This window comes from Sciurus vulgaris (assembly GCF_902686455.1).
Source record: "Sciurus vulgaris genome assembly, chromosome: 12".
NCBI lineage: Eukaryota > Metazoa > Chordata > Mammalia > Rodentia > Sciuridae > Sciurus > Sciurus vulgaris.
In genome coordinates this window covers 80,165,631-80,235,851 of record NC_136473.1, presented here as the reverse complement: position 1 = coordinate 80,235,851, position 70,221 = coordinate 80,165,631, and the positions used below count along the sequence as shown (strand labels likewise).

Below are 70,221 nucleotides of genomic sequence, written 5' to 3'. Positions count from 1 at the left end.
GCTTGCCAGGTGGGAATGCAGCCCCAGTATTGCGAGATCTTTGGATTTTTCCAGAGAAGTTGAAAATCTGGATTTTTAAAATATGAAATCTCCCATTTTTCAATGTTGACAACTAATTTAACTTCTATTAAAATGTCTAGTGAGTTAAACAAAACACATTCTTGGGCTGGACTCAGTTCCAGGCTGCCAAACTTGGGCCCACACATTGCCTCCACCGTGCCAGTGAGGCCCGGATGAGCCCCTGCTGTCCTCCACCGAATGAGAACATTCAAATGCCCCTGGGGTGGGTCAGATTGAAATCAGTACAGAGACATGATTTGTCCTGTGCTTCCATATCGGATTGAGTTTGTGGACTGAGATCTAACTTGACAAAACCCCCACCCTCACGCACCATATATTCTAATTGGTGAGACACAATAAAGGCAAGTATATAAATATGTAAAATTTACAGTGTGTTAATGATAACTGCTAAGGAGAAAAATAAAGCCAGAAAGGGAGTTATTAAGTTTGGGGCCAGCTAGGCCTGGTAGCACACTCCTGTAACACCAGTATCTTGGGAGCCTGAGACAGGAAGATAGCAAGTTCGAGGCCAGCCTGAGCAATGTAGCAAGACTTTATCTTAAAATAAAAACTAAAAAGGGCTGAGGATGTGGCTCAATGGTCGAGCACCACTGGGTTCAATCCCCAGCACCACACACACACGAAGTTTTGTGAAGGTATTACAATTTCATATAGGGGAGTTGGAGACGGCCTCCTTGAAAAGGAGGAAATGTGATAAAGACTTGAGAAAGAGGAGGAAGGGAATTGTGGAGATAGCTGTTGGAATAACGTCCAGAAAGAGGCAATAGCAAGTACAAGGGCCCTGAGGTCCAACAGAGAGGACTGGAGGGATTGAGGAACAGGAAGGAGGCAGAATGGAGGGGCATGTTGTAGGTTTAGAGGTGAGAAGAAAGCAAAGAAGGGAGAAGTCAAAGCTTTGGGTTTACCATGAGATCAGAAACCATGGAATAACAGGATCCTTCTTGTTGCTGTGTTAAGAATAATTGGAGGCAGGGCGTGGTGGTGCACGCCTATAAACCCAGTGGCTTGGGAGGCTGAGGCAGGAGGATCTTGAGTTCAAAGCCAGCCTCAGCAACAGTGAGGCACTGAGCAACTCTGTGAGACCCTGTCTCTAAATAAGATACAAAATAAGGCTGGGGATGTGGGTCAGTGGTTGAGAGAATGAAAATGAATCCCCAGTACCAAAAAAAAAAAAAAAAAGGATAGATGGAGAAACAAAGGAGGAACCGGGAGACCCTTTGAGAGACAGTTTACAATAACGTGCGTGAGGGAATGGCAGTAGCTGGAACTGGACAGGTAGCTGTGAAGAGAATGAGAAGCCATCAGATTCTAGATGTATTCTGTAGGTAACCCAGTGGTGTGCTGGAACAGGTTTAACAACCAGCTCTTGTGTGGGGCTGATTTCTATGGTGTCAATACATCTAACGTTGCAGATTTCAAGTTACCAACAGCACATCAACTGACTCCTAAGATCCCTGGAAATTTAACAACTGGCTCTTATAAGCCAACACATGCCAGCTTCAGCCTACCACTGGGTAGAACTAACAGGATTTGCTAATGTGAGAAGACAGAAAGAGAACAAAGGGGACTCCAGATTTGGGGCAGTTCATGAAATGGAATTGTCATTTATTTGAATAGGGAGAAATATGATGGGATTAGGCATAGGGGGAAATATCAGAGATCTCAGTTTGGACATTATACATTTGAAAAATCCACTATATCTTTTATTTTATGCCTCAAAAGACATAATTATTCCGGTTTTACAGTTTCACTTACATCTATCCACATATTGGCCAGTCAGTTGCTCTTCATTCTTTCTTGACTCTCAGACCTTCCATCTAGGATCATTTCTCTTTTGACTTTATTTCTATATCCTGAAAGTACCTGTATTTCACCTTCACTCTTTAAACAGGTTCTCATTGAGGAAAGAATTTTAGGTGAGCAGCTGTTTTCTTCCAACATATTAAAAAATTTAAGATAATCCAACTTTAATATTTTTTCTTTGTGTTTTGAGTTACTAATGTTTCATAATGGGATATCTTTATCCTTTTTGAAATTAATTTATCTTGTGATTTGTGGTTTTTCATCAGTTCTAGGACATTGTTAGCTGTCTTCTGTTTACATGGTCTCTCTCTCTCTCTCTCTCTCTCTCTCATGTTTTTCTGGGACTCCAATTAAACATATGTTGGTTCTTCTAACTCTGTCCTGTATGGCCAATGTTTCTTTTTTAGTTTCCATCTTTTTGTTCCCCTTTGCTAAGTTTTGGATAATTTCTTCTGTCTTCTAGTTTACTAAGTCTCTCCAACTCCATCTTTTAAGTTTTCATTTTTATTGATTGAATTTATTATTTCTGGAAGTTGGATTGGGTCGTTTTCCAACTCTAAATCAATTGTTGTAGTCTACTTACTCAAATATTTTCAAACATGTTTGTTTGTTTATTTGTTGCTCATCATACTTGGAAAAAAACTTTCATGGAATAATTTGATACCCAAGAGATGAGGGTGCCCTCCTCCAGGGAAGCCTTTTTGTCTATTTTGCCTTGTTTTTTGCTTTTGCCAATAACTTGTGGGGAGTACTGCTCTGAAAACATCATAAATCAAGTTCAGGATTTTGAGGTTCCTTAGACCACACAGTGATGGGAACTCTGCCAAATTGTTACCAGCCTGGTTTAATTTCAGTTTACTTTTACTCCAAGGGTGTAAAGGTCCTTTGTGGTCCTTGCTGATGGAGGGGAATAGGTCCCTCTCTTCATCAGGCCCCGAGCTTCAATTTCTATCTCCTTGCCTCTACCGGCATCCAAACAAAAGTTGAAAAATTAACTAGGATTACAAAATACCATCAGGGCAAACTTTCAATTTCTGTCTCAGGGTTTCCAATTTTTCCCATCAATTTTGCCTAGTTGTTTCTCTCTTTCTATTGTTTTTCTAGGAAATATTTTTAAATATTCTATCTATCTTTTTTATTTGTTTTCAACAGTAGAGTTTGTCCAAATAGCCTAGTCCATCATTACGGGATAGTGCAAATACCACTGAATGGTTTTTGGGGGACAGGAGTGACAATGACAAGAAATTTTTTTGTGAAGGTGAAAATATTTTACATCTAATTGATGTTTGAGAAAACATTCAACAACATTCATTGTCAGGGAAATAAAACTTAAAACTACAATGAGATATTACCTCACACCTGTTCAAGTGGATATTACCAAAAAGATTAAGTATTGGCAAAGATGTGGAGAAAAGGAAATCTTTGAATACTGTTAGCAGGTACAACATTAGTACAGATTGAGTATCCCTTATCCTAAACGTTTGGGACTGGAGTTTTTTGATTGGATTTTTTAAATTTTTGGAATATTGCAATACATAATGAAACATTTTGAGGATAGGACCAAAGTCTAAATACAAATTCATTTGTGCTTCATATATACTTTATACATATAGCCTGAAGGTAATTTTATAAAATATTTTTTAAAATGTGACTGAAATAAAGTTTTGTGATGTGGAGTTTTTCACTTGTGGTGTTAAATCAGTGCTCAAAGAGTTACAGATTTTGGAGCATTTCAAAATTTGAATTTTGAATTAAGGTTGCTCAATCTGTTATAACGATTTTAGAAAATAGTATGGAGATTAAAAATTAAGCTATCATATAATTCAGTAATTCCACTACTGGGTATGTACCCAAAGAAATGAATTTGATATGCTGAAGAGATAGCTGAATTCTCATTCATTGCAACATTAGTAAGAATAAACCACATATGGAATCAAGCGAGGTGTCCATCAACAGATAAATGGATTTTTTAAATGTGGTATACATACACAGTGGAATATCATTCCATCTCTAAAAGGAAGGAAATCCTATAATTTGCATGAACATCCATGAACTTGGAGGATATTATGTTAAGTGAAACAAGTCAGACACACACACACAAATGAATACCACATGATGTCACTTATATATGAACTCTCAAAACTTTGAACTCATAGAAGCAGAGTAGAATGGTGGTTGCCTAGGACAGGAGATGGGAGGTTGGAAAGGTGTCAGCAAAAGTTTACAAAATGCCAGTTAGATGGGAAAAATAGATTCAAGATATCTATTGTACATCATGGTGTCTACAATTGATACCAGCATAGTAAATACTTGAAAAATGCTAAGAGTAAATTTTAAGTGTTCTCACCACAAAAATAGCTCTATGAGGAAATTCACGCTTATTAGCTCAATTTAGCATGAACACAATGTATACATTTATCAAAACACCATGTCGTACCCCACAAATATATACAATTTTTATTCATCAATTTAAAATTTAAAATTTTTTCCAATGCATCTGATTGTGGTGGTTCCACAGGTATCTACATTTGTCAAATTTCATCCAAACTACTGCAAATGCATACCTGCTATTCTATGTGAATTATAACTCAAAACTAGTTGATTTAAAAAGTAAGACAATGGTATCTCTTGCCTCTGGTGAAGAATGAATGCTAGAGGGTAAAAGGCCCCACCCGGAATGCTCCATAGAGTCAAGGACTGATTGCAGTTTGAGGGAGAGCCCCTGTTTATAAATGCAGAGCTCCTCAGTCTGCATAACTGTTGAGATGGGCCAGTAGGTAGCACAGGGGTTGGAGTTGTTTATCAGAATAAATCCAGAACTCAATGGAGATGACATGGAAGAACAGAGGCGCCAGAGACATGTGGGATAGACCCAGAGATGCCTCCCAGAGGTCATGGCCTCATCCTACCAGAAGAGGAGCCCGGATAACTCGTCCCAGCTCCTGCAGACCTCCATGGAAGGGAAGGGAGGATCGCAGACACGGAAGTGAAGATAGTGGGTCTGGGAGGTGGGCAGCTTAACTGGCAGATCAGAGTCGGTGCAGAGAACATGTCTGAGGGACCCTGGACCTTTAAAGGGCAGGAAGGGTGGCAACTTTTGCTGGTTCCATGACCCACAGGGCTCGTGTCTCCAGGCCCGCCCGGGCCTCACCAGTTTATTTCTCCAGCTGTTTGTGGGAAGTGGGGGCCCTAGCCTAAAGGGGTTACTAAAAACACAAGACATGAAATCTCTATTGGTGCTGTGTGGTTTTTGACAAGTTATTTCATCTGAGTCTCAGTGTCCTATTTAGAGCAGGAATAACAGTTAAAATAAGATGCTATGTGAAGGTTTACATATGGCCTGGCACATGGTAGACATTTAATGTGGGGGAATTTATTATTATTATTGGGGAGAAAAGACTAATGCAAGGGGAACAAATGAAGGAACAATTCAGGACAGGATATAATTAAGGATATTTTTAGGTAGTACAGACCAGACACCAGCTTTCAGGCTTGGAAGCAGCATAGGAAAGGAATAAAAAAAGCTAAAAAGTAAAGTTAATTCATCGTACCTGTGTTACAGAAATAGCTATCAGCAACCTACTATGGATTCTCCTCCCTCATAACACTACCACTGTTTGAGACACACTCAGAGGGACTTGGGTTTCTTTCTGTATGCACCACTAGAGTGAAGACTTCAGGAGGGCAGGACCCTGTCTCTTTCATTTGCAGCTGTACCCTCAGAATCTAGCACAGCACCAGTCACATAGTAAGTGTTCAATAAACATTTGTCCAAGGAGTACCCAGCCTGTGCAGGGTTCTGGGATAAATGGTAAGTGCACATTGGGCTGAGTAATCGGGTAACTCCTCTGAGAGCATCTTCCAGATTTCCATGACAGCAGAAGATACCAGGCAAGGGGCCTGGGGTCACCATGGAGGACAGAGACGAGGCAGGCAGATACGGAAATGAACAGGGCTGGCACAGGAGAACCCTGATGGGAAGAGAGCAGGAGCCCAGGAAGACAGACTGGGGTAAAAGGAGAAAGTAAGAGAATTCCTTGGTCAAGAAGTTCAAGGCCCAATGTGGTGCTTTAGAACCTGAAGGAAAACTTCCAGGGCAGGGCGGGGGGTTGCTGAAAAGTGAAAGGCTTTGAGCTACCCCCACCCACCCACCACAGGCTTGGGAGGAGACAGGACCTAGTTCTGGGTAGGGACAGGTGGGACCTGGGAGCCCAACTGAAGGTTTGGGGAGTCCTGATGGAATCACTGGGCTCCAGGAGGGACCTGTCACCCCATATGGCCCAACAGAGGAGAGAGTGATTCTGGGGACAAGCAGACAGCCGTATGATTTAATCCCACTGCAATGTGGCAACTAATGAATGTCACATCCCTTCCTGTGCTCAGCCACCAGAGTAGCCCAAAGACTGGAATAGAGATGAAGAAGCAGAGAGGGAGTCAAAAAGAGTGAAACCCCTCCCCGCACCCAGCCCCTTGGTGGAGACAGACACCAGAGGCCATCACAGCCTGGCTGTGGAGAAAGCCAGCTCCCCGCGTCCCCAGGTCTTGCCCTTCCTCTTCTGACCACCCCTCCCATGTCTTCCCACCTCCCCTCATTTTTTCTCTCTCCAGAACAAACAGGAGGGAGGGTGGCTGCCTGCCCAGAGAGCTACTGCACTCAGGAGGAGCCCACAGATGAGTAATGCTAGTGACATAATGGCCCCCATAACACCCCGCCTTTGACCCAGGAGCCCAAAGTGCTCTTTAGACCCAAGTCCACTTACGACTGGGGAGGGCTCCTCTGTCCCCCTCCTCTGCCTTCCTCCACTCCCTCACAAGTTCAAGGCCTCTGATGTCTGCTGCACAGGAAGGATCACAAGTTCGAGGCAACTTAGCGAGACTGTCTCAGAATAAAACACAAAGGGTGGGGGTGTGCCTCAGTGGTTGAGGGCTTGCCTAGCATGTTCGAACTCTGGGTTCATTCCCCAATACTGAAAAAAGAAAGGAAGGAAGGAAGGGAGGAAGAGGGGGAGGGAGGGAGGGGCAAAGAAAGAAAAGGAATAAAAAGAAAAAAGAATGGAAAAGAAAGAGGACTCGATTCCAATACGAGAGAAGCAAGGTGGATGGAAGGAAGAACATCCCAGCAAGGTCCTTATCTCAAAGTGCCAGGCTGATAATGACTTGGGGGAATGAAGGCATAGGGTGGGGTGCAGAGCCTTCCTCTCTGAGGGTCTCTGTGAAAGCAGACCCCGCCCCGTCCTAGGCTGCGCTGCCCCATGCCCCACACCACCCTGCTAGCTCCTCGGCCTTTCACTGCGCCCTGGCCCAGGGAGCAGACAGTCCAGGCTGCCAGCCATCTTCCAAAACATGTTTTGCCTTTTGCCTTCCTTCTGTGGCTTGGCTCAAGGAGGCCTGAAAATTCCCCACACCTGGGGTGGGCCAAGATGGAACGCTCGGGCGCCCGCATCACTCTTTCCAGCCCGAGAGCCCTAAACGGCCTCATGAGATGGGACAGTCAGGCCTGTGGCCCTGAGGGTAGCCAGGGGCAGCTTCCAGGGACCACATGGGGGCAGCACATCAGGATGCCATGGTGTGGAGGGTCTGGTCTTGCTGCATAGCCTCTATTCCCACCCTGGAGTCCCCTCAAAAGTGGGCACCCAGGACAGCCCTCTGAGGCCTGGCCAGGGTGGCTGTGTTAGATCACTGCAGAGAGGCGACCGGCTCCAAGGGGCAGCATGTGTGCCCGGCAAATTACTTCCCCAGCTCACAGGCTTCGGCCCAGAGCAATCCTGGCTAAATTCTCCGTCTACGAACGCCAAGGCCAGTGTAAACACTACAAAGGAAACACAGTGTCTCTTGGCAAGGACACCTCATAACAATGCTCTGGATCCCTCCACGACACTAGTTCATGAGCTGCAGCGACAAACAGTATTTATCCTTTACCATGTACCTTCGGGGCCAGGTGTCCCAGGCCTATGTCCTTCAATTGTCACGTGTGTGTAGATGGCGGGTTGGCTCTTAGAGAAGCAGCGGGAAGCCTCCCTGCTGGTTCGATGGGCATTTCTAGTCGCTCTCAGGGACCCTTCCACCTTCCCTGGGCTCTGTGGGGAGGAAGAATAAGACGAAGGCAGGCCTGGCTCCTCTCCCACCCCCGCAGCTAGGATAAGCCTTGCTCCCTGCTCTTGGGCAAAGCCCCGTCTGTAGAGGAGACAAGGCTCAGTCACACAGGAGCACCCGGGAGTCACCCATCTGAAGGCAGAGCCACGCCACGTGAGGAGACCCAAACCTAGGCAGGGGGCAGGCGCGACAGCGACAGGTGACTGTGGCCTCTTGCTCTGCCTCAGCTTGGTGTCCTCTGTGACCAGCCCCAGGAGGTGACAGAGCCCTAGGCGGTGGATGGGAGCCACCAGGCAGAGCACATTGCTGGTGACATACAGCAGTAGCAATTCTGAGCCGGGAGGGAGCAAACAGCCTGATCACGTACATGTTCTCGGTTCCGGTCTGTGCTTCTGGCTGGGTTCTTTCCTTTTGGCAGAGCAGGCTGGGAGGTTCACAGATTCAGAAGGAAGCCAGGGTGGGCAGCCACGTGGCTCAGCCCCTGAGCCCTGTGATTTGGCCCCAAACAAGGCCAGAGCTGTGCATGGGGGGTTAGGAGGAGGGGCCCACAGAGGCCAAGAGGGAGCCCAGGCACAGCTCCCTGAGCTGCAGGCCAACCAGCGATTTTTCCAGACTGGGCAAGCAGAGCCAAAGAAAGGAGAGATACAAAGGAAGGAGGCTGAGGCATGCGGGAGTATGGAGGAGTGGGCGAGGGCAGGTGACACCTGCTAGACAAGATGACAGCTCTGTTATTTCAGTAGAAGCCACAGACCAGGCCTCAGGAGACTAGGCTTTCAATCCAGCTTGACACCAGGGAAAGCGTGGGCAGAGAAGGAGTCACAGCATGTGTCATTAAACTCTCGTACACGCGCACACTCTAGCTCAGAGCCTGTGGGTTCCCATTCATTCTGCAAGTTTATTAGCAGAATGTAGCCAGCATGGGTTCGAGTGAGGCTGCTGGGTTTGAACCCCAGCTTTGACGCTCTCTGTATACTTCAACCCTTCCTGATGTATAATACCTGGGCTTTGGTTTCCTCATTTGCAAAATGGGGGTGGTAATAATAGTGCCTGCTCCTGGGTCGTTAGGAGGATTAAACAAGCTACTGTCCTTTAAAGGTCGTGCACGGCATGTAGGGAGGACTCGGGCAGCTATTCTGACCATTAGTGTCTATTTGCTGGGAGCTGGCTTTGTGCCCTGGACACCCTCTGCTCGTGCAGAGGAGGCTGACCTGCAAACACACGGTACCTGCGTTGCGCATTAAGTGCAGTGAAGGAGCTGTGGCCTAGAGGGCCACCGGTGAGGGCAAGCTCCCAGCACGTGGGAGCCAGGGACAGCTTTTCACAGGTAACATTTGAATTGGGTATTTCAGGGTGGATGGGAGTTCCTCAAATGGAGAAAAAGAGGAAGAAGGACATGTGAACTCAGAACGGCCAAGGCCTGAAGACATGAAAACTCAGGGAACCACAGTGCCACATTCTGGTTCTCAGTTCCACAGGGACTCTGGAAGGAAGAGAGAACGGCAGGAAAGTTGGCCCGGACTTCAGGGGCCAAGGTTTTGGATCTCATCCCATAAACAACTGAGAGGTCCTGCAGAATTTTAAGCATGGGGATTACATGACCAGGTTTGTGTTTTGGGAAATAATACACTTGCTGGGTCATGAAAATAGATTAGAAAGTGAGAAGCCTGCAGGAAAAAAAAGAAAAGAAAAAAAGAGAATTTGGCAATGACTCAGACAAACAACACACCAGAGGAGAAACTCCTCCAGAGCCCGTGGGCTTGCTGCCAGATGGCTGCTGAGCAGAGAGCAGGCCTATCGATACCCACTGTGTGTCAGACCGGGGTGTCACACATACCCCAGTGAGATTCAGACTTGGCGTGGGCCTGCGAGAGCTGGTAGAAGGGGCAGAGAACAGAGGAGGGCAGGCAAGCGGCACAGGTCCTGGGATGGCCATCTACTGGGACTGCTGGAGCACATGGACGGAAGGGTCATGGCTACCCAGGGGTTGGAGAATACAGTGCCATCAGGGAGAACATTCTAGAAGATGTAATGTAGGACAAGAAGGGTTTTCTAGACAGTGGGCAAAGATATGGAGGTGAAACGGCTTGGAGTGTTCTGGTCACTGTGAGTCAGTCACATGTTTGGAGTCTAGAGTTTGAGAAATGGGCCTGGGAAGGTGGGCAGGGGTCAGAGGGCACAGCTTGGACTGCATTCTGTAGGCCCATAATTCTCACAAGGGTAGATCAGGATAGCTCACAATGACTAGCCTTTAACAACACAGATCTGGGGTTCGGGTTTTAGTTCAGTGTTAGAATGTTTGCATGGGCAAGACTTGGGGTTCCATCTCTAGCAGTGATGGGCAGGGGGATACAGATGTACTTGAATCCACACGGCTAGGGAGGGGTCTCGGGCACTTTCAAAAGCCCTCAGGTGAATCCAGAACATACTGGGGCCAAAAACTCAGGTCCTAGCTGGGCACGGGGGTGCACGCCTCTAATCCCAGCAGCTCGGGAGGCTGAGACAGGAGGATCAAAAGCCAGCCTCAGGAACCACAAGGCACTAAGCACACCAGTGAGACCCTGTCTCTAAATAAAAATACAAAATAGGGCTGGGGATATGGTTCAGTGGTTGAGTGCCCCTGAGTTCAATCCCTAGTACCCCTACCGCAAAAAGTTTGTGCCAAGATGGTTGGCCTTGCAAGAATACCTAATGATCGATGCAAAGTTACAGGGATTTAGAAATGATTTTAAAGAACTTATATTTTAGGCATCACAGGAGGATGGATATACACAAACAAGAGCATCAGAGCAGGTGGCCCGGGTTCAGATCTTGTATCTGCCAGTACTAGATTGTGACCTTGGACCTGCGGACCTGAACCATCTGTGCTGCTGTCTCTCACCTGTACTGTCAGTACCACAGCAGTCCCTGCTCACAGAGAGTGTAAGGACTAGAGCTGGCTCACGTAGAGGGCTGAGGAGCTGCTGGGCATACGGGACTCTCGGGAGGCTTTGCCAAGATCGTTACTGTGATTCACCTTAACGATGCTGCTCAGTGGATCTGTGGATATGAAGACCCCTGAGGCACTGTGGCAGGGATGCTTTGCTCCTGCCCTCCTTAACCATGTGACACAGCTATGAATGACCACACATGTCCATTTTTACCCTGGTTACCATGAAACTATGCCTGTGGGAGACATGTTGTTACCTAGCAACCTATGGCCTGGAGCAGGGTGGAAGTGGGGGCTTATTTAGAATGACACCTGGGACCTGGATATTTAATCCAGGTACTTACGACTTTCTGCAACTTGTGATTTTTTTTTTTTTTAACAACATAAAATTAAGTTAGAGTGTGGTGGCATATGCCTGTAATCCCAGCAACTCAGGAGGCTGAGGCTGGAGGATCGCAAGTTCTAGACCAGCCTGGGCAATTTAGCAAAACCCTGTCTCAAAATAAAAATGTAAACAGGGCTGAGGATGTAGCTCAGTAGCCACGTGCCCCTGGGTTCAATCCCCAGTACCAGAAAAAAAATTTAATTTAAATTGGCGTTTCAAGATGATGTGACTGGAACATCCCAGAACCTAGGAGAACCTGACTTGGGAAGGCAGAGGGCTGTCATTGCTCACCTCAGCCTGGCTGCCTAAGGCCTCGGGGGGCAGCAAGAGCAACGCTTACGGAGCTTCCTCCAGCCACACCTCCTGGCAGCGGGGCCACGGCACTTACCACCTATGCATCTGGCTGTAGGATTTGGGGATTGGCGTGGTCATTTTCACCAGGTGAGCAGCCCAGCCTCTCTCTGTAGGGCTGTTCAGGCTGCCCACAAGGTGACAAGCCATAGACAAGCTCATGGACGGAAAGAGATTTAGGGGTCCTTCAGTCCAACCGTGCTGACGTGTGGTGGACAGATAAGCCCCATTTCTTCCTTCCCTGACTTGTCCTCCCCCTCCCTCAGGTCTGTGGTGAGGCAGGAAAAGCAAGTGGTCCACGAGTGACTTTGGCCTCGCTTTCCACAAGCCTAAACCCCTGGGTGTTTCTCAGTATTGATACAGCATTGGTCAGAAGTAAGGGGGACAAGGAAACTTCTTCCCCTGGAGAAGTGGAGGATGGGAGGGAATGAGGGGCTTCTGTGGGACCTCAGATAGGGGACCAGTGACCTGCCTGCAGGCACATACCAGGCAGCCAGACTGCTCCCAGAGAGAAATGACGGCCTTGCAGGAGGCTTCTGTCCCCTACACACAGTGAAAAAACTGTCAGCCAGAAGCCTCACAGGATGAAGGGTGCGTCCAGCAGTATCGTTATTCCCGGCCACATGCATGCCCTTCCCAGAGATCCCTCCACACCACACTTGGCCCTGGCACCCAATAAACCTGCCTCAAGCTGCTGCACAAGCCCAGGGGAGGGGTGAAGGGGACCAAGAAGGACCGAGATGGAGTTTTCCACTGTCTCCGTGAAAGGAGCACTAGATTCAGAAATTACAGTGGAAAGCTAAATGACAGCACAAGCTTGTACTTCTTTTACTGCTGAGTCAATGAATGACAGTGAATACCTGGCAAATGCACACGGCCCAAGGTCACCCAGGTAGTATGGAGAAGAGGCAGAGCCAGGATCAGAACTAGGTTTGTGAGACTCCAAGTCCAGCACTGTCGACCTTAAAAATCAGGAACTTGAATGTCCATCAAGAGGGAATGCTCATATACATGGGGTGGGGGTGGGTGGGCAGGGAACAGAAGGAGCCTTCCGTCCCAATGTAGGGTGATCCTTAAAATATACTACAAGATGAAAATAAAGTTCCTAGTTGCTTATTTATTGCCTCTATCTGCATTAGACGCATCTGCCAGGATACAAGACACTGGTAGGCTGATTACCTCCTGCAGGAAACTAGGTAATGAGGCGACAGGCCAGAGGAGAAGACTTGTCTGTGTGTAAACTTCTATCCAAACCTTCTGGATTTTGAATCAAGAAAATTACTACCTATTCAAAAAAGAATAAGCTGGGTTTTTTTTGTTGTTGTTGTTGTTGTTGTTGCTTTTGTTTTTTTAAGAAAGAAAGTAACAGAGACTCTTCTTGTTCGGCCCTTTTCGATTCAATGAAACAGACCTCTACTGAGCACTCAGGGCGTGTGCCAAGCCCTTGGTGGGTACTGCGACCCTGCCACAGTGAACAGGACACCGTCTCGAGCCACCAGAAGCCCACTCACCCCAGGCAACCCAGGCCCCCCAGGCTGGACAGCGGGAAGGACAACCACAGGATTCCCACAGCTGGGAGCCTCAGCTGGTGAGGGGTGAGGGTCTGTCCAGGGCCAGCCTCTGTGGGGCCTGATGATGCTGGGCCCAGACTCCTCAGGCCCACACTGCCCTTCCTGGCACTGGGGAGGCCGGAAGCCTGAAGCCCCTCCCTTCTGCATAGTAGGTAAAAGGTACCACACAATCTACTCCTTCTTCTCTGGCTCTAAGCACTCACTGCTGGTGACCAAAGCAGCACTTACCACGAGAGGCAAAGAAACAGTGAGCCCCCAGATGGATTTCAGTCTGGGTGGGCAGTCCAGGCTGGAAATGCAGCTGAAATCCACCACAGTGGAGTGCTGCCTCCCTCCTTTGCCTGGCCCCTGCATTTTCTGGCCCTGCGCTCTGTCCCTAAATCGGCTGCCCCAGCCTCTCCCAGGAGCAGGCAGCTGCTGCAGCAACCTAGATACCTGCTCTTCCCACTGCTTGGCCAGCACTCACAGCATATGTCTCTGGGTGTTCTGATCACACAAGGAAGGAAGAACTACCTACCCTGGAGCCAGGTGCTGTGTTGTGGCGCATGCCTAGGATCCCAGCTACCTGGGAAGCCGAGGTAGGAGGATGGCAAGGTAGAGGCCAGCCTGGCAACTTAGACCTAGCAGTGTAACTCTGGTAGAGCACTTGCCCAGCATGTGGGAGGCCCTGGGTTCCATCCTCCAGACTACAAAAACAAAACAAAATCTTCCCCAGGGGAAGCCACAGGTCTGTGCGTTGCCTAGACTCTAGGAGAGTAGGGGAGGCTTTGCGGGGAGGAGTCACCTGGATTCCAGGGATGCTCATCTTACCCTGGTTGATGCTGGGAGGCAGATGGGTTATTTCCTTCCAAGTACAGAGGATGAACGTGAGGCTCAGACGCGTGGCATGACCCACCTGCCAGGTAGCTAGAAAGTAGCATAGCTGGCATTTTAACCCAGGTGTCCTGACTCCAAACCTCAGACTCTCTTGACAATATTGTTGGAAGAGAACCTTGAGATTACTTAGTACAACCTCTTGTTTTGCAAATAATAAACTGAAGTCAGAGAAGGAAAGGAACATCTTCCAGGTCACACAACATGTAAGATATAATGCCGCTCTCAAGAACCTTGTTCTGTCCTCAGTCTAGGGACTGTTTTATCCTCTATCAAAGGAGTAAAAAAGCAGGTTGGTTAAGCTGACCTGAGCCTCCCTCCCCTGATTATGATATATATATATATATATATATATATATATATATATATATATCCTGATATAGTGTTCCCTGATTCGTCCTAACTCACTGCCATTTCTTAGCAGTTGTTCTAGACCAGTGGCTGTGAACTCAGATGTCTTCAAGGACAGGAAGTTAAGTAATGGAGTGGCCGCGGACTCTAGGGTAAGAGAGCAGAGAGGGCCTAAAGGCATTCAAACCCAATTAAAAAACAACAAAAAAAAAAAAAATCAGTGGTTCAGCTGGGGGCAGTGGCGCATACCTGTAATCCCAGCAGCTCAGGAAGCTGAGGCAGGAGGATCCTGAGTTCAAAGCCAGCCTCAGCAACTTAGGCCCTAAGTAACTCAGGGAGATCCTGTCCCTAAGTAAAACATTAAAAAGGGCTGAGGATGTGACTCAGTGATTAAGCGCCCCTGGGTTCAATTCTTGGTGCCACAAAGAAAAAAATTAATGGTTCAATAGTTTGTGGACCTGGGCATGCAGCATGGAGGAAACAAGATCGAGCATGAGTTGGTCATTGTTGAAACTGGTGTTAGGTCATGAGGTCATTAATTAATATTCTTCCATGTAGATGGATATATGTTTTAAATTTTCCATAATAAACATTTTAATTAATGTGCTATCAAAAACCCTATGAGGCCCTTGAGTCACACACCCACAGGTCACCAATCCGTAAACTCCACTCTAGGCCTTCCTAAGTGTCCCACTGGTTGTCTCTTGCCTTCAGGCCAGTTCTGTCTGCACAGCTTGGACGGGAGATGAGAGTGGGGAAGGAGATGCTCCTGCTTGGGAAGGGCTGGGAAGATGGTCATCATCAAGCCCAAGAACACAGGCTCCTGGGGTTTGGGTGGATCCTGTACAAATGGACGCCGTGATACACCTGCCTCTGCCCACGCTCCTCGCTGCCCTCTGTCCCCCTGGCACCCAGTTTGCTCCCTGCACCTCATCGCACTCCGCTCATCTAGGTATCTGTGAGCCTGGGGTCTGATGCTGTCAGTCAGCAGAGCAGGCTGGAAAGCGCCTGGGTGGACCTTGCGCTGCTGGGAATCTGGAGAGGAGCGTGCTGAGCGTGCGGGGCTCCTGCGAGGCCTCCCCAGCGGCGGGGCGAAGGCATAGGATCTGGGGAGGGAGGCGTAGGGAGGGAGGCGCGGTTGGAATTTTCCCTCTCCTCTTCTTAGGCTGACTGCCATTCACCATAACCTCTTGCTAAACCCAAATATCTTGGCAAATCTTTACAAATGTCCCAATTTACAAAGTGCTTCACATTTATGTTGGTTTTTGATCTTCCCAACCCTCTGAGATAGATATCAGCCCCATTTTATAAACGGAAAAACAGGCTTCTCGTGATCAAGCGACTTGCCCAAGGTCATAAATCATAGCTTGTGAGTGGCAGAGTCCAGGGCTACTGACTCTAATTTATTTATTTATATTCTTTTTTTTTTTTTTTTTTTTTTTTTTTTATTGAGACTCACCGTGTTGAATAGGCTGGTCTCAGACTCCTGGGTTCAAGTGATCCTCTTGCCTCAGTCTCCTGAATAGCTGGCATTGCAGTTGTGTGCCACTGTGCCTGGCTTTGATTTTAATTTTAATGTTCTTTTGGGGGGATGGGGGGGAATCCCCTGTCACTGGGCTCTGCAGCTCTTCAGGGGCATAAGGATAGAGAAGTCAATTTCACTGAGGTTCTAAGTATTCACTAGGGATGGCAGGAAGTTTTCCTGGGTTGCTACTTTGACTGCAAGTGTGCCTAGAGTTTTAACTGAAAAGTGTTGGTAAAGGTACTGCAGATACTAGAATGGAACTTCTGAAATGCTGACACTCACTGGGGACATTTGGATTTCCCAGTCACTTTATGGGATGACCACCCAGCACCCAAACCTCACCTGACTATGTTAGAGAAGCTGAAAGAAGACTCCAGCATGAACTAGGAACAGTGACCTTAGGTCTTACATCAATTTTTTTTTTTTTTTTTTTTTTTTTTTTTTTGTGGTGCTGGGGATTGAACCCAGGGCCTTGTGCATGCTAGGCAAGCACTCTACCAACTGAGCTATATCCCCTGCCCTAGGTCTTACATCAGATCTGAATTTAGTTTTAACTTTGCTGGGTGGCCCTGGCCAGACTTTTCCCTCTCTGGTCTTCAGACCAGCCCTCTGGCAGCCAAACCAAAGTGATCTCCTATGCCAGCTCACTGCATGGTGAGACTCCACTCTTTTCCCAACCTCCTGGAGAAGATGCTTTAGGGAAGAACAGTCACTGCTCAGGAGAAGATGCTTTAGGGAAGAACAGTCACTGCTCAGAAGAAGCATCCCAGCTCCCTCACTGGGCTAGGAATCTAGCACCAGGGAGAGAACTGCATCAAAGCAAGGCACTTGTTAGGAGGAATTCAACAGGCCAGTGCTGGACCTGCCGGGCCTGCAAACTGCTCCCCATCCCTGTTCCTCTGTTAATTTGGTGTGTTTTCCCCAAACATGGGTCAAACAGTCCTCTCCAGAAGCAGCAGCAGCAGCAGCAGAAGGAAACATTATTAAAAGCAAGTCCGTTAGTGGGCATGGCGTGTGGATGAAGTCTTTGGAGTTTTGGCTGCCAAATAAAGACTTTATTGTTGTCATTCCTCCTTTCCCAAGCTCCCTCCCTCTCTCCTCTCCTCCCTCCCTCCTCTCTCTCCCTGCGATCTGCCCCTCCCTCCCCCTAACCTAACCTCCCCACCCCAGTAGGATCTGGTGGAAGAAAAGTCAGCACGCACCACTGGGAGATCAGAACTTCTAGCTGGCTCTCTGCTGCCACAGCTCCACTGAAGGGTGGGGAGGAAGAGGAGGACCACCCGACCCAGAGCTGAGGACAGCAGGTGTGTGCAGGTAAGCCCGGGCTGGGAGAGGGCCAGGAGATCTGAAGTCTCCTTCTCCCTGCCAGTTTCCTCCTGCCCTGCCTAGTCTCGCTTATTGATCTAGCCTCTGTCCCCAACTCTGTCCCTGCCTCCTTCCTCCACCTTTCTCTCCTCTCCAAAGAGCTCAGATGCAGTCTCCCCCATTTCTTCCCTCGCCCCTTCCTCTTCTTCTCTCCATCCTTCTATACCCCCATATTCACAGCTGCTGAAGTGAAACTTTCTTGGTACAGATGTTTGCTGTAACACAGAGAGCTATGTCGCACACAGAATTTCAACAGAGCAGGTGTTGCCATAGAAACTGGACACTAAACCCACTTCTCCGCACCTTTCATGTGTTATCACACTTTGTAGAAGGCACACGCACACACACATTCTCTGCATCTTGTCTCTCACCCTCTCACATGCCTCTCCAGCTGCAAGACCAAAGAGAAAGTGTGTCTTCCCACTGAGATGGCAGAGCCAAAAGAAAATCATGTGTCCTGAGTCTAGGCCGAGCAGGGAGGAGATGAGGGAGACAGAAGCTGGAAGGATCTCTTGGTTCTATTGAGCTTAATTGGGTAGGAGGGAGAGAGAAGTGGCCTTCCAACCAGCACAGATCTGCTCAGCAGTCCGAATTTCTGTCTTCTTGGTCCAAACCACTTGGCTTTTGGAAAGAAAGAAAAGAAAGCAACGCTGCCTGCAAGTCTTTTTTTTTTTTTTTTTTTTTTTTTTTGTACCAGGGATGCTTAACCACTGAGCCACATCCCCTGTCCCTTCTATTTTATTTTATTTTTTTTAATTTAGAGCTAGGTTCTCACTAAGTTGCTCAGGGCCTTGCTAAGTTGCTGAGACTGGCTTTGAAATTGCTATCCTCCTGCCTCAGCCTCCGGAGCCGCTGGGATTACAAGCATGTGCCACCACTCCCAGCCAGCCTGCGAGTCTTAGAGGTCCTAATCCCTAAATCTAGGACAGCCCCCCACCCCCCCCCCGCCACCTCTTTGCAGGCAGAAAAAAAAAAAAACCGAAAAAAAAACCCCTCCTTAAAACCATTGCAAAATTATCACGAGCATTGAGGTTGGCAAGGGGTCCTTGTGGTAGAGGGAAAAAAAGACAGTAGTTCCTTAAGCAGCCTGGGAGGGGAAAACTGGGGACCCTTCTCCATCCCCCAAACCCACCATTCTCCAGTGACAGGGTGAGGAGCGGGGGTCCCATGGCAGGCAGGGCGTGGGCTGGAGCAGGATTCCCAGGTCCAGCTGATCTCCAAACCGACAGGGGTAGGGCGACCATGGCTGTGAGGACGGTTTACAAAGAACATGGTGTGTGGACACTCACTTCAGCAGACTGAATGGAGGCCCAGGAATCCATACTTGTTCTTATACATCCAGGTTCCTAATGGTTGGCCAGGGCTTGAGAAACCGAGTACTGAGAGGGACCTTCTGCCATGTATGAACCTAGGGCTTCTCCAGTGCTCCCTGAGTAGTAGGCTGTGTGGTTGCCTGGAAAAGGAGCTCCAGAGTGTCCCTCCCTTCTTTGGAGAGGAAGAGTGAACACTGGAGGGAATAGGGACTGTCTCCAGTGTGTGACTCTCCCCATCCTCTTTGCAAGCCCAAGCATCCATATCACAAAGGAACATTCCAGAAAGATGGTTCCCTCAAGATAGCTCCAGAGAGCTCCTGTTTCCTCTTATCTACTAACCCCCACCCTTTTAGATGTCCTCTCCCCTTGCACGACAGCTGTCTGTTCTGATGGGCTTGCTCAGAGCTCGGACCTAATGATAAGTTCTTTGCTCCCTCTTCACTTCCCTGGAGGGTAGCCCTGTTTATTGAGCATGAGAGAGAAGCATCTCGAGGCCAGAGGGACAAAAAAGCCAGGTGTGAAAGGTTGGGAGAAGTCCTGGGCCCCCGTGGGGCTCTGCAGCCAGCAGAGGAAAGGGGACTCCACCTTCGCTACCCAGCATCCTCTCACCAGCTGCAGGAAGTGCGAGGCTAGGTTAGTAAACCAGGGGACAGAGTGAGCGTTTCCCAGATGGCCAGGGGGTTCTTAGGATCTCTCCAAACTGTTGATTCTGAGTCCTAAGTGGGGTCTTCAGAGTCACAAAGGAGAAGTTGCTCTGTATGGAAAACCCAATGTCTACCACACAAGGAAGACCCCCTGCCTTCAAGCTGTGGGTGAGGCTGCCCTTGAACGAGGTTAAAGGAGAAAAGCCCCATTACCTTGAAATATTACCAATATCCCCTAACATTCACTGAGCCACTTCCTTTGCCATATTAACTCATTTAACTCTCAAAATAATCCAAAAAATATTTGGCTGAGGGTAGAGTACCTGCCTAGCATGTATAAGGACCTGAATTTGATTTCCAGCACACACACATAAAAGTGTCTACATGCCCATTTTATAGATGAGGAAACTGAGATTTGCCTAAGGGTACTCAGCAAAACAGTTGCAGATCTGGTTGCAACCCAAATCTATAACTACTGGAGTCATGGGACAGATTCTTCTTGCCTTTCTTAAGAGGCTGGAGATGCTGAGGTGGAGCCAGACCTGGTGGTGTACACCTGTAATCCTAGCTACTTACCAGGCTGAGAAGGAGGTTATAAATTTGAAGCCAGGCTGGGTAATTTAGTGAGACCCTGTCTCAACATCGAAGGACTGGGGCCGTAGCTCAGAGGTAGACTGCTTGCCCAGCATACACTGGTTAGCTGATCCTCAGTACCCCATCCTCAATATTACACCAAGAAAAAGAAAACCCAGGTGGGAGCAGAGAGGAGGCCATGGTGTGCAACCAGAGGTCTGAGGAGAAGAGCCTTCTTACTCCTTTTTCTTCCCCATCCCTCAGAAGGGAAAATTTGCTCTTCTGGACTAGTTGCCTGAGGTCATAAAAACTTGACTCTGTTTACACTTTGCCTTGTGGCAGACACTGGGAGACAGATGGTCTCTCCATAGTAGTATTATATTTATTTTTAGCACTCTTTGATTTGCAGCACATTTGAAAGTTGCTTATCACTCTGGCTTTGACAACTGCATGAGGAACGTTGAGAGAGAGAAGGTTTTCTTTTCCCCATTTTACAGATAAGGAAATTGAGGCTCAGAAGAGGACCATGCCAGTCTTAAGGGGACCTCAGACTGGCTGAGTGCACCTGTCTCATTTCTCTATGAATGAGTGGGCAGAAACGCCTGATTCTCCCTGCTTCCAGTTGCCCTCTGGGCTACAGGATGGCTTCCAGAAGTCTGAGTTTAAAAGTGAAAGAAGGGGAAGAAAAGTCGGGACTAAGTGTGTAGCTCAGTGGTAGAGTGCATTCAAATTGGGGGTTTGGGGAGTGGGGCATCCTGATGTCCTTAGGCCTGCCTCTGGGACAGGGTAGCTGTCTGTGTAAGCCTTGAGGACGCTTACAGGTGACCAACTAGACCAACTAGACCAACTAGACAGGAAATTTGTTGCAAGAACACCAGTCCATTGTATGGAATAAAAATGAAGCTAACCCTGTCTAGGCCTGGTAGACAACCTTGACCTCTCCACACAAAGCCAGCTATCATCAAACCAGCTCTGAAGGACTTGATAAGCCCCTGAGCCTCAGCCCAGCACTTGTCCTAAGCCAAAGCACTGCACCAGTCCCGGGTTCTAACCTAAATGAATGTGAGAGATAGGAAAGAGGAATATCTCACTTTCAAGAGCAAGGACTCTCCCTGGAGAACCTGCTCTTTTGTAAATAAATAAGTAAATGAATAAGTCCTGCCATTTACAGAGATTTTTTTACCCTCGATAGCACGCCTTTGAAGGCATGATCTCATTTAATCCTCACACAGATGAGGAGCCTGGCACTCAGGGAAGAGTCAGGAGCCAGGTTTTGAGTCCAGATTTACATAGCTGGAACTGACATTTGAGTTTTAAACGCTCTTAGGAAATATTCCTAAACGTAGAGAGTGAATTTAGGGTTGGACAAAGCAACTGCTCTTCCCCTCCGTGAGAGCCAGTGCTGGAGAACGGGCTGCATGAAGCAGGTCCTTGTAGGTGTCTAACAAGTGGTCATTGACGGGCAGAAAGTGGGGGGTGGGGTGGGAGGTTTGCTTGCAAAGGCATGAGAAATTTTAAACACACGTACACACCCCACCCTAAGGGAGCCTATGATTGGACAGAAGTTTCTGGAAGGCAAGAGCAGAGGGTTTTGGGTTTGGGGCTTTGTGGGAGGGATTATGACTCCCCTTGGATTCTAGGTACCTCCAGGTTGCCTTGGGTTTGGTTTTAGAGACCTAGGATATCACAGAAAGTCGCCCAGAGAACTGCTATGCTGCCAAAGCAGCGGTCTCCCAGCCCAGCTCTGCAGGGCGCTGGGCCCAAGAAAGACCTGAGAAAGAAGCACTATTTCCTTGTTGCTCAGGCCACGGGATGGGCTTGATTCAGCCTGGGGTTTAGGGAGGAGTGTAGGACTGATCCAGTTTCCCTGGAAACATGCCCGTGCCCCTTGCCCCAGGGTGCATTGCCTAGGGAGCCTCCTGTAGGAGCTGGGAGGGGCTTGGCTAGCCCCTAATTCTGGAATGCAAAAGGGTCAAAGGGACTAGTGGGAAGATACAACTGTCCCCCAAGGGTCTGGCACTGGCCTTGGGGATGGCGGCCCTGCCGGGCATAATTGTGACTGACCTTCCCATTCATGTCACCCTGACAGTGACTGTCCAGGCTCTGTGACACTGAAAACACACCCCAGCAGAGGCCAGCTCCCAAGTCACAGAGCAAGCTTTTCCTGGAAGCTCTGCAAGCATTACTTGCTTTGGGGCACTTCATATGTACTTTGGTGACAGAGGCGATGAAGGGGGAATAAGGAACCTCAGCCACTACTAGACTTGGTCTGTGGAGCCGGGTTTCTCACAGCAGGAGAGATTTATTTCTGGCAAACTTCCAGACTTCTGGGTGATTCAAATACAAAGAAATTCATGAAGAAGAAGAAAAAAAATCAAGGCCCAAAGATTGGAGCTTTTAAAAATGTTTGTGTTTAGAATATTAGTGCTTGAACTATCCCCCTTAATTTATATGTAATATGATTGTGTGCTATTTTCCAGAAAATTATAGGCCTTATAAACTGTTAATTCGTAATTCAACAAATAGAAGTGATGTGGAGTCCAGCAGCAAGGCTCAAGTGTAAGGTTCCACAATGGATGTCTTGTTTCTTCAGTCCTTTCAGTGGGTCGCCAGACTGCCACGCCTCCACTGCAGGTGAAATCAGGAACGGCACAGCAAGGCCCCTGGGGCTAGAGGCCCAGGGGAAAATGGCCTCAGACCCCCTTGGAGAAGCCCGCCTCCTTCTCCCCTTCCTTCCCACACCTGCATGCACATGAGAATGCAGGTCTGCTTCTGTGTGTAGGATGGAGTGGGGAGACCGTGCACGTAGGTGTGCAAGAGCATGCGGCTGGGGTCAAGGGGGTGTGTGTGCACATGAGTGAAAGCTGTGGGGAGCCCCCTACCCCCCATCCCGGGCTGAGTTCTGCCTTCTTTCCTGTGTCTTGTCCCACTCAGCTTCCCAAGCGTCTGGCCCAGGTCTTGGCAGCTGGTGAGGGACTCCTGCTGTGTCCTTTGATCAAAGCCTGCAGATGGTTCCTGGTCAAGCAAGGAGAGAATCTAAGCTGATATGGGCTCAAAGAGAAGGGGAGAGGGCAGGGGGCCTGGATCGGAGGCAGTGATCATAGACAGGGTCCAGATGCAGTCAGGGTACACACTCCAGCCCACTCTACCTCACAGAACCCCAAGAAGCCTGCATCCCCCTGGTGTCCCAGGGCCCAGGACAGGGACTGGACCCCCACAATTGGGCAAAAGGTACAAGGAGTTCTGGCTGAAACTATGTGGGAAGGGGACCTTGCTGGAGACCAGAGCAGGTAGAGGAGGAGGCATAGTCCAGCAAAGGGAAGGCACAGGGCACCCCTCCTGGACCCTTTCCAGCCCAGGCCAGGGCAGGAAGTCCGTGGGGGCTGCCACTCTCCGTCCACAGCCCAGGGTCAGCTGATATTTCCCTGGGTTCATCCAACCCCAGCCACATGGCCTTATCTAAGGTGTCATCAAGGCCAATGGAAAGGCAAGTTCAAAAGATCCTTCGGTTTCCTATTCCAATGTCACTGAAGACAACAGGAAGTTCTTCTTGATATCTTACCTCAATACTGCCAACTCCAAAGATACAGGGAGCAGAAATACCAGGTCAAAGGAAAAAGTGTTTTTCCCTGTGTCTTTCTATTCCTTTCCTGTTTATTTTCCCAGGAGCCTCCTCATCTGGGGAGAAATTCCTGGCATGGCTTATGCTGGCAAAGATCAGCATTCTCTGAGCCAAGTGCAGTGGGCGAGGAGAGGGGAGGCCCAGAGTATGGGGGAGCATGGGTGGACACAGGGAGTCTGAGCACTTTCCTTCATCCCATGAGCTCTACTCTGGAAGGCGGAAGACTTGGATTTTTGTACTCAGTTGTCCCTGATGTGACTTCCTGGCCTTAACAAGCCACTGTTTCCTTCAGACTCATTTCTTGTAAGCAGTGGGTTCTTGGTGGATTTGAACCATTTTTGGCAATGAAATTTTTTCTTTCTTTTTTTTTTTTTTTCTCAAATGAATGTTTTGGCTAAACCTCAATATATACAACAGATTTTAAGTTGGCACAGGAAAGGGCTAAGAGTACTCAGGGCCATCGCCTCAGTCCCCCCAACCCAGGGGAATCTATAGAAGTAGAGGACAGTTTGAAAACCCCTGTGATATGGGATCTCTAAGGACCCTTCCAGATGTAACAGCCCAGGACTCCAGGGTCATACATCCTAACATGCCTCTTATAAAGGCAGGCATGTTTTCTCATGCTGCAAACGGAGAGATGCAGGACCAGAGAGGTGAAGGGGTTCCTCCACCTCCTGACCCGGCTCAGTGTGCTTTCTCCTAGGATGGCCCATCCTCTCCGATGCTGCTGGGTGGGGAATCCAGAACCTGGAGCCCTCTATCCTCACCTGCTCTACAGGTCCCTGAGCTCTGTCCCATCTCCCTTGGAGCCAGTCCTGGCTGACTCTGGCCAGAGTCAAGGCATCTACTCCTGAAGCCCTGCAGGCTAAACGATCACCTGTCTCCTCTCTGCAGGTGCATCACCTGGATCATGAGGTCATCCCTCTGCTGGCTCCTCCCACTTCTCCTCATCTTGGCCTCAGGGGCCCAAGGCCAGTCAACAAGACGACCAAGACCTGGGACCGGGTCCAGGCCCAGGCCCCGACCCCGGCCCCGGCCCACCCCAAGCTTTCCTCAGCCCCATGAGCCAGCAGAGCCCACAGACCTGCCTCCCCCACTGCCTCCGGGCCCTCCATCTGTCTTCCCTGACTGTCCCCGGGAATGCTACTGCCCCCCTGATTTCCCATCGGCCCTCTACTGTGATAGTCGCAACCTGCGCAAGGTCCCTGTCATCCCATCCCGCATCCATTACCTCTATCTCCAGAACAACTTCATCTCTGAGCTCCCTCTGGAGTCCTTCAAGAACGCCACAGGCCTGAGGTGGATCAACCTGGATAATAACCGAATTCGCAAGATAGACCAGAGGGTGCTGGAGAAACTCCCCAGCCTGGTATTCCTCTACATGGAGAAGAACCAGCTGGAAGAGGTGCCCTCGGCCCTGCCCCGGAACCTGGAACAACTGAGGCTAAGCCAGAACCACATCTCCAGAATCCCCCCTGGCGTCTTCAGCAAGCTGGAAAACCTGCTGCTCTTGGATCTGCAGCACAACAGGCTGAGTGACGGTGTCTTCAAGCCCGACACCTTCCAGGGACTCAAGAACCTCATGCAGCTCAACCTGGCCCACAACATCCTGAGAAAAATGCCACCCAAGGTCCCCTCAGCCATTCACCAGCTCTACCTGGATAGCAACAAGATCGAGACCATCCCTAATGGGTACTTCAAGGGCTTTCCCAACCTCGCCTTCATCCGGCTGAACTACAACAGGCTGTCAGACCGGGGTCTCCCCAAGAACTCCTTCAACATCTCCAATCTGCTTGTGCTCCATCTGTCACACAACAAGATCAGCAATGTGCCTGCCATCAACAACAAGCTGGAGCACCTGTACCTCAATAACAACAGCATAGAGAGTGAGTGGGGGTGGCCAGGGCCAGGGAGGGTGGGGACACAACATCCTTTCTCAGGAGCCTCAGAGCAGGGGGTACAAAAAGCATCCTCTGGGAGGGCTGTGTCCTAGGGGTAGAGCACTTGCCTAGCATCAGGACACTGTGGGTTTGAGCCCTAGCACTGGAGGGGAAAAAAAGCATCCACTTGAGTTCTTGGCCCTACCACTTGCTACATGTGTGTGACCTTGAAAAGATATTTGACCCTTCCAGGAAGTCTCCTCATCTGTAAAAAGAGAATGGAAATAATACCTTCTAGCACAAGGTTGAGAGGAGGACTTAATAGTTAAATATGGATGAAGTTACAAAATGCCATGCTTGGAGGGTAATAGGTTTTCTTCCTCCATCTCTTCTCATCAGCATCAGCTTCTTTGGCATCTGGAGCTATTAATAGGGTAGACATAGATTATACTCCTGGACATTCTCCTGAAAACAGAATAGAAATATTGAACTCTCACCCTGAAATGTCCTGGGCCTGTGTGTGGGGCCTCAGTTTTGAAGAGTCTGTAAAATGTCCCCAGAGAGGCAGTGATTTTTTTTCAGCATATACAACTGATAAATGTGGCATCTAGATGGAAAAAAAAAAATGCCTATATGCTGGTGCTTTCTGAATTTGTCTGGAAATTTGCGACGTTTAGTTGCACACGACTAGTTATACCTTGGAGGGAGAGTTTGCCTAAGCTGTATTACAGGGTCCTCAGCCCGTTGCAGCCTAGGACAGAAGGCTGAGAACCTTAACTTTGCTTCAATCAGAACGCCAGATCTGAGCAGAAAGCTTCAGAAATGAAGAAGCATCTGGCCACAGTCATATAAGGAATGAAGGGTGAAGAGAATCAAGGAAAAAGAAAGGGAAACCTAGAAAAGTATTAGGGGATCCTTGGTTTCCAATCCAGAAAGAGAGAATTTAAGTTTCTATGATCTTGGAACAAATGGACAGAACAGACCTGTTCATTTATCTGGGATAATTATAAGAAGTGGAGAAGGTGTGTGTTTGTTATCTTACAAGACACAAATTCAGGAAAATACAAAAACTATCTATTTTTACCCTGCAGGTGGCAATTAAAGTGGAACACATTACCCCCAGAAAGCTGTATAGGTTAAGCATATAGAGAGCAAGGACACTTAAGTTAATAGATGGTGACAGGTCTCTACAAGACTATGGAAGAACATGTTGCTGAGGGGTATCTCAGACTACTGAGGTTGAAGTCAGAAAAATCGTGCCCTCCACTGCAAGTGCTTACCCCCACCCAGCCTGACTCCGATGTCACTAACAGAGTGTGGATAGTGGGACCTGGCTCAGCATGACAATTAGGTTTTCTTTTCGTTCTTTATTATTATTATTATTTTTGTACCAGGGATTGAATTCAGGGGCTCTCAACCTCTGAGCCACACCCCCAGCCCTTTTTTATATTTTATTTAGAGACAGGGTCTTGATGAGTTGCTTAGGGCCTTGCTGCTAAGGCTGGCTTTGAACTTGTAATCCTCCTGCCCCAGCCTCCTAAGCTGCTGGGATTACAGGCATGTGCCACCACGATTGTGTTTTCAACAATTATCATACTGCTGCCACCTGTACATTTAGCAAAATGACATCATAAACATTCCCTCATTGATGTACAGGGAAGGCACCGCCCTCACCATTTCACACAACGGGGAACAAGTGTCAGAATAATAAGGCCCAAAGTCACAAAGCCCATATGGGAAAATTCACCTGGGTCAGGGCTCCTCTACTACCTCAACCATGAAGGAGGAGAAACAGGAGAGGAAGAGAAGCAACAACAGAGATGACTGCTCCCTCTCTCTCCTCCTCCACCTCCACAGAGGACAAGTGAGGCCAGGCTTAGGGAGAAAAAAGAACCTTATTTAGAAGATGACATGCCTCATCTGTCTCACAAGAGGCAAAGGAGAAAATGGAATCTCAGGCCGTGGACACTTGAGAATCAATGGGCTCATCCCCTCCCCAGCTCCCTGTTCCTCGTCCTGTCATCCCCACCTCTATCAACATGACCAGCTTCCATTCCTCCTCACAGTTCACACCCAACCCACTGCATAAACTCCAGAGTAATTCTCACGTCCCTGTGGCCTAGGACCTTCCCTCCTTCGACTGCTCCTCCACGCTGAGCTAGGTGATCTTTCTACGGCGTAAACCTGATCATGGGGATCTAAGGACCCCTTCCAATTTAACACCCAGGATGCAATGGGTCAGATATTCCAACATCCAATTCTCCAGAGTGACTTCAATAACAATTATTGATTATTTCCAACTTTAGTCATTTTACAAATGAGTAAACAGCCTGGAGCTTAGGGTGACCCATCCATGGCCACACACTCCCAAGGTCAGCTAGTTCCAGAGGGAATTCTAGAGTCCTTTCTCCTCTTTACCTCCCACCCAACCTGTTGCTGACTTCTCCCCTTCTTTCTCCATAGAAATCAATGGGACGCAGATCTGCCCCAACAACCTCGTGGCTTTCCACGACTTCTCCTCAGACCTAGAGAACGTGCCACACCTGCGCTACCTGCGGCTGGATGGGAACTTCTTGAAGCCCCCCATCCCGCTGGACCTCATGATGTGCTTCCGCCTCCTGCAGTCGGTGGTCATCTAGACCTTGCCCTGGGCTGGACCTCCTCTGATGGCACTTGAAGGCTGGTGGCCCAGGCGCCTGTGCCCACCATTTTTCTCTGTCGCCCTGCCTTGCTCCCAGCCCTGCCTCTTACCTCTCCCCTTTCTGAGGATGGGAAATGCCATATGCCGTGCTACAGCTCTGGAGCAAGACTTTCCAGGGCTTGATTTGGTCCCACCCAGTTCAAAGGCACCCCCTGCACACACACCCCCAAACTTCTGGCCTTCTGTGGTCTCCCTCTGCTCCAGAAACGCAGATGTATGTCTAAAGACTTCACATATCCTCCTCCCTCCTCCACCCATCCATTCTGGCTCAGGCTGGGCTGTGGACTGACATCTGACTTTGGTCCTGGTCAAGTGAGACAAGAAGATGATTTGGGGAAGCCCAGAGGTGAGCTTCAGAGAGTCCCGCTGGAGATTTCGCCATCTTGGGCAGCACTGCCTCAAAGAGGTTGAGAAATCCAGGTCTCCTCATTTAAGGATCCCTTCTTCCAAAACTGCTCTTCCACCATCTGCTGTTCCCCGGCATCAGATATTGCACTGCTGTCTGCCAGCCACATTATCCAGGAAGGAAGTTGAGGGAATGCCCAAGATGGGGCGGAGGGTTAGGGTTCCCAAAGGGGCCTGCATCTGGATGTCTCTGCACAGGGACAGTTGGAAGCAGCTCCTCCTTCTCCAGGACACCCAGCACACACTCTCCTGACTGGGCCTCAGATAGGAACAGACAAGGAGAAGAGTGGATCCAAGAACTGGGAATTAGCTAGAGGGAGAGAGCTGGGGGTCAGGGCCTGAGGGTTGGCCCGTATGAGTGTAGACGGACCCTGCGGCCCACCTCGCCCAACTTCAACATATGTCCCGAGGCCCTGGGGAACACAGTGTTCACAGTGGAAGGTCATAAGGCACCGCCCCACCCCGCCATCTGTTCTGTGTTAGTGCGATCAGTCCAGTCACTTCCACCCCCAAGCAGGCGGTTCTTAAGAAACAAGGAAGAAGGGGCGGAGCATCTGGAATCTCTCAGAAGCCTCTTCCACATTGGAAACTGGCCCCCATTTCTAAGACAGACACATCAGTGACACCTGGTGGCTGCTGAAGGTCACAGCTGGCTCACCCTCTCCCTGGGGTGATGTTCCAAGGTTAAGAAGTTGGTGTAGGATTCCAGCTTGGAAGAGCCATGGGTGATGTGCACAGTGTCTCTCTCCTCTAGAGTCCAAAGGGCACAAAGGTGCAGAGATCTAGGCTCATTCCAATAGTGAATGGTACAAATGGGAAAGCTTGGAGACCCCAGATGAGGATACAGTTTGACCTTGACCTTGCCAGATCCATTTGCTCTCAGCTCCCACATCCATAAACGCAGGTGGTAGGTAAGAGGCTCCTCTGAGCTCTCCGTTCTCATGTGCCAAATCTGCGACTCTGCATTCTCAAGCACACCCTAATGCAGGACAAGTCCTACCTATTATCCCTTTCCTTGCAGTAATTTATTCCCTATATGGATTATCCCTGCTGAGAGGATTCTCTGTTCTCCTTATCTGGCCTAGGTGAACAGCTCGGCAAGTCTCCAAGTGGAACCTGGGTTGCCTCGCCTTCATCTTCCCTTCTCATTTCCTTTAGAGGATCTGCCCCTCCATAGTCCTGAGTGTGTATGCTGGTGGGGAATTTGGAGGGGAGGATGTTCTGGAAATGAGTAAGACACAGTGCCCACCCTCGAGTTAGGACGAGGAAAGCTCCAGAGATATTCAAGAAGTTGGATTAAGCTGAGTCCCTAACATCAAGGAATTTCTATTATACTCTCGTTCACCTTTCTCTTTTGCTCCTTCTAGGCCCATCCCATCCCCACCTCCTTCCCCTGCTCCCATTTAGCTTCCTCTTCTAGCTGCAGCTGGTTTCTCCAAGGCTCCTGCTGAAAGTCAACATATTATTATGGCTGTAAGCAACCTGGTGCTATGGCCTGGATAAGCCCCCTTCTGACCTGTTCACACCTCGCAACCTCAGCCCCTTTGGTGAGGCCCTCGGGGGAGTGTGCTCCTGTGACTTCCCAGGGGGAGCCTAGTCCTGCAAACCTGAACTATTTTGTTTTAGCAGCCACACGATCATTGTCATTCCACTGCCCCATCTAGAATCCGTCTGCTCCCTGTGTTGCTCTCTGCAGCTGAACACCACAGGACTTAGACTTCAATTGGCACCATAGGTTACCCCCACCCCGGCCAAGCACACCCAGTGTGCAGGTTGCCTTTGGGTTTAGAAAGCCCCTCCTCCTTACCCAAGTTCATCCCTCAGTGCTGTTGGCATCTACATAAACAGGTGTGTACGTAGGTATGTATGTGTGCTCTGCACATATATCTCTATTCCCTCTTGAAGACCATGTTAACTTCGTGAAACAAGTTTCACATTTCAACACGCTTTACAGCAGAGGAAATAAAGTAATATGAAAAATAACCTGCTTGAACTTGACAATGTGAACAGGTCAAAAATAATACCTTGAAGTCATCTGACAACCTATCCCCTAACACCTCCCCTACACACCTTTTACTTGCTTTGAAACAATGGGCGAAGAAAAGATCATATTCTTAAGAAACTCCTGGGACAGTTATCTCAAAGCTTTTTCTCAGAGAATTTCTTCAGAACTCATAACCCTCAAGAAAAAATATTCCTAAAGTTAGACCAGAAATCAAATAGCTACATCTGAATTCAAAGCCCCAGGTTCTTTTGACCCACAGACACTAAATTGTCAAGGGTCTCCCAGGCTCAGTTTTAAGGCAGCTGTGGAAAGACAAAACGGTTGCCTCTTCTGATCAAGCTTATGGATGAATTGGGCAAATGTAATGTGCACATGAACAACGGAAAAACCATTTTGAGGGCAGAGAATAAAGGACCAAATCATTTGAAATTGTCTATAGGCCATGCAGTAGTTCATACAGAGCAAGAAGAGGGTGCCCTGGCTCCTCTTTAGAAGGAATTTGGCTCTAGCCAAATGGTAAGAGTGACTTACCAGCATCCCAGTTCATACCACCTTCTGTAGAAAACTGCTAAATAAGCCCTCACCCTGCCTGCTAAACACCTGCTTCAGGTCAACTTGACAAGTGCTCAGAGGGCATCAACTACAGGTCAGGTTCCCAATTAAGAATTCAGGCTGGGCAATACAGACCCATGCCCTTGAGGAATTCATAACTTGGTAAAAGGGGGAAATTCCATGAATTGGATTTCTGCCTGAAGTGTTAGGAGTCATGCTGTATACAAACAGCAGGGAGGAGGGGACTCTTGCCTCTGCTTGGGGGAAACTGGAGAGAGGCTTCTATCATTTAAGCTGGCTCTTAGGGACAGATCGAATTTTGCCAGATGGGAAAAGGTAAAGAAAGCACCTGTCTGGAAGGGCCAAGTCAGGGAGCAGAAGGGTAGGAAAGGAGCCGTATCCACCCTGGGAAAAGTGGAGGGGGTCTGAGGAAAAGGAAAGAATTGTGTTCCTGCCCTAAGTTGTGTGGCTACCAGTCCTCAGCAGGGAACAGACCCTGTCATTCAAAAAGCCGGAGGGTTCCTGAACTTTCCATCCCCACCTCTCTCCCTGCCCAGAACAGGGGCAGCAACAGGGGCAGCTGGCCAGGCTTCTGTCCACACCACCTGCCACTTCCGTTCCATCAACCTGCCTTGTGCCTCTGCTAATGAGAGATTAACATTAGGACGCCTCCCCCGACCACCCGCCCCCTTTGCCAGGCTCTCCCGGAGCTGAGCGCCTGGAACAGCATGCGGCTTAGCCATTTCCCACACAGGTCACACATACACGTCCACGGCCACTCCCTGAAATCCATGGGAACGAATGTGTAACCGCGAGCTTGCAAAAGCGAGAACAGAAGTTGGGAAAGAGCCTGCATCAGAAGGTGACTCCCAGTGGAGTGCGCGGGGGCGCGCGGGAGCGAGCCGGCGCATGCGCGGTCGCAAGGCTGGCTGTGAGGTTGGAGAGCGCGCAGAGGAGGACCCTTCGCAGGGCAGAGGGCCCCGAGACCTGCAGGGATGTGTCACCCAGAGAGTGGAGAGGGAGGAAGGGAGGGAAGGAGCAGGTGGCGGGGGGAATGAATGAACAGTAGCGTTTGCAGGAATAAAAAGCGTGGGACCAGAGAGGATATGCTCCAGGACAGAACATGGGGCCAGAGGTTCTCTGGCCTGGCTGTGGAGAGAATACCGAGGAGCACAGCCTGCCAAAGGTGCCATCTGCTTCCTGGGAGCCCTTCTGGCTCCAGGACTATACCTCCCTCCATCCAGGAGAGCCCTTGATGGGGTCCCTCCAGGGTGGGGAGTGCCAGAGGCACAGGAACATGCATTTCTCAGGTGCCCAGCTTCTTGGGTTGAGGGAAGTTCCCCTCCCACACCAGGAGCTGCCCTCTTGGGCCGGCTATTAGGTTTGCCCCTTCACCTGTTAGACCGGGGCAGAGACGAGTTCTGCCGAGACCATCTGTTCTGAGCGCCCAGAGGCACATTGGCTCAGGGCTTCCTGGAATGAGGTTGAAAAGATGAAGTCCTATAAAGCAAGGGAAACTCTGGGGTGAGACGCAGGAAATCTAGGTGCTGGATGTGGCTCTGAGTGATCTTGGGCAAGTCACCTCCCTCCTCTGAGCCTTGGCTTCCTCATCTGTACACTACAGGAATTAGACTCAAATCTTTAGAGGGCCTTGTAGCTGGAATAAAGGATGTAGCCCGTGGGAAGGAAGAGAGAGCAGAGAACATCCCTGAAGAACCTGGCAGAGGTAACGGGCACGAGCAGAATCAAACATTTTAGCCATTCCCACCCACTGCCTGCCTAAGGCACCAGAAAAGAAGAATTTCTCTTCATAAGTATATCTTTGAGGGGAGGATGTACTCCCAGCCAGCCCCAGAGGTCCCTACGTGGTGTCTTCAGTGTTCATGATCAGGAAGTCCCTTCTGGAGCCGAAGCCCAACTCCTGTCCGTGGAGTTGGAGGAGTCTTCTGGTTCCATGTCCTTTCCTCCTAGAAGTTTTAAAGAATTTTCTGCATCCTCCTCCTGATCATCATCTGTGAACTTTAAGTTGGCTTTCAAATCCTTCCCCACCCCCTCTTCACCATCTCTTTGCATCACGCAGGCCCAGACCCTCCCGCTGGTGATTTTGTTCAATATGGTTCCTTTTAGGGACTGTGGGTGTTGGGGCTGGTTGGCATTCCTCAGCTCAGCCTCTTTTTATCTTTGGATTCCATCTATGAAGCCAATCCTCATCACTCTTTGGCTGGAGGAAAAAAACTGGGAAGGCAAGTTCCAGCCCTCCACGTACCCTCAATCCATCCTTCTCAGAAAGTTCAGACTCTAAGGGGTGAGGCCCCTTCATTTCAGGGTGGGCACTGCCTGCCCCTCAAATACCTGGCCCTATCGGGAAGGTGGGTCAGAAAGAGAGGTAGCAGATACTAATAGAAAGAGAAAAGGGGTGGGTGGCAAAACTGGTAAAGGGAGAGAGAGGAAGAATTTCCTTCATCAAGCAAAGGAATGGAATTGGGGACCCCCTGAGGAAGGAGGAGGGGAAACAGCAGGACATCAGAAAGAATGAGAAGCCTGATTGGACACATGCCTGCCTGCCTGCTTGTCCTGCCTGGCTTGCCCCACTGCCGTCAACCTTTCCATCAGAGTGCCTCTCTCTGGACGCTGTAGGGCTCCATTTGGAACCAAAGGGCATCTAAAGGGTAAGGTTCAAGGTTGGAGGCCTCAGGGCCACAGGTGTGCTGATGAGGGGAAAGAGCTGGGGCTGGGACTGGGGCAGGGAGGATGGAGGGAGTCCAGGCCCCTAGCCAGAGAAGTTGGAGGAGGCTTCTGGTTGGGCAGCAAACTCTGCCTTAGGAATTTGTCTAAAATTCATGGAGTTTGGTTTGGAGTGAGTTATGGGAAGTGAGGTGAAGTGTCCCCCTTTGCTGCTTCTAGGGGCTTACCCCCTTTACCCAGCTGAAATTGAGGAGGAGGGTCTACTAGAAATGTGTGCAGGGGCTTTGGGGGGGCCATGTGATCAGTCACACGCCTGCCATGTCTGCGTATCCACTCTGCATGGATGCTTCCACGGCCACACCACACACCTGTCTCTGCCCTCCCGTACAATGTGGGTGAGCTAAATGAGTGAGCATTCATACTCACGTGAAATGCACTCACACATACACAGATGTACAGCTATCCAAGGAACTTTCTGGATGTGGATACCCTCTCACAACACACAAAGAACTCTGGTTTCTAGAAACATGTTTGCAAAAAGTTGCATCTCTCCATCTATTTTATGAACTAACATTCTTTACATTGCATATCAACTTGTAAGTCGGTGTCTCCAAATAGATGAGGTGTTCCTGAGAAGGGCCACGCCATGTTCCTTTCTGTACCCCCAGAAGCAAGTCCAGGGTCTGGAACTTAATGAGTACCCCATACGTATTTGTTGAGTGAATGCATGGATGAGTAATTCTCTCTCTCTCTCTCTCTCTCTCTCTCTCTCTCTCTCTCTCTCACACACACACACACACACACACACACACACACACATACAAACACACAAAGACTCCTTGAGATGGAGGTTTCCCTAAATCTAGTGACTAACAGTTATGTTTCGCATGCGTGGTTAAGAGAATATCTGCACAGATGCAGAAGCGTGTGCCGGGTGTGCAGGGGGGCGCAGGGACCAAGGGCTTTCGTGAGCGTGTCTGTGCTGGGGAAGCAGGACTACGTGGGTGTCTGCATGTGCTGTATGAGATGACACCAGTGTGGGTGCGTGGAGGGGGTGCCGGGGGTGCCCCCGGCACAGCCCAGCCCTCAGGGAGCTTGAGCACGGGTGAAGGTGCAGAGTAAGCGTGCGTGATGCTTGCTGGGAAGGGGAGCAAGTTCGCAAGCCATTCCCACAGACAGCTGCCCTTCCCTTGCCCCCTCCCCAGGTGGGTGCTGGAGTGATTCAGCCACTTCTCCCCCACTCCCGCCCCAGGCTCTCATGAGGCTCTCCGTGTGGTTGCTGAGCCTGCTGGCCTTGGTGCTGCAGGAGGCAGGGCCGGCTTCTCTCCCGAAGGAGAGGAGGAGGGGAGCAGAGCAGGGCCACGGGGAAAGCCATGCTGTCACCCAGCCGCATGCGGGGAGCTACCTGGGGAGCCTGGATGACTACGGGGAGGTCATTGACCTGAGCAACTACGAGGAGCTGGCAGACTACGGGGACCAGCTGGCTGAGGTGAGGGACACAGCAGACCGGCTGCATGCCCTTCAAGACCAGGCCCCTGGCCCCTCTCCACCAGCCCCAAGATGCAGGCTTCTCAAGCCTCCTACTCTCTGTGAGAGGCAAATTCTTGACCCTCCTGAGGATGTTGTCGCTTACATGGTACTAAGAAAGAGGACACAAACCTCCAAGTAGTCTATTTGTGCAAATTGACAGGATCTCCCCCCAAAGTCATACATCCCTCCCCAGGCTGTCAAGTGTGACAGCATATCTCATTGGGGCGAGGGTCAGCAAAGTCCTCATAGCTGCCCCCCACAAAAGTAGATACCACCCTCGTCTCTTTTCTTAGACAGTTCTCCAGTTTGAAGCCTCCACTGTGGCGGGTGTGAGCCTGGTAGTGTGGAGGAGCACCAGCTTAGGGAATTGGGGATCCAGCTGCTAGCTCTGCCTTGGCACCGACAGGCTCCCTGATCCAAGTCCCTCCCGTCTCTGGGCCTCTGTTTTCTCATCTATCTAGTGAAGATGTGGTCTGATGCTCTTTAAGATCTCTTCCTTGCTCATTCTTTGTGCTGTCCCTCTGCCCTCAATCACAGTGACTCTTTGCAAGTTTGAGATGGGTCACTGAGGTTTCTAAAACCCAAAGTTAAGTCCTTTGGGGCCAAAATTCAGCCTATTGTGTGCTATGTGCTATGTCTTCAGGTTAAGGAGACCAGCTTGGCACCTCCAACCAGGATCAGTCCCACGCAGAGCACTGTGGCTCCAAGGACACCCTTGTCAAACCCCGCAATGACCAAGCCTATTTTGCCAGGCCCACTGGGCTCCCCAACTAGCCTTGGTAAGTGCACAGTCAAATGGTTATCTTATCCATAGGTCCAAGGTCCAACAGCCATGACCCAGCACCAGGTGGTACCCAAGTAGAGTGTGGTCAGGAGTGGGGATGGAGTGTCAAGGCTGGTGCCTAATGTCAGGGAGAGAAGGAGAGATAGCTGCCATAAAAACAGGAAGCGAGGGGAGGAAGAGGCTGGCTTTCCCAAGCAAAGCAACACAAGAGCTGCCTATGCCCCAGCAAAGCCACCCCACCTTAGTTAACAGCATCACTCAGGGAACAGGTTGAGTGGTGATTAGATCAGAGGCAATTAAAAGCCTGGAGAGAAGAATAAATAACTTTGTGGCTGTCCCTTGGCATGGGGGCAAATGAAGCAGTCACACTGCTTTCAGCTTCGCATTCACCTCCTCGGTAGCCAGTCTTCTTTCCCTCCCCAAAGCCTTCCTGGAGCCTGGGATGCTGGCATGGTAGGCGGTGAGGGCTTAGTACTCTGCTGGGGATCAGAAACTGGGGCAGAGGAAGGAAGCAGCTCATTTTGGACCTGCTTGCACGCAGCATCCCTTTTCTCCTCTTAGGGTGTTTCTCAGGGTGCTCCTGGGGGACTGGGACATCAGCCAGAGGCCTTCGGTCAGGATCCATGACCTTGCAGAGATTGTAAAGGGCCTTCTCTGGACCTGTCACTTAAGGCCTTGGGATAGGAAGGGCCCTGGGGACCCTGCTTTATCAGTCCTGCTGGTCACCGCTGGCTGGGAACTGCTGCTTCATCTTGGGGCTGTTCCTGCTACCATAGTGCTGCCTTGAGTCGAGCTAATCCTGGCGTCACAGAAATCTCTGTCTTATAAGAGCAAGTGACACAACCTCCTATACTGTTCCGTCGTGTGAGCCAATATAGTCTTCCCAACATTTTAAAGCCAGTCTGAGTTGGATGGACTGGCCTTAGTCCCATGAGTGCTGGATGAAGAAATGGGGTCATGGACTAAGAATAGGGGTGGGCTCTTTCCTGATAGAAAATTGGGATGCTGCTGCCGTAAGAAGGGGAGATGGTGCTGAGCAGGCACTGTCCGCCCCGTCTGGGCCTTATTGTGCTTCTCAGAGCTGCAGAGAACATGTCCAGCTCTTCCTCCCAAAGGCAGCTGGCAGACCCAGCAACCACTGGCTATTGTACTTGATTCTGGCTTTATTTCATCTTTACTGTTCCTGTTGGGACCAGACAGGAGACCTATGGGAAAAAAGGCCACTAGATATCCTGGAAATGCTCACATAGACCCAGGAACACCTACAAAGGACCAGGTCTGGTGAAAGTACTGAGTAGTAACTAAGGGTGAACCTGATTCTCTTAGGTTGAGGACTGAGTGACGGGCTGAGAGTAGGCATTAGTACATTCTGGGTGCATCATGCCAATTGGTTCTAGACAGCAACCCAGAGGCCATCAAGAGGACACAGATGTCCATGGCTCAGATACTCCCTGGGGCAAGAGCCATTGGCTTCAGAGGCTGAAGGGAGTCTGATCAGGGGTCTCCCTTTGTTCTGTCTTCCACCTGGGCCAGACCTGCCCACCTGCCTGGTCTGCGTGTGCCTCGGTTCTTCTGTGTACTGTGATGACATTGACCTACAGAACATTCCTCCTCTTCCCCGGATGACCACCTACCTGTACGCCCGCTTCAACCGCATCAGCCGTATCAGGACCGCAGACTTCCAAGGGCTGAGTATGTAATGCCCTGAGAAAGAGGAGAGGGGGCCAGGCAGAGGGGACCACCAGGGTCCTTTTCCTTGCATCTGGCCACATGAACAGTGCCCAGACACGGTTAGCCCCCACCTGTGTTTGCCTTTCCCTATTAGTCCTCAGTCTTTCCAGTTGTCAAAGGAAACCATCCCCCAAGTCCTTCTAACTCCGTTCCTTGAAGAGTTCAAGTGGTGGAAGTGATCTGTTCTTGTTTGTTCTCCCTGAAGATCTGGGAAGTGGGGACGGATGAAGCCAACATTTTCAGGTTGCCCCAAACAAGTCACTCTGCTGGCCTCTGGACCAGCTCCTCCTGCACCTACTGATGCTGTTGGCTGCTCTATGTCTCGTGTCCTGCCCGGGATAGGAGATCTGGGCTCTGCTCCGGTTTCCACTGCCAACCACCCACAGCCTTTCCAGCCCTCAGCGCCCGTAGTGAGAACTACTGAGTGCAGGTGGTCCAGGGGTTCCTGGGCTAGCTGGAGGTCTCTTCCAGTAGGGTCCCAAAGCGGGCAGCCCAGAATCCAGGGAAAGGTACTGAGGAATCCCAGGGCTTTTCCAAGGGGTCCTTCAGACTGTGATTTCTTCTGGTTTGGACCTGCTGCAGGGTGAGAGCTGGTTAGAATTCCCTTATCCTGAGATGGATGGAGCAGGATAACCAGGTACATCCAGTAGGGAGCAAGGAAAGATAATGCATCCAGTATCTTTCTCTGTTCTCTCCCAATGTCCCTCAGCAAAACTGAAAAGGATCGACCTCTCCAGCAACTTCATCTCCTCCATTGATAATGATGCCCTCCACTTGCTGCCTGCCCTGCAGGATCTGATCCTCCCAGAGAACCAGCTGGTGGCTCTGCCCATGCTGCCCAGTGGCATCGAATTCCTGGATGTCCGCCTGAATCGGCTCCGGAGCTCAGGGATACAGCCTGAGGCCTTCAGGGTGAGTCGGGGCCTCAGACCACCACACACCATCTGCCCCCACTCACACCGAGCACGGTGCCCTCCAGGGTGTTATTGGGTCTAAAAAATCCATGCTTAGTTTTCATCCTTTTCTGTTTGTTCTTTGGGTTGGAAGAAACGGAATTCTGACTCACAAAAAGGATGTTTTATAGCAGGCCATTCCAAGAGCTTCCTTGAATGGGAAACTCAGTACTGTCAGGCCTCACGAGCCTGTTACTGGGAATGGAGGGCCAGAAACCAAGGTCAGTGACTCTCCCTGTGCCTCTGAGGGGCACACGTCTCCGTCTGGGCTTCTCGCTCTGCATCAGCTCCTTTCGCCTCTACCCACCAGCATCCTCAGCACACTCCCAGGATCTGCTCCCAGAAACTCCAGACCTCTCCAAATACCTATGGCTTTGACTTGCAAAAGTGCTAACTCTAACCCTAACTCCTGTGTGTCATTCCACCCTCCCAAACCCATCACCAAGTGACAAATCATTGTCTATCATCAAGCTCTCAAGAGACTCAATCCAATGGGTCCTTGGCTGTCTAGTTTTGGTGGGAAGGGCTAAGTTATAGGATGCAAATATGGCCCCCTGCAATTATCAAGAATACAAGTAAAAATAAATGTTGGCAAGGATGTGGGGAAAAGGTTTACTCATACATTGCTGGTGGGACTGCAAATTGGTGCAGCCCCTCTGGAAAGCAGTATGGAGATTCCTTAGAAAACTTGGAATGCAACCACCATTTGACCCAGTTATCCCATTTCTCAGCATATATCCAAAGAATTTAAAATCAGCATACTACAGTGACACACCCACATCAGTGTTTATAGCAGCTCAATTCACAATAGCCAAGGTATGAAACCAACCTAGGTGCCTTTCAACAGATGAATGGATAAATAAAATGTGGTATATATACACAATGGAATATTACTCAACCATAAAGAAGAATGAAATTATGGTATTTGCTGGTAAATGGATGGAATGGAGAATATCATGCTAAGTTGAAATAAGCCAGTCCCAAAAAACCAAAGGCCTAATGTTCTCTCTGATGTGCAGATGCTAACCCAAAACAAGGGAGGGTGGAGAGGGAAAGAAGATCATTGGATAGACAAAGGGGAATGAAGGGAAGGGAGGGGGGATGGGAATAGGAAAGACAGTGGAATGAATCAGATATAACTTTCCTATGTTCCTATATGAATGCACGACCTGTGAAACTCCATATCATGGACAACCACAAGAATGGGAAGTTATATTCCATGTATGTATAATATGTCAAAATATATACTACTGTCATGTATATCTAAAAAACAACAAATAAAATTTTTAAAAAATATGGCCCCCTGGGACAGGGCTAGGAAGAATGGAGGGTGCAGTTCCACTGAAGTAGTGAAGCAGAGTGTGGACAAGACTGACCCCCTCCAAGTATGCTGGTAGAATCATTAGGAATGGCCTTCAAAAGCCTATTACTCGTTCTTCAGTCTTTTCTTCTTCATTTGGACTCACTTTCAGTGTCTGTCTATCTCTCTTAAGTACAGTCATCAACACCAGGCCACATATAGAATGGGGAACTTCTAAGGTGATCTCACCTAGTGACACTGTAGCCTTTTTAGTTCATGTAAGTACACTCCATGGTGCTCGTACAATCACAGAATCACCTAATGCTGCATCTCCCAGTCGTTCAGCAATGCATGACTATGGTAGGCTCTTTTGGCTGTTTAGATGCATCAAATAGACAGGTGCATTGGTGCTCACCTGTAATTCCAGCAGCTCAGGAGGCTGAGACAGAAAGTCTCAAGTTTGAGGCTAACCTGAGTAACTTAATTAGATCCTGTCTTGAAATACAAAATAAAAAGTGCTGGGGAGGTAACTCAGTGGTAGAGTACCCTGGGTTCAACCCCTGTACTAAAAGAAGAAGAAGAAGGAGAAGGAGAGGAGGAGGAGAAGGAGGAGGAGGAGAAGGAGGAGGAGAAAGAGAGGAGGAGGAGGAGGAGGAGGAGAAAGAGAGAGGAGAGGAGAAGAGGAGAAGGGGGTGGGAGGAAAGAAGCATCCAGTAAGTCAAGGCAGCTGCCGTTTAGAAATGGTGCAGGCATGGACATGCCTGCTCTCTCTCCTCTCCCAAACACCTTCGCCCTCAGTCTTCCGGGTGCAGTGGTCCTGGGGGCTGAGGTGCAGAACACTGTGCCAGTAGCCCTGCTGCAGTGGAAAGCAGAACCCTCCTCCTGTGCGTGTTCGGGCCGCAGCCTTCCCGTCTCAAAGCCAAGAGCTGGGGTCCCGTGATCACAGAGCTCCCTTGCTGCGCCTTCCGAGCTAAGAAACAGCCTGTGTTTAGAGTAGGAGGACTTCTTTGCCTTGACTTGGGCTGTTTCCTCAGTCCAGGGGAAGGCAGGGGCTTTGGAACCAGAGGGACCTGGGCTCATGGGTGAGTCACCTCACCTCTCCAATCTTGCTTCCTCATCTGCAAAATGAGGGTGATAACACCTACTTGACACAGTGGCCGCAGGATTAAGTAAAACGGCATTTACACAGAGCCGGGAAGACTGATGAGATAGCAGATACTCCATGAATGGCAGCTATTATTCTTCATTGCTCTTTGAGCCCCAAAAGGCTTATCTCTACCCGCATCCTTCTCTCATTAGCCTACCTGATTCTGACGGGGCTCTCGCACTTGCTCACCGTTGGTCTGGATGTGCCTTGGGTTTTCGTTCTGCTGCTCTATCTCCTGAGCGAGTTCCATGCATCTGCTCCAGGGTTGGCATGGGGAGACTTTTCACTGGGGGGAAAAATCCATTCTGATGGCAGAGAAGTTGAGGCTGAGCTGAAATGTCCCCTGGTCCTCCCTTCTGCCCTATCCCTGTCCATCCCCCGCTCCTTCCAGCTGTCACTAACAGCCCCTACCTTGCCTCTAGCTGCCTGCACCTCAAAAGCAGCAGCATCTGGATAGGTAGAGTTAGTGTGTGTAAGCTCCTTACAGAGCCAAGCTGCCCCCACAAAGCACCCACTACAGGGCCCAGCACATAGCTGAGGCTCGGTGACCCCTGAGTGAATGGAATGGGCTCACCCACCCTGGCCTTATTGGGAACCTCCTCTCTGCCAGAGCCCGAGGGGACCCACCAGCCTCCCATGCTCTCTGTGCCCCTGCAGGCGCTGGAGAAGCTGCAGTTTCTCTACCTGGCAGACAACCTGCTAGATTCCATCCCCTGGCCTTTGCCTCTGAGCCTGCGCTCACTCCACCTGCAGGTGAGAAGCCTCAGCCACGGGGAGGGTGGACAGCAGGTAACGGGGCAGAGCCCCACAAGGCCTGGGCAACAGGGCTGTGTGGGAGGCATGCTCTCATCTAGATGATGGTCCATGGCTCCTGTTTGATGTTCTCCATTTCTTCCTTGGAAGACGCTTCCTTTCCTCTGTATCTGTATCTCGCCTCATCCGCCTGCTTTTCTTTCTGTTTCTCTTCTTCTCTTCCGATCACGGCCTCCTTCCTTCCTTCTCCCTTCATCCTTCATCCCACTTCATCTCTCTCACCTCTCTCCCTGCTTGGTGTCCTCTTCTCATCCCTCATGTGCTCTGGGCTCTGGTGCCTCGGCTTCCCCGAGTGCACAGGAAAGGCAGGGCTGGTGGGAAAGGCTGGCGGTGCCTTCAGTGCTGCCTGGGACCCAGGCCTCTAGGAGGGTGCTCAGCTGCTGCCCATTCTTTCCAGAATAACATGATAGAGACCCTGCCAAGAGATGCCTTCTGTGACCCTGGGGAGCACAGACACATCCGCAGGCAACTGGAAGACATCCGGTTGGACGGCAACCCCATCAACCTGAGCCTCTTCCCCAGTGCCTACTTCTGCCTGCCCCGGCTACCCGTCGGCCGCTTCTCCTAGTCTCCCTCCCTCTGTTCCAGGTAGAAGCACTCGGAGGCCCTGGAGGCCACATAGAACCTGTGGTCTCCTGTGTCTAAACAGCAGTCTTCATCCCAGGCATTAGACAGCCTCGTGATCCGGTTGCAAAAAATCCCCACCTCACCCCCCACTACACACACACACACACACACACACACACACACACACACACACACACCCCAGCAGTGTCCTGCAGTAGCCAAATCTGCATTTCTCCCTCCTCTTTCTTTAACACCTTATGGCTCCTGGCTCAGAGAACAGCAGTGTCTGCATCAAGATCTTTTCCATGTTCCCCATCCCTCCCATCCCCACAGAATGCCAGGAAAGCCATGAAGGAGGAGGAGGAGAAGGAAGAGAGAGAGGAGGTAGAGAAATGCAGCAGAGGACGGAGCGGGAAGCAGAGAGCAGGAGAAGCAGTGGTGTGTTGGAACCACCCTCACTATGAGGCTTGCAGGGACAGATTGAATTTTCCAGAATTCTGCAAATCAGTTATTAAACAGTCATTATGAAAAATTAAATTGTATAACCCTACAATTGAACATATTATATCAAAATATATCAATGTAATAAACACTCAAAACTCACCACTTCTCAATTATTTTATTATTAATCACACTCCTTAAGTTATTTATGTGTGAGATATCTGTGTGGTGGAGATTTCATACGGTGATGCACTACTGGGCATCTTTTCCCAACTCGTTGTTTGGTGACATCATGTTGGCTACGTGACATTGGTCATGTTAAGAGATTTACAAAATGTTACAAATTGAGGTTTTCTTTTTTTTTTTTTTTTTAGAGAGAGAGTTGATTGCTAAGCTTGCCAGCACATCAATGAAAAGAAAAAAATAAAGCCAGGCATGGTGGCACAGACCTATAATCCCAGCAGCTCAGGAGGCGGAGGCAGGAGGATTGTGAGTTCAAAGGCAGCCTCAGCAACTTAACGAGGCCCTAAGCAACTCAGCGAAACCCTGTCTCCAAATAAAAAATAAAAAGGGCTGGGGATGTGGCTCAGTGGCTAAGCATGTCTGGATTCAATCCCTGGTACCAAGGTGGCAGGGGTGGAGAGGGAGAAAGAGAATAGCTATTTAAACTATCTGTCTCTATAGAACTGCACTACTTGGGTTGAGTAGGGTTTCTATAGGGTGTTCCTTAATTTTTTTTCAGTACTGGGGATTAAACCCAGGGGTGTTTAACCACTGAGCCACACGCCCAACACTTTTTTTTTTTTTATTTGGAGACAGGGTCTCACTAAGTTGATTAGGCTAGCCTCAAATTTGTGATCCTCCTGCCTCAACCTCCCAAGTCTCTGGGAGCCTTCCTTAATTTCTTGCTCTTCCTAGGCTGGGACCTGCTGTTAAATTTGGAGGGAGCCAATCAGAAGATGGAGAACTGATCCAACTCTTTACCTGGACACCCTTTTGGTAGTGCTGACATTTACCCTGCCTCACCTGCCAGTCTCTGAGTCTGGCACTACCTACTGGTTTCTGGCCACTGGGGTTGCCGTCCTTCCCGACCTCCTGCATGTTCCACCACCAGAGGGCAGCCTTGTGCAAAGATAAATAAATAAATAGAGCAATTACTTACCTGCAGCCTTTTGGAGCCTGAGCGGGGCCTGCTGTGCTGGGAGGCTGGGAAGAAGGGAGCCATTGTTTCTTGAATAATAAGTAGGGATGGAGATGCCCCCCCTTTCCCTGCTTCTCACAGGGAGGCTTTGGGCAGGGAGCATGTGATGGATGGTGTTGGGCATCAGGTGTGGGCTGAGGCTTGGAAAAGGAGTGGGGCCGGCAATGCCTTTACTCATTCAGCAGGGGTTTTACAGAGCACCTACCTGCTGGATGCCAGACATTGTTACATGCTGGTGATAAGATGGTGTGCGACAGAGACATGTTCCTTTTCCTCTGAGGACTTAGACTTGAGTACAGAAGACAGGTGTTGAGCGAATCATCACACAACCAACCACACTGTTCAACTGATGGTCAGTGCTGTAAAGGGAAGAGGGAACACTGCAGGAGCTTACGAGAGGGGGTCCAAGTCTAAGGGTCTGGAAGACCTCCTCGCAGAATTGACATTAAAGCCGAAGGCTAAGATGGAGTAGGAGTTAACCACGCCATGGGTTGCCAAGGCAACCACTTAAGGTCCCAGGTGGTCCTTGAGTCTGGAGGGACAGGTGTTTCTTGTGGCCCACATGGAAAAGAACCCGTTTATCTACCTCCCCCACCCCTGTCTAGCACTTCACTAAGAACTTTGGATCCTCATGACAACCCTGTAAGAAGTCGGGGATTATTATTCATATTCTTCAGATGAAGAAATTGACATTAGAAGAGATAAATCACTTTCTGTCAGTGGGAAGTCTTGGAAGTGGTAGGAGGTGCCCTTGTGCCTTGGCTGTGGGGCCTGCCTTCTCTCCTGGAGACTCCTCACCCCATGCAAAGACTAGGCAGGCAGGAAGCTAATAGCTCCTCACCTTTTAGACAGTGAGCTCTCCCTAGCTCCCAAGCATGTCAGCAGAACCTGGTGTGTCTCTCTCTCTCTCTCTCTCTCTCTCTCTCTCTCTCTCTCTCTCTCTCTCTCTCTCTCTTTCTCCCTCTCTCTCTCCCTCTCCCTCTCTTTCTCTCCTAGTTCTATTCCTTTCCATGCCCCACATCTCTTTCACATCCTGCTCTCTTGGATTATGGGCTCAAGATTCCAAACTGAAAGAGACCCTCCGTTGAAGGAACCCCCCCCCCAAAAAAAAAATGTAAAGATTTTCCAGAATGGGGCTCCTGGTGCTAGAAGCTGTGTGACACCCAGATGCCCCTGGTGAATCTGTACATATAGAAAGTCATCGGCCCCTGCTCTGCTGTAAGAGAAGGGGACTAGCAATTCCAGGGCTCCTGGAGTTTGCTCACTTCATTTAATCCCGAGAAGAACCCTAGACAACGGGACGCTTTCTCCCTGCTGCTGAAGAGGAAGCTAAACAGCAAAGAAGCAGTAAGGCCAAAACTCAAACCCAGGTTCCTCTGACAGGGGTGCAAAGTCCTGCTCTTACACCATACCCTGGGGTGGGTGCTGGGTTCAAGTGCCAGTCAAGAAGGCAGCTGCCACTGTGTGTTCCCAGGCCTCTGTGTGCTGGGAGGGTTTCCCCAAGGCCGCGCCTCTGCAGCTGTCTCCTGACTAATCCCCCATTTTTGACTAGGGAAGCCCAAGGAATAGAAAGAATGCCCTTGTTGGCTGTGTCCCTGAAGAAATTCTATACAGAGCATCTGTCCCTCACCCCAGGGAAGGGAGGGGACCAGCTCGCTCCCAGCAGCTGTTACATCTTGGTCTGATGTTGGTAAGGAAGGCGTCTTCCGCAGGATGAAAGGAGCTAGGGCTGGGCCTTGGTGAGGCGGGTGGAGAGCTCCTGCCAGCCCGGAGGAGGCCCACTGTCCTGCAGTGGTAAAGACGGGGAGAATGGTTGGGAGAGTAGGGCCACCCGTCACTGGAGGGAAGAGGGGACTGCAGGGCCCGTCAGGCCCAGCACACACCGGCAAGCAGTCTAGGTTTGCTTAGGATCTCCCTCCTCCAAGAGCAGGACTTGCCCCACCTCACTAACCCGGCTCCCCGCTTCTCCCGCAGCCAAGGGAGAGTAAATTTGCAACTAGGCCCTTGCACCTGCCCATCCTCAGCTCCACAGTCCCCCCTCACTCTGAAGCTTCCACAGCAAGGCCCAGGGCTGAGGAGGGAATGGAGGGCGGAGGGGCTAGAGCCAGGGGGGTTTCCTCACTCTGACCTCGCCTAGACCTCCTTCCTGCTTCCTCTTCCTTCAGTTTCCTCCCAGGGAACAGTAATCTCTTTCTCCTAGGCTGCAAATTTGCGCTTTAAGGAGCTCTTTTACATATGGGATCAGATTCCATAGTCCCCACAACTCTGGGAGGAAGGAATTATCCTCCCTACTGTACAGATAGGAAATGGGGGGCTAAGTGCTTTGTCCAAGAGAAAGATGACAAACAACATGTGACATCAAAACAAGGCGGGCGGGGTTGTGGGGACAGCTCCACCTCTGGGGAAATCCTACCAGAGAGAAAGGAAACCTCATCTCTAGCACCTGCAGCCGTGGTTTAGTAGCCCCTGAAGCAGGTTGCTCCTTGCGTTCTGTTTTTGTTTTGGCAAGGCAGAGCCGGCGCTGACCCCAGGGCCTAGTGCATGCCAGGCAAGCACTCCACCGCTCCAAAGCCCCGAAGAACTGAAAAGCAAGCTCTGAGGAGGGCATACCCCGGGCTGGAAGAGGGCGCCTGCCTGAGTTGGTGACCCCAGCAGGATCAGGGCCAGCATCCTCAGGGGGTGCATGGGAAGGAAGGATCTCGACCCAGGAAAATCCCAGGGCTCAAGGACATATCTCTCCTCACCCCCACATGCCTGTGTCTGTGGCCTTCTAACTTTGTCCTGGAGGAAGGTCACAGACATGAGGTGACCAAGGCTCTGCCGGTCTCCCAGTCTAGATCCTCCTTCCTCCAGCCTGCCCCCTCCTCCCCGCCACCAGACTCCAGCTAGGTGAAGCTCTTTCTCCCAAGGGCCTCTCTCTCTCAAGGTTCTCTGGGCTGGCCCGCAGACTTTAGTCTCCAGCAGCCAGATCTCACAAGCTTCCCTCCCGTGTCACCGGCTTGGATGAGACGCTCTGCGTGGCAGGAAAGTGCCTGTTTATTTCACCATGTCTCCTTGCCCCACCCCCAGCCCTCCGGGGTGACAAAGCATCAGGGGCCCCTCCTTCCACTGCAATGAAATGCCTCCTACTCCTTGTCTTCGGCCTCCCCCAGCCAGTCCAGCCCTTCTGGACACGTGGCCCTGGGCAGGGTGCGCACCCCTCCTGAACCCGCACCCCCTGCACGCCCCGCCCTCCTGTGCCCCAGACACTGGGGCAAACAGCTCTTCTTCTGTTCCTATGCCACTGGTCCCAGTCCCAGCCAGCCTTCCAAATTCTTCTCTCCTGCGTGTCTCAGTTCCGAAGCAGGAGGGAGTGGAAGTGCTTCTGCGAAGGGACTGTGAGCAAGGGAGTGAACACTGGAATGAGAGTCCAGGCTCCTGAGTTTGACAGTTTGGTGCTCTGTCTTCCTGTGGGACATGTGACAAAATCAGCACCTTCCTGGTGGAGCTTCCTGTCACTCAATCATATCCAAGCCCAGGGGGCACAGTGCCTGTCCCTACCCTATTAGATTTCAAGTCCGAGAACAAAGACCAAAGCTTCTCCTACCTACTGTCCCCTGTAGCACAAACCCACTCGGACAAAAAGGTATCTGATGGTGATGGAAGCAGACGGGGGAGAAAATACTTGTGGCAGGGATGGGTTCAGTCCAAGTCCAGGTTCTGATCCTAACTCGGCAGCACACTGGCCTTGCAGCTGGCTTACCTTCCTGCTCCTTCTCTGGTCCTCGCAGAAGAGGGAACAATCCGAGCTCTCCACACCATCCTCAGACACCAGAAGTAATAACCTTTGAATGTAGTGGTGGAGAGGAGACCCCTTCCCCTCCAGGGGCCCCGCACCCCAGGACAAGTGCCTGGAGCCCAGCACCCGCCTCTCTTGGGGTTCTAAGAAAACCCTCAAGGGCCTTGTCCTCGAGGACAGGCAATCAGGGAAAGAAGCCTCGCCTTGGAGGGTGCTGGGGCAGGGGAGCATGAGGAGGGGTGGGAAGAGAGGAGGTGGGCCACTGGGGGTGCATGAGGTTCTGGACTCTGAATAATCCTGGAAAACACCAACCCAGGGAGATGCGAACAGCTGCTTTGCTGGGAATTGTTGAATAGTTATCCAGATGTTTCAAGTTAAAGCACCCTGCAGAGGAGAGGGAAAAATGTAATCTTTCTGAACCCAAGTCTTTCAAATCAGCTGTGTACTTGGGATGAAATCGGCTTGCCCGTGTAGAGGTCCCTTTGAAGAGGTCCATCTGAAAATTCAGTCCTTCTTAAAGTCAGCAGATCAGACTGTCATTCCTACAGAGATTATAGGAGGTTTTGAAAGATAGGAAGCAGACAGAAATTCAATCTTTCAAAGGACCCCAGAGTCCTCAAGTCCTTTGGTCCATGCCCCCATTAGTGTAGACAGGCCTTTACCAAGTGCAGATGGTGATCTCCTCTCTGGGTTAAGTGAGGGCCAGAGGTCCAGGCTATAGAAAGTTACCATGCCACCATTTTTTTAAAAAAAGTTTTTCATAGTTGTAGATGGACAGCATGCTTTTATTTTATTTGTTTATTTTTATGTGGTTTTGAGGATCCAATCCAGTGCCTCACACATGCTAGGCAAGCACTCTGCTACTGAGCTACAACCCCAGTCCCTGCCACCACTTTTAAAAGACACTGTGTGTCTGTGCCAGCCCTTAGTGTTGCATCCATTAGCATGTGTAGCCTCCACAGAGGTTCAGTGAGGTGGGATCTGCTCTAATGTGATAGAGGAACTCAGAGAGGTTAAGTTCTTTGCCCAAGGTCATACAGCAAGTAAGAAGCAGAATGGAAAGTTCAGCTTGGTGTGTCTGCAAAGCCCTCCAGCCCTCCTGGATTGGAGCTGGGTGGCTGGCACACATGCTAAATCCTGTTTCACTTCACACTTCCTATGGGGACTTTGCTAAAAACACACCCAATAAACACTGTGCCTGGCCAGCTCCATGGCATGCGGGGAGGCAGACGTGCTACAGAAAACTGACCATAAATGTCCCCTTCTCTACTCCTCCTCTCCTAAGGTCCCCGATTGTTGGCCCGGGCCACCTGGATTTCTCCTCCAAACCTCTCCAGTCTGGATCTCCCTTCCCACACCCCCTCCCTTCCTATCTATTGTCTCTGACCCAAGTTCTTGGCTTCTGCGCTCCTGTTCACCAGCTTCTTTCAACTTCTCTGACCCTGAGCACAATAGGCGTCTTCCTGCTTATTGGTAAACAGAACCACAGCAGGTCCAGTGGAGCTATTCCAAGCCTATTTGGCTCCCCAAGGAGCCTCTCTCCCTGTGGTTTCCTAGTGGGGACATGAACTCCTGGAGAGGTGGCCTGGCCCACCACTTCCTCTCTGCTGCCTGTACCCTCCATCCTCCTGGGTCACAGCTTGCAGGGACAGTAAGGTCCTCACACGATGCCTCTTTCCATGGGGTCCCGGAACTGCCACTCATCTCTTCACTGGAACGTGAAAGGAGAGGCAGGAGTGCCGTCCCCACCACCCCACTCCCAGGGCGAGGGCAGGTGGGTAGGTGGTGTTTTCCGAGTAACTTCTATGAGGGCCTGCAATCACGCAGGGAAGGAGGAGGAGGTCCCCGAGAAGCAGGAGCACCCCAAACACAGCAGGCAGCCTCAGCACCCGTGCCTCAGAGGTTAAAGGGGATCTGCTAATTCTCTACCAAGAAGATCCTCCATTTCACATGGATCCTCAGTCTCCTTTTTCTGAGGAGGGCAGAGAAGAACCCCTGAGTCTGCAAGGCCCCATCCACCAAGACATTCCAGAGATCCAGACCCTCCAGAGTCCTTCCTTGATTCTTTGAACAACTCTGTAAGTGCCAAGCACCAGAGACATCTTCCCAGTGGGACAACGGAGTAAACAAACAATAACAGATATTTCAGATAAGGACCCATGATGGATAGAAGGGAATGTGGCAGAGACTGGGGGTGGAGGTGGCGACACTAGATGGTGTCGTGGAGGAAGGCATGTCAGGATGGTCATGGTTGAGCTACAACCTCCATGGTAGAGGAGCAAGCAGCAAAATGTGAGGGGGATGCTCTCCAGACAGCGGAAACAGAAGGTGCAAAGCCCTGAGCACAAACAAGGCCACACGTTTGAGAAAGGAAAAGGAGGCCCAGGTGAGCAGCAGGAGCTGGACTGGGGTGGGGTCAGAGAGGCAGCAGCCCCGAATCTGAAGTCCTGTAGGATTTTATTGTAAGTGCAATGGCTCCTTCTTGGAAAACCTCAACTGCTCTCAGCCCCCTCTCTCTCTATTAGTCACGCTAAAAACACAGGCAGGAGGGATGGGAGCATGATTCACAAACCGGAGGGTGACAGTGACCAGAGTGAGTATGACCTTTTAAAGGAGAAAAGATCTGTTGCTTGACTACCAGGCCTGGGGATGGTAATGGGTAGAAATGGGGAACTGAAGTGGAGAAGGGAGAGACCCCAGGGCGTGGGGGAGGTTGAGACCAGGAAGCCCTACTGGGTGAGCGTGAAGAGGGAGGGAGGGTTCCAGCAGCTCTGAGAGGTGCAGGACTTTGACGAGGGGACTTCAGAGACTGCTTTAAGGGAGTCCGGTCTGGTAATTTGCCCTTGGTCACAGTCTCAAGAAGTCTCAGGCAGGGGCTTTGCTGCATCTCCGAGCTTCAGAGGCCCACGTCAGTCCCCTTTGGACAGGAATGGACAGGGAGGCTTTGCCTTACAGTTAGGGCCATGGGGGAAGCAGAGGCCCTGAACGCACTACGCTGTTGGGACTGGAATTCCTTGGAAGGGTTGAGCCCCTGTTCCAACACTAACTTGCCGAGTAGCCTTAGGCAAGTCCTCTCTTCTCTTTCCCTCCCCTGGCCATAGTCTGGAAGGCACAGGCCATCTATGACTCCATGGGTCCACATGTGCTTTTGCTTTCTTAACGGGGAGGATATTCAGAGACATGAGAAGATGGGCCTAGAGATCAGCCATTGATTGCAGAAGTAGGCCAGAGAATTCAGCCTCATCCAGACCACCTCCTGGAGATGAGGGCTGCCTGGCCTAACCACCAGCCAGCTCTGCTCCCCTTAGCAGTAAGGGCGAAAGGACTCCACCCACTGCTCAGGCTGGGCCTCAAAAGAATGGCCGCTGACTCAAGGACAGGGACTCCCAGCAGCCTTTGTAAGCTTGAGGATTCCCGTGCTAGGATAGGGCTGAGTACAACCCCCTGCAAAGTCAAAGAAGAGACAAGTGACCCACAAACACCTCCTCAAGGAAGGAGTCTGTGACCTCTGAGGTTGAAATACACCCCCCGCCCCCCCGCCTGTGGAAGAACCCCATGGCCCGTGATGACTACGGCCCTGGGAGAGCAGAGGCTCCTGCCTCCCTGTCCCATCCCTTCCCTGGCACAGCAGTCCCCAGAGCCTGCGGGGTCCTCTCCTCCCCTCAGCCCTGCTGCCTGGAGAGAGCTGTTCTAACACACCGCCTGCTTCCCCTGAACGCGCACACAAAATGCCTCCCTGCAGAACAGCCCAGCGGCAGCGGAGCAGCGAGCTGCCACCACATTAGAAAGCAGCACGCAGCCGAGCCCTGCCCTCCTCCCCCACCGCCTCTCTCTCCTCTCTCTCCTCTCTCTCTTTTCTCCCCTTCCTCCCTTCCCTTACTCCAGCCTCCGCCCCACCTATCAGAGTCAAGGCCACCTCCTGGGAAGCCCAGAGGGCTTCTCATCAAATCAGCATTCGTCATAAGGAAAACAGGTTTATTTTCCTCACTCTGAGAAGCAGCACTGCAAAGGTCCTTTGTATATTCAAAGCTCTCCCCCTGTGGCTGGATCTGGCACTATCTTGCATTTACCTTGCAGGCTGCTCCTCTGGCCTGTCTCTCTCCACCGTCCTCTTGACCCTGACCTATGAACCTTCGCTTACAGGCCTGTCCACTCCTTGTCCCTCCTTCCTTCACTTCATTACACTCATTCAGTAATTTAGAGTCACTCCTATTGTGTGCCAGGAACAACAGGTGCTGGGGATGAGCCGCAGGGGGAGGGGTGTGCGTGGATACATGAATAAACCATTAAAATACAAAGCAGTAACCGTGGTGACAGGAGTGCACACACACAGCCTTACTGTGACACCAGGCGGGAACAGAGAGTCCATGTGGGTGCAGAGATCAAGGAACGTGTCCTGAAGGTGGGATGCTGGAGCAGGGATCCCAGGCCATTAGGAGCTCCTGGGATCCAGGGTTGGTGGGTGGACGTTACTCTAGGCCAGGGGCTGCAGGACCAAAGGATCTCAGCACAGAGGAGCAAGGTGCAGCACGTGGCTAGAACAGGGGTGGCAGGAGCAAGGGTAGAGCCCTGCACTTTTCCTGATGTTGGGGGTGGGGATCAGAAGAATCAAGGGGGCATTTGGGAAGTTCTGGGAAAGCTGGTTTTGAAGAGGACATGCCTGTAGTCATTGGTGAGGAGGTTGATGCAATGGAATTTGAAGACAGAGATGAGTTCTGGGTGAGAAAAATGGTAGCAAGGTTGGATGAGAGAAGGTGTAGGAGGCACTGAAAGAACCACCAAGGGGAAGAACTTGCAATAGTGTCACGGGTGTGGGACTCTTTAGCAGAGGGACCAGCTGGCTCCAGGGGAGGGTGTGAGAAGGCTTTCTGAGCATCCCCTGCATAGAGGCGGAGCAGAGGGCACTGCTTGGGAGGAACAGAGGGACAGGGACAGGCCTGGGGATGTCAGAGGGGCATGCAAGCAGAAGAGAAACTGGAGAGACAGAAGCAACAAAAGATACCAGCCTGGCGCAGTGGGGCACGACTGTAACCGCAGCAACCTGGGAGGCAGGAGGAGCACATGCTTGAGGCCAGCCTTGGCCACTTAGCGAGACCCTGTCAAAAGGAAAAAAAGGCTAGGAACATAACTTAGTGGTAGAGCATCCCTGGGTTCAATTCCCAGTATCCGAGAGAGAGAGAGACAGAGAGACAGAGAGAAACCAATCACCCGAAAAGAAGGAAAGGGAGGGGGAAGCGGTTGGGGCCGCCCTCCCTCAGGAGGGTTTTGCAAACTGCCCTTTGACATGGGAATGACGCTGGTCTTGCCGACTTCGTGCGTGCAGTCCGGGCTCACTGTGCCTTCCTGGTTTGGGACAGCCTCACTCACTCATCTCCTGGGTCTTCCTGGATCTGAAGTGCTCTTCATTCTACACTCATCATCAGCCCAGTGGCCTTTCTATACTGGTACCCACTGACCCTCTGATCCTCTCGCTGGGCCGTAGCCCTGGGAAGAGGCACGGCCCTCCTGCACAGAGGATTCCCAACTAACGCAGAGGTGTGTGCAAATTCCCCACCCATGAAAAAAGCGGCCAACAACAAGCAACTCAGGAACGCACCTCGGGAGAAGCAAGCCCACACTGAAGAGACGCCTGCGAAAGGGAGGCAGAGACGCCCTCTCTGGCTTCAGCTCTGGCTCTGGAGTGTCAGGACCCATTGGGATGCGATGCCAGTAATTCAGAGCCCATCAGTCCTGGAGGGCCTGCTGCTCTGACCTCTGCGGAAACCGCTCTCTTCTGACAGCTGAGCCCTTCTCCTTGGAGGCCCAGGGCAGGAAGGTTTCTCTGTGAGAAGTGCTCTGGGGCCCTGCGGCCAGCATGATGGATGAGGAGGCCAGAGCCGCTCATGGCAGCTGAGGCCGGAGGGGCTGAGCAGGGAGAGATATACGATGGCGAAGCAATTCAGAACAAGAGAGCCACTCGGGCGGGGGCAGCAGGGGAGCGGGATCCCTCTCTGTCATCTCCGTTTGCCTGTCTCTCTTTCTCTAACTAGGTCCTCAGTTCTGTGACTCAAACGACACAGAGAGGTTGGGGCAGCAGAGGCGGGAGGTGAAAGACCAAATGTTCCCAGGATCCTCTCTTCCTTCTCTTCAGGGCCATGGACTTGGGGTGCACTGAGGAGTTGCTCACCTGCAGCCACCCCTGTTCCCTGCCCCAGTGCCCCACTGCCCCAGAAATGGGCTCAGGCCTGGCCATCTTGGCATAGAAACAGGTTCCATTCAACCTGGCTCTCTCGGGTATAGAACACAGACACTGAGGACAGCAGCTAGCAGAGGGAAAGGGACATTTCCTGGGATTCAATCCAATCCAGACTCCATCCCAGGGACCGAGGTAGAATAGAACTGTAGCCGCTCTCTCCAGGAGCTGAGCTCTGCAATTTGGGCTTCCTGGCAGGCTTGGCAGTCCGGAGGTGTGATGGGCAAGCCTCAGCCTACTCCTCCCCAGCCCTTGAATTCCATTTGTCCAGACCTTCCATGTGCACACAAGACAACAGGGAAGCTGGCTGAGTATTACTGTCCTCCCACTCACTCCCCATCAGCTGCTGGGGGTGGGGGAGTAAAGAAGGAGAAAGCCATGGCAGCCCCCTCCCTTACTAAGCGGCTAATGTGTCAGGATGCTGGGCATACAGAGGGGGCTCCTGGGGCTGGGGAAGCTCTTATTATAGGTCTCTCTCACCTAACAGATTGAAAACGATACTTCCTTATTGGTTGGAGCATTGAACTGTCTCTCTTTCTGGAAGTGAATATGGAACTGTCCTAAGGAATATCAGGGCCCTGGAATAGCCCCCCATCTTGGTAACTATGACGGCTGGCTGGGTCCCAAAAGGGATTACAAAGCATCTCAGGGCTGGGGACCCCATTTCCTGTGGTTCTCTTACTCCTAGGTATGGGGGTTATATTGACCAATCAAACATGTGGATACTCTGGGGTCAGACTTGTAGGTAGTTACACTGGCAGTAAGAGACACAGCCACCCAGGGAAGGGAGGGAGCTTGGGCCACAGTGAGCGGGAAGTCTTCTCGGAGGAAGTAACAGGTGCACTAGCAGGGGCTTTTGTGGGCTGGGTGACCCATGGAGGGTGGTCCCACACAGACAGCTGCCTAGTGCAAACTTCTGCATGGCAGGGGTGTGCCGTGCACATAGTCACAGCTTGATGCAAATCTGTAGAAAGAATAAAAGACCATTGACAGCGTGTGTTTCTGAAGGTGAGAAGCAGGAAAGCAGCTCCTCTCTCTTCACGGGCTGCTGCTTATCCCTCACTCCTGCCCATCTCCACCTAGCTCCCCTCCTGTCCCCCAGGAACACCTCAATTCAGGTTTGGAACATCCTCTGGGCCCTGAAAGGAAGAATGGGAACCCTCCCTTGGGGATCTGGCACCCAGGATGTCAGGTGATGTTCAGAGAAGCCAGAGGGAAGCAGCTGCCTGGACACAGGCAGAAGAGCCTCAGTCATGTCCAGCCAGGCCCTTGAAGGCCCAGAGCATGTTGGCCACATTAGTCCCTTGGAGCTCCAGAAGCAGGCTGCACAGAATCCACTCTACCTGCCCCGACCCCATGCCCTACGCCTGGACCACCAACCAGGCCTGCACCTGCCCATATCTTAGACCTTCAGGCTCCTAGGGGTCAACCATGGAAACCTGATTTCGGGGCACAGAGCCTGCAGAGGCTTCTCCACTCACTTCCTCACACTCCTGCAGTCAGTCGGTGAGCTCCTCTTCCCAGGCCAACAGGCGGCAGTTCTACTGGCATGGCTCCTCTTTCTGCTCTCTCCAGGCCTCAGGAACCACGGCTATGCTGCCCTCCCCTCCAAGGGTTCCACCTGCCCTTGCGGGGTTCCCTTAACCCTGCCTGGTTCTGTGTACACCCTCTCTTTCATGCTGCACCCCAACTAATACACAGTTTGCACCCACTCTCCCTACGGGTAGAAAAGCTGCCCTGGACTGCAGTCCTTCCCAAGATGCGGCCTGGGCTGGTTAACTCCTGGAGGGGAACCTGGGTTCCAACCTCAGTCCTTCTCAGGCCGTCCTGAGGATTCACTTCGGTAATGTGCACACACACAGTGCTTATTATTTGGTACACAGAGCCCAGCACACTGAAGCTGTTGTCGTGCTATAATATGACATGCTCTAAGCTCTCCCTCCTGGAGCCCTCTGGGGACCCAGCCAGCAGTCATGGTTACCAAGATGTGGGGCTATTCCTTAGGACAGTTCCTGGAACACGAGTCCCAGATCCTCCCGCTGGAGTCACTCCTCCTCCCAGAAAGTTCCTTCTCAGGAGACTGCCACTCTCCCTTGGGTGCTATCAGAACAGCCTAGGGGTGAGGTGGGGGAGGGGCAATGGACAAAGATCCTTTGTACTGGAATCCCAATGGGCAAGGCAGGGACCCAGGCAGCCTGCCTCTCTGATGCATTTCCAAGTTTCACTTAATGCTCATTATCATAACCAAGATCACAATGCTGGCTCCTTTCACGTCTGTGGTATCAGCTTGCTGTGACTCATCGCCAGGTCTCAGGGTGTATTAGGAACCACTGGGGCCATGTGGATCCCAGTGCGTCACTGAAGCCTGAGGCCTCCTGTGAGCTGCAGCTCCAGCAGCATAGGCCCCCCAGGTACCCCACAGTTCCCCAGCCTGTTCCATCCCCACCCCAGATGCCACAACTAGAAGATCACAAATTAGCTAGCAAGAGGAAAAGGGACTAGGGAGAGGGGATAAGGAATGGCCACAGGGTGCCACCATAGGGTCAGGTGCTGGCCATCACTGTCTGGGACCACGCAACACAGTCTCATGTGGTCACACCTTCACGCAGGTAGCATCTCCACTACACAGAGGAGGAGTATGCACAGCTCAGGAGGGTGTGCATTCTTTGCATTATAACATCCCACTCATCTGCGGCCTTCCAGTCCTACCCCACCCATCTTCTGCCTCCCAGAGAAGAGTGCGTCCTCATCATGAGCACCACTGGGCTGACCTGGGGGTGGGTACTGGCAGGGTCGAGGACAGAGGTCAGGGACAAACACAGGATGAAACCAAGCTGGTCAGACAGCCAGGGATAGTCACTACACACTGAATGGGGGGTGGAGTCAGGGGTGCCTAGACTGGGGACAGTAGGCACCAAAGGCTCTTGGGTGTCAGCTGGGCCCAGTGCACGTCTGTTCTCTGAAAGATTCCAGAGGAGCTGGTGCTTTGAGGAGAAAAGGGAAGAGAAAGAGGCACAGACTGATGTTTTTTATAAAGTGTTGGTTCCAATTGCGGAGACCCAGCCCTGGGGATGAGACCCAGTGGAGAAGACCAGACAGGCTGTGGCCGTGCCCTCTCAGGAGCCACAGGGGATGAGGGTCATTCGGTTGCAGGCTCAGGAGCTAGTCTGCCAACAGAATTTCAGGAAAGACAATAACGCCCACCATTGTATTAGACCCTGAGGTGACTCAGAAGAGACAGGGAAAGGGGAAAGAGAGAAGCCAGGGAGATAGGGAGGAGAGCTGAGGAGCCCTCCACAAACCATGGGGGGGAAAGGGACCCATTGCCAGGGTGTGCTAATGTGTGGGATCCCCATCTCCTCTAGGAAAGTAGAGGCCCGGGTGTCTAGAGAGCACGAGAGCACCAGCTACCAGATTTCTAACACACTTGCTGGTACAGATACTGGGCCACAGTGTACCCAGGATATTATATCCTGACCCCTCTGGCACCAAAAGGCAGGTGGGACCCCAGCTGGACCCAGAATTTACCGGTGTCAACCACAAAGGCCTGCAGTCATTTTTAACTGCTAAAATGTGACCTACTTCTTATTTTCAGTAGAACTGAAAAATATTCACATTATATATCCATTTATTTGTGGCTCTATGAAATCCATTTTCATAATGTTTAATATTTCTGATTTATTGAATCTTCACTTGACTTTTATTGGCCGCTCTTCCCCCTCTGCACTAGCTGCAAGGGCTTCACGTGGCCATGCCTTGCATGAACTCAGCCAGGAGTGACGACAGCATCCTGGGCAACGAGTAGGAGGCTAAGCACAAGCCAGGACTGAGAGTGCCCCCTGGGCAGCAATGGACAAGGACCCCAGCCAGACAGCGTGGTCTTACCCTCAGCACACCAATGGGGGAGGACATCTAGAGGGACATCAGAAGCCAGAGCTGGGGCCATGAGACATTCCCCCAGTGTAGGACCAAAACCCAGTTCCAGAGCCCAGGCAGATGACTCTCCAAGATCACATGTGCTGAGTCTTAAGCTTATCCAGGGTCCCCAGAGCTGGTCCCCAGATCAGAGTTGGGCAGTGCAGGACTGACATCCCCATAGCTCTGGAAGATTCTCCACCAATGATCTATGAAATGGAGTTTTTCTCACCTATGAAAATGTGACGACCCCGTCCAAACCCAACTGTGCTCTCTCCCAGCCAGGTGACCTTGGGTAAGTCACTGAGTTTTCATTTTTCTGAGACAGGCTTCACAATGTGAGGAGTCAAGGAGATGCCACAGGCAGAGCTACTATTGTAATGTCTGACCCCTAGAAAGGGTTCAACAGACAAATACCAATTCACTCTCCTCCTCGCCCCAAGCCCCAGGAAAATGGCCAGGGTGTCGTGGCTACAAGCCAGCCAGGTATTCCCATCTCAGTTTCCACTGCCCCTGGCCTGGCTCCACAGAGACTCAAGCCTGCTCCGTTCACCGCCAGCTGGCAGGAGCCTGTGGCGAGGACTTGGGTGAGTGAGGAAGAGAATCCTCCCTGGTTGGGGGAAGTAGTGTTCAAAGTAAGAGCCAGCCCCAGTCACACCCCAGCTGGAAACAACTGCCTTGTGGCCTGTGCAGCGGGAAGCCCAGGGAGGCCATCCCCCTCTCCATCCCTCACTTCCCTCCCCACCAGTCGAGGCAGATGTTATCGGAGTTGAGTGCTCTATTTGACTCTGGGACCCTGGGGACCTTGCCGGCTCGCCTGGAAAAGTCCCCAGTGGCCTGCTCTCTGCACCTGTCCTGGGGCCCTCTGAGGTTTGTGTTACCAACAATAGTTTCAAATCCCTGATTAAAATGCTGCAGCAGGGAGAATCAATAACCATTGGCAGCTGAGCCTCTAATAAGTATAATAATCGCCATTAATGGAAGAGTGGGGGAGCGAGTGGAGCTGGTAATATAGTGATTATATTAATCTGCCTCTATCGCGCTGCATCGCCTGCTCTTGGCGTGAGGTCGCCTGGAGCCCATCAGGAGGCGCAGGGCCGCCAGCCAAAGCAGCCAGCGGGGCTTCACCCTGCTGCAGCCTCCGCACCTCCGCAGCCCCCACACTCCCTTCTCCCAGCTGTGTGGATACAAGTTCCCTGCCTGGATGGGAGGAGGCAGGGGCAATCTCAGCTGGGAGGAGAGGGAAAGCGAGAAGAGGGGAGCGCTCCAAGCTCCTGGCGCCTGAGGAGCTGGAGTCTGGAGTCTGGAGTCTGGTATTCAGGCTTCAAGGGTTCCTCGCTTCTTGAATGTCACAGAATAGAAGCTTGCACAGGCTTAGGTGTGCGAGGCATGGCATCCAGGCGTTTTGCAGCTGGAAACTCGTCAAGCCCTCACAGCAACCCGCAGACAGATGTTCTTATTATCCTCACTTTACAGGTGGAGTTTAAGAATTCGCCTTGGTATCTGCGCCTTAAGGAGTAGATCCTGGAATTGAACTAGGTGGCCCACCTTTACCGTGGGTGCACTTATCTCCTGTTTGTTTCCCTCCTCTCCTGAACTGCTTCTGTAACCCCTATATTTGGCTCATGGTAGACACTCAATAAACAGGACTGTCTGGAGCATTGGGCTTTCCCTGGTCCTACTTTTTTTTTTCCCCCAGCACTAAAAACTGAACCCAGGGGTGCTTTGTCACTGAGCTGCATCCCCAGCCCTTTTTATTTTATTTTATTTTATTTTATTTTATTTTATTTTATTTTATTTTATTTTATTTTATTTTTGAGACAGGGTCTTGTTAATCTACCCAGGCTGGTCTCAAATCTTCAATCCTCCTGCCTCATCCTCCCAAGTGACTGGAATTATAGGCATGTGACACCGTGCCCAACTGGTCCCACTCCCATTTATGAGAAGCACAACTCCCACTTTTTGTGTTTGAGCCCCACCCCAGTCTGAGGATGCTTTAAAACATTTTTCTAACAAGAATTAGTAAGCATGAAAGCAGGCCGGGCCTGCAGAAGAGCACCCCTCTTCCCTTCTTAGTCTTGAACCCAGACCATGCCCTCTTTGTGGCTACAGGGATGTGACACCAAATGAGAATCCCCCTCCCCCAGTGCTTCTCTGGTGCTGCACTTGTTGGCCACTCCATGGGTCTTATCTCCTCTCAAAGTCTAAAAGCAAGACAGCTGGTTTGCTCCGCCACCACCTTCCAGAAAGTTTTCTTGAAGATGGAGACAAATCTGAGCAAGGAGTTCATTAGAAATAGCCATGCTCGCATCATCCCTTGGGACCCAACCATCTCTCCATCAGAGAAACCCAACAAAATCATAGCACATAGCGTATAGGCCCATTATGTTGAGGGTTTACTGGGTTCCCCAAAAACTGCAGGCCCCTAGTTCAGATCAATATTGAGAGCAAGTCAGTGTCCAGGGCTCTGTTTTTTGTCTGACTCTGTACTCTATGCCTAGCACAGCGTCCAATATTGTTTCATTATACAAAGAAACAAACAAAAATGCGTGTTCTGCTTGGTCTCATTCACCATCTCATATTCCAGACTCCAGACGAACTCGATTTAAGTAAATTGGATTTTAGAAAAAGGGAGATTTTAGTGTCTTTGTTACCTTTATTTATTTATTTATCTATTTTTATTTGCAGGGCTGGAGGCCTTCCTCAGGATTTGCTAGGCGAGCATTCTACAACCAAGCTATACCAGCTCAATGAATATTTTTTTTAATTCTATAAAATATACATGATATAAACTTATCATTTTAACAAATTTTAAGGGTACAGTTTAGTAGCATTAAGTACATTTATGTGGTTATACAACCATCTCCACCACCCACTTCCAGAACTCTCCTTCTCTTGCAAAACTGGAAGTCTATACCCATTAAACAGATAACTACCCTTTCTCCTGACAACCACTGTCCTACTTTCTGTCTTCTCTAGTTACCTCAAAAGTTTGGGGAGATAGTTTTTTCATAATTCAGTCAACTATTATTTTAGAATTGATTATAGATTGTTTCCAATATTTCCTTATTATCAGTAATACAGCAACACATTTTTTTTTATTGTTTTTTAGGTAGAATCTTGCCAAATTTCCCAGGTTGGTTTTGAACTCCTGGACTCAAGTGATCCTCCTGCCTCAGCCTCCTTGAAGAGCTGGGACTATGGTCACATGCCACCACCTCCAGTTTATCAAATGCATTTACACAACAAGTTTTTTGTGTATACAGGATTATTTCCTTGGAATTAATTGTCAGAATCAAGAATTACTGGACTGGGAATGTGGCTCAGGGATAGAGTGCTTGCCTGGCATGCCCAAAGCCCTGGATTCGAATGCTAGCACCTCAAAAAAAAAAAAAAAAAAATTACCAGGAGAAAAATAACAAACATTTTTAGGTTTCTGATACATATTATCAGTTAGCTATCCTAAACAATGTAAGCAATTTGTATATCATGACTAAAACATTATGTTAGGAATGAGTAAAGATGTCCATTTCACTGTATTCTTACCACTCTGGATTTTTTTAAAATGCATCACTAATTTGTTAGGGAAAAATCTATATGTTGTTGTTAGACTAAAAATACGTCGTAGCAAATGGAGTTTGGTGGAAAGAGTGCTGAACTTGGGTCTATTTTCAGAAGGCGAGTGTAGAGCAGAATGTACCCTGAACTGGAAGGAAAACAAATAGCTGCTCCCTTTTTGAGCAGTAGGCCTAAGTGGAGCTGGATGAGGATGAGACCAGCATCTGTATGCTGGGCTCTGCTTAGGAGGCAGGGCTCAAGTTCAGGAAGACAGTCCATATACTCACCGTCGAACAGACTTCTCTAAAAACCTCATTTTACAGATGAGAACTAGAAATAGCTTTTGTAGGGTTTACAACTCATCGGTAAGGTCAACTAAAACATAGAGACGGCCAGCAACAGATAGTGCTAAGAACTTTATAGAGAGCGTCTCATTTACTCATCACCTATCCAAGTCCCCAGGCAGCTGGGCCCATTTGGTTCCATGGTGTAGACTTCTCACCATCACAGAACCTGGATGCACAAAGGGATGGCCTGCCTCTGCTGTTGACCATGAGGCCTGCCTGCTCCGGTGTCTCTCAGGGCACCAGGCATCCCCCTGCAGACAACACAGGAAAAAATAATCTCCCTTTGCTCCATGCTGGATTCTCTTCTTGGAGCACATTTCTATGTACCCCAACTTTTTGGGGTTTAGCATACCCATTCATAATGATCAGCTCCAAATCAGCCCTGACCCTCTGCATCTCCACCTACCTCACATCAGCTATCTTTTTTTATCTTGTCTCTCTTTTTTTCCACACTTTTTTATTGGTGCGTTACAGTTGTACATACTGTTGAGATTTGTTGTTACATATTTGTATATGCACACAATACACAATATAATAATATAGTTTGGCCAATATGTCTCCCCAGCACCTCTTTCTTTTTTTAAAAAACTTTTTTTTTTTTGGTACTGGGGATTGAACTCAGGGGCACTTGGTCACTGAGCCCCATCCCCAGCCCTATTTTGTATTTTATTTAGAGACAGGGTCTCACTGAGTTGCTTAGTACCTCACTTTTACTGAAACTGGCTTTGAACTCTCAATCCTCCTGCCTCAGCCTCCTGAGCTGCTGGGATCTTAGGCGTGTACCACCTGGCCCAGCTAATTCCATATTTTTAATTGGTACATTATAATTGCACATAATGGGACTTGTTACATATTTGTACATGCACATTATATAACAATATAATTTGGTCAATATTATTCCACATTAATATAGTTTTGATTTGCATCACTCTGATGGTTAAAGATATTCTCATCTATTTACTGGTCATTTGTACTTCTTTTGAGACTTGTCTATTCAGCTCATTTGCCCATTTATTGTTTGGATTACTTGTTCTTTTCATGTTAAATGTTTTGAGTTCTTTATACATTCTGGATACTAATCGTCTATCACATGAGTAGCTGGCAAAGATTTTTCTCCTGTTCTGTAGGCCATCTCTTCACTCAGTTGATGGTTTCCTTTGCTGTGCAGAAGCTTTTTAAGTTGATATAATCCATTTGTTAATTCCTGCTATTATTTTCTGAACTATTGGTTCCTATACCTATCTCTTGAAGCCCCTCCCCTGTGTTCTCCTGTAGTGGCTTCAAAGTGTCAGGTCCTCTAGGTGTCCCTCTCATGTGCTTTAGTGGGCACACCTATCACAGCCCTTCTCATGCCATATTGTACTTGTTGGGTTACCTGGCAGGTGTCTGAAGATCACAGACTGTGTTTTTATCTCTGCATTCCTTTACTGCCCCACCCCTGGCACACAAGAGGCCTCAGTCTCGTGTAAATGAACACATTCCCTGCCATTCAGCCCAGACTTCCACCCTGGAATTTCCAGCAGAGGTGATGGGGACTGTGTGGGAGGCAGCAGGTGAGGTCAGAGCCCTGGATTCACCTCCTAGGGACAACTCCATAATCTCTGGGGCCAGTCCATGGTTTTCCATTCTACACCTTCACCTTGAGACCCACAGACCTTCCATAAGGAACAGTGTGTGCTCAGGAGGAAGGCTCTGTGGAGGCAGAAGCTTCGGACTGGTGAGAGGACAGTAATTAAATTTCTCTGCTAACAAGCTCATCCTGGAACAGCCTTCCCTCCAGACTGGTCCTCTGGGAATATAGACTTGGCTGTTTTCCTTCTCTGCTGCCAGAGTCAGTGCCTGACTTGCTGACGGAAAGTTCAGGAAGCCCAGGAAGCTGCTGGCAGTTGGGAGGAAAGAGAACAATTGTTGGGGTGCTTACAGCCGGGGACTGGTGGTTCTCAGGGGAGACTGGGGAAGCCTCTAGACAAGGGTGGAGGATTCCAGCCTCCCCTTAGAAATGGGTCATTCTCCTGCCACACCCAGTGTGCCGAACACCGCTGGGAACCCGGCGGAGCAGCCCCTGCAACACGATGGACGGAGACTTAGTGCTCCATACTCTAGTCGGTGCCTGCTAGAAAGTCAGAACTCGTGGCGTTCCTCACTAGTTCACTATCTTGTGTTGAACTTCAGGTTCCACAGGGATGTGGGGCAGCGGAGGAAGGCACTACAATCTTTTGAAGGCTCAGGACCTGCTAAAAGTCTTACTCCAGCCCTGGCAAGCTCCAAGGAGGTGGGCAGCCCTGGCCTTTGGGGGGCAGATCAAGGAAGACTTCCTGAAGAAGAGTGAAGAACACAGCCGAGATGGGTCCCTAGAGGTCAGGTGCCTGGTGAGGCTTCATCTGCATCTCTCACTTGGCCTGAGTGCTGTCTTTTGCCCTCCCTTTGGGACTCGATGTCCAAGCCAGGGGCATCCGAGGGCGGGTGGCTGCCCTTTGGCCAGCCGCAGCCTCGTGGGCTGATGGCAGGCAGTCATATTCTTATGAGCCACTCTTCCCACTTGCCGGCATTTCATCTTTGGAGAGGAAAGTTACCAGAGTGGGTGAGGGAGGAGGCCCGGCGGGCGCGGGGTGCTGAGAGGACCTTGATCCCCCAACAGGATCAGTCTTTCACAACAGAGTGTTTAAGGATCAGGAAGAAAAATTAAAAAGCAAAAAAACAAAACCAGCAAGCCAATTACTCTTAAGAAACTTCTTTGAAAGGAAAGGGGGAAAATCAATATTTAATTCAGGCCGCATTGATTTGCAATTTGGGTACCACACTTGGCACTCGATCTCATCCAGACTGCTCCCTGAGAGATGGTGGAGCCCCGGGGACAGCAGCGATGGAAGGGAAGCGGGGAGTCTGCCTCAGCCTCCCCGGGTCAGCCTCCCCAGGCCCACGACCTCCTCTCCCTGAGGACTTGGGCAGACTTCTGCAGGGTCAGGAGGGATGTGAGGAGACTTAAGTGGTCCCTTCCCGGCCTCGGAGTGGAGCAGCATCTAGATCCTTCCAGAAAGAGCTATCTGCACTTCACACACACACTGTACACACACCACACAGCTTACGTATACCACACACACGTCACATACATGACTCTCATACACATACACACAAGTATCACACTCACACACATACCACACGCATACACCACACACACATCACTTTCACACCACACATCCACTCTTCGTTAAAAAATAAAATAAAATGCAAAAAAAGCCCTGGGCTGGGGCTGGGGCTCAGAGGTAGAGCACTTGCCTGGCCCGTGTGAGGCACTGGGTTCAATTCCCAGCACTGCAGATAAATAAATAAAATAAAAGATCCATTGACAACTAAAAAAATTTTTTTCAAAAAAGAAAATAAAGCCCTAACTTTTCAGAGAAACTAAATGAAGTATCTAGGGATTAAAAAAAAAATCATACTATGTATACTTTACTCTAAAATACCTCAGGAGAAAAAAGAAAGAAAAAGAAAATCAAAAGACTTTAGAAGAGACACCTCAAATCTTCACTATCATTCCCTCCTCTTTTCATTCCTCAGGCATTCTAGCTAATTTAATCTTCTAAAGTCTAGCCTAAATCCATGTTGCTGCAAACAAAGAATGTGCCGTTCTGTTCCAGCATTTCCTGGCGTGAACACTGGTTGCTCATCCCTTGCCCCTGCTTCCACCCCACAAACACAAGAGAAGGCAGGGACTGAGGCTCAAAGGAACCGTGCAGGTGGCCACAAACGGTGCTGCCATGTCATCACTGTCAGTCACTCAGCAAATGCAGCCACACAGCTGCCCTGCTGAGCTGCGGGGGAGGAGGGATTGGAACAGGAGAATGTGCGCAGATATGAGTTCAGCGCCTCGGCCTTCCCTGCCAGCGTGTGACTACATGGGGTGGTGGGGGGGTGAGACTGCAGCACCCAGGATCAGAGAGCTCCAAGGCAGCCACGAGCGACATAGGCCCAGCGATGGGTTCAGTGATTTTTTAAAGTCTATTAATTAATTAATTAATTAAAATAAAAAACACAAAATTCTCTTCTAGGCCTTCAGAGCTTACTATGATTTTTAGCGCTCTTTTGCATGTATTACCTTCCATGGTTCTTGTTTGGCATATCAGTCTTGAAATGGTTAGGGTTGGAATCATTTGTCCCCATTTTACAGATGAAGACATGGAGGCCAGGGAAGTTGTATAAATGGGCCTCATAGAGTACTTGGTGGCAGTCCTGGGACCAAGACCCAAGCTACTCCCTACACCGCTGCTCTTTCAGAGGTCTTGCCAATCAAGAGGACTTGGGCATATACCACAGCGCCTGCTCCTCACCCTCTGGGCCACCTACCCCAGCCTTCCTCCTCTTGGCCCAGCCGCAGAAGCAGCCAATAGCCACCTGTTTTTCTGTTCTGAAAGGCCCCAAAGATCTCAGCCTCTGAGCTCCTCCTTCATGCAGGGATAGGTAGCTACCTTTGTATGGGAATATATGGGATGGCGACAAAGGTCTGGCTTCCCAAGACCTAGCTTCCCAGTCTGTCTTCATTGAGGGGACATCCAGGTGGCACTTCTATGAAGTCCCAGGACTCCTCTTAGCCCCCTAAACTTTTCTCACCTCTCCTTTCTGGCTTCTGGAATGTGCTGGACACTCCGTCTTCCTGCTGGCTCCCTGAAAAGCTGCCACCACCTGTGCATCCCTTAGGGTCCTCCTCTTTCTGTGCGGTAGGAGGCTGTCTCCCCAGTTCCTGTTCCCTTGCTGCTCCAAACCGTGCAGACAGGCGAGTTTCCTTATTGGGAATTTACTGCTTATCACTCAGGAGTGAATGGGAGACAGCACAATTATCAAGCACATGGAAAGGACAAAGCTTCCGAGGTTTGCAAGCTTTAGTCTAGTCTTGGCCTCTCCTGTCTAAAGCTCTTTCCTGAGATTGTGAGAAAATATAGGGTGTCCCATTAACTTCTGTCCTCTTATTGGATTCCCCCAAGTGGGCTCCATGATCCCCACATGAGCCTCAGCCACCCGGATGCATTCCCTCCTCCTGCCCCCGCTTCTAAGGCAGAACAGTTTCTGCCCTCTGGGTGACACCCGTTCATGAGTTCTCTGTCCTACCCCCAAATGATGCTTTCTCAGCATTTCCCTACTGGTTGTGTGAATTTGGCCAAGCTCCTCACCTCTCTAAACCCCAAGTTCTTTATGAGTAGGAGACCCAACATACTTCCTTTCCAGGGTTGAGATAATGGATTTGAAAGTGCCTTATCCATTACAAAGGCCAATTGTATTGTGAGCTCTTTATTGTAGCTAAGTTTTAAATAAAGATCAATACCTCTCATTAACAGCTATAATTTATTAAGTGCCAACTAAGTGCTGGTCACTATATTTAGTACTGTAAATGCATTATTTCCAATACTCGCAAAAATCGGTAAGGAAGGCTTTGACCCCGTTTATAAATAAGTCGTCTATAGCAGTCAGCTAAGTGGTAGAACTTTGGTCCTATCTGCCTGCACAGTTTATATATTTTTTCTACCCCAATCTATCTTATAAATAAACCCCTCTCCCACACACATGCTTCCACGGCTGTATTTATCACATTACATTTGTAATTTGCTTGCTTATAGGTTTTCTCCTTGGAGACCATGAACTTGTGAATGACTGAGACTGTACATCTTGGTCATTTTTGTGACCTCAGCTCCTGCCTCGGTTTACTGACTGACCACATGAATATGGCGGCTCACCCCATCTCCTTCCCTCCCCACTTGCGTGGGTATGAAGGAGGGGAGCCCAGGAACAGCACTTCCAAGCCCTCTGCCTTCTCCACCGAGGGACTCTAAATCCAGGAGCTGTCCCCAGAAGCCTGCCTCTTCCTAAAGTTCCAAGAGCTCATACATATTTATAATGGGAGAAACTGCTGAGGAGAGATATTTATTTTGTTTATTAAACTGGCGTCTTGGTAAATTTATAGCAGAAAATGAATAGTTTCCTTCTGTGCGCTCACAGTCTGAGAGTTGGAGCGATGGTGCCTTCCAGACTGGCAGGGGGAGGAAGCTAAAAGATGGGGGCCCTTGCCTGACCAGAGTTACCCCGCAGAGATGGGGATGCACGAGAGAGCTCACAGCACCCGCCACCCCCAGGCAAAGGAAGCTGAGGCCCACAGGGATTTGGAAGGCTTGATAAATAACGCTCCTCTTTTCTCTACCCATGGGGGAAAAAAAAGTGAGATCCAGGAATTACAGAGATGGAAAACGTCAATGAAATACTGAGTGTGCTTATTAATATCTCCTTCCTCTGGTATCAGGTTTATCCCTTTTTAAGAATTACTCCAAATTATCAAAAACTTGGACATGTGCAAAAACGATGGCTGCTTGTCTCCTCCATGTAATGTCTAACAGGCCACCAAGATGCTTCTCCTTCTCTAGGAGAAAGGAGTATTTGCTTCATTTCATGTTCCTTGTGTATTGGGGCCCATTCGCTAACATTTGTTGATGTTACATGTTAATTTGTACATTCTTGTTTGGTAGAAATGCAAATGATTTCTGTTTGGTAGAAAAGATAATTGCAAATGCTACAGTTTTATTGCACTGTTGAATATTAACTGGATGTTGCATCTAATTTAATAAACTTATTTCAGCATTTCTTTCCTCGTTAGCTATATAAATCTCTGTTCATCAAATGCCCATAAGAACCAGCTTTAAGACACTGCTGGTTCCCTCGTTAAGGAGTTCAACAGATCTCTGACACGTGTTCACTCTACAGTTGTATGGAAGCAATTTTGTTGTTGTTGTTTTGTTTGTTTGTGGCACTGGGGATTGACTCTTTGCACATGGCAGGTGTTTTACCATTGCCCTGGAAGTAATGCTTTCAACTTCTTTGGAAAGTGTGGTTTGATCTGCGGCACACACCTGTAATCTCAGCTGTTTGGGAGGCTGAGGCAGGAGGTTCACAGGTTTGAGGTCAGCCTAGATAATTTAGTGAAATCTTGTCTAAAAATTAAAAGGGTGAGGTGTATAGTTCTGTGGTAGAATGTTTGCGGCCCTGGGTTTAATTGTCAGTAACACTAAAAAATCATGAAGCTAGGCACAGTGGTGTATACCTGTTATTCAAGCAACTCAGAGGACTGAGGCAAGAAGACTGAAAGTTGGAGACCAGCCTCAGCAACCTAGCAAGACCCTGTCACAAAATAAAAAGTAAAATGGACTGTGGTTGTGTTTCAGTTTTAGAGCATGCCTGGGTTCAATCCCTGATACTGGAAAAAGAGAGAGAGAATTGTAATTTGACCCACGTCCACCCCCAAACAGCAGGCCTGTTCTGGAGAGCCAGAGCATGCTCTGCTAAGCTGGCCACACCACAGCAGGAGCAGCTGAGCCTGCAGATCACAAGGTGAAGGCCAGCGGGGGGCTCACCACAGACACAGCTCCTTCTTCAGCGTCACTAATCAATGAAGTCACTCACTCCTTCCTCCTCAGGTTGAGCAAGAGAAGGCCTGGAGCAAGAGACCAGGGGTGTTACCCCAGACAAGTCCTTTCTCATGGAAACAGAGTGAGTAGAGAATACATCCCCACTTATCACGGCCCTGCATGAGAAGCAGTGACAAGTCCAGTGGGCTTCTGGTCACTTGACTGGTGGCCAGCAAAGGAAGATGAACAATGTACCTTTTCTGGAGAGGTCACTAGGACCAGAACTCCAAGGACACAGCCAATGACCACTAGGGTTCTGATAGCTTAGAAGGTGAGCCTTCTGTAACCCAGGGTCAGGCAGGCCCCGGGCACTAGGAGCACCTGGAAGTTCAGGAAGGGAAATGCATTCTGTGCTCCTGGCCATCCTTAACTGCAGCCTTCCCCACGGCATTGGTTGGATTATTCTTGGGTCCTGGAAACTGTAAACATGATCTGGACTGCTAGAGAATTAACAGCCACATCTCAGATGACTGTGATCTTTAATTCAGGACAAGAAGGCGGCTGCATCTCAGCATTAATCAGGGAAGGGGAAGAAAAGAACATTAATTTAGGATCTTTCATGCACTAGATACTGGGTAGATGCTTTTGTATATTTTATATGCTGCAGTCCTCATGACAACCCCACGAGTGAGGATCTATTATCTGCTAGATAACATGAAACTGAAGTCTAGAGAAGCTAAGTGACTTGTGCAAAGACACAGAGCTAATTGATAGACAGACAGGATCAGAATTTCTATGAGCGCCTGTGTTTCTAACACCACACTACTTCACTCCA

General features: G+C 50.0%; 2 protein-coding genes and 2 long non-coding RNA genes across 5 annotated transcripts; 2 read left to right on the top strand and 2 right to left on the bottom strand.

The window, feature by feature from the left end:
• The first annotated feature begins 17,115 nt into the window (after nucleotides 1-17,115).
• Nucleotides 17,116-30,445, top strand: PRELP (proline and arginine rich end leucine rich repeat protein). Of its 2 annotated transcripts, none has more exons than XM_079106938.1 (3): nucleotides 17,116-17,263; nucleotides 24,371-25,362; nucleotides 27,820-30,445. In XM_079106938.1, exons 2-3 carry the CDS (start codon nucleotides 24,387-24,389, stop codon nucleotides 27,993-27,995), a joined length of 1,152 nt encoding a protein of 383 aa, XP_078963064.1. In that variant the 5' UTR covers nucleotides 17,116-17,263; nucleotides 24,371-24,386; the 3' UTR covers nucleotides 27,996-30,445. The 2 variants fall into 2 exon arrangements, with proteins under 2 accessions (XP_078963064.1, XP_078963063.1); XM_079106937.1 differs by having other exon boundaries at nucleotides 17,116-17,273.
• Nucleotides 30,446-34,962: 4,517 nt separating this feature from the next.
• Nucleotides 34,963-43,054, top strand: OPTC (opticin; the record flags this gene model as incomplete). The annotated part of the gene is made up of 7 exons (XM_079107852.1): nucleotides 34,963-35,193; nucleotides 35,878-36,013; nucleotides 37,552-37,710; nucleotides 38,459-38,661; nucleotides 41,807-41,902; nucleotides 42,360-42,550; nucleotides 42,863-43,054. The coding sequence occupies 6 exons, from the start codon at nucleotides 34,963-34,965 to the stop codon at nucleotides 42,528-42,530; spliced, it is 996 nt and encodes a 331-aa protein (XP_078963978.1). The 3' UTR covers nucleotides 42,531-42,550; nucleotides 42,863-43,054.
• LOC306642240 lies at nucleotides 40,697-41,875 on the bottom strand. The gene is made up of 3 exons (XR_013758445.1): nucleotides 41,834-41,875; nucleotides 41,561-41,598; nucleotides 40,697-41,454 (listed from the first exon to the last, which is right to left on the bottom strand). It is a non-coding gene; the product is annotated as an uncharacterized lncRNA (long non-coding RNA).
• On the bottom strand, nucleotides 42,010-46,329 carry LOC306642239. Its single transcript, XR_013758444.1, has 5 exons — nucleotides 46,123-46,329; nucleotides 45,845-45,957; nucleotides 44,377-44,530; nucleotides 44,133-44,176; nucleotides 42,010-42,377 (listed from the first exon to the last, which is right to left on the bottom strand). It is a non-coding gene; the product is annotated as an uncharacterized lncRNA (long non-coding RNA).
• Nucleotides 46,330-70,221: the final 23,892 nt, after the last annotated feature.

Bases quoted from the DNA above. Each gene is read 5' to 3' on its own strand.
- PRELP (XM_079106938.1), top strand. From the start codon at position 24,387: ATGAGGTCATCCCTCTGCTGGCTCCTCCCACTTCTCCTCATCTTGGCC. The intron at 25,363-27,819 runs GTGAGTGGGGGT...CTTTCTCCATAG, and splicing joins CAATAACAACAGCATAGAGA to AAATCAATGGGACGCAGATC.